At 36.9% G+C, this 67,196-nt stretch overlaps 2 protein-coding genes across 3 annotated transcripts in view; both read left to right on the forward strand.

The window, feature by feature from the left end:
- The first annotated feature begins 14,599 nt into the window (after positions 1 to 14,599).
- On the forward strand, positions 14,600 to 31,739 carry LOC124167110 (elongation of very long chain fatty acids protein AAEL008004-like). 2 transcript variants are annotated; one of them, XM_046544912.1, is made up of 8 exons: positions 14,600 to 14,742; positions 15,787 to 15,858; positions 18,789 to 18,979; positions 23,741 to 23,821; positions 25,922 to 25,978; positions 26,293 to 26,398; positions 27,388 to 27,524; positions 30,801 to 31,739. In XM_046544912.1, exons 2-8 carry the CDS (start codon positions 15,798 to 15,800, stop codon positions 30,978 to 30,980), a joined length of 813 nt encoding a protein of 270 aa, XP_046400868.1. In that variant the 5' UTR covers positions 14,600 to 14,742; positions 15,787 to 15,797; the 3' UTR covers positions 30,981 to 31,739. The 2 variants fall into 2 exon arrangements, with proteins under 2 accessions (XP_046400868.1, XP_046400873.1); XM_046544917.1 differs by having other exon boundaries at positions 15,792 to 15,858.
- Positions 31,740 to 61,963: 30,224 nt separating this feature from the next.
- The window catches only part of LOC124167124 (elongation of very long chain fatty acids protein AAEL008004), a 17,118-nt gene continuing 11,885 nt past the window's right edge, over positions 61,964 to 67,196 (forward strand). The window contains exon 1 of the mRNA XM_046544925.1: positions 61,964 to 62,098. Within this exon, the coding sequence (XP_046400881.1) occupies positions 62,038 to 62,098 (61 nt within the window). The 5' untranslated portion in view covers positions 61,964 to 62,037. The remainder of the gene's footprint in view (positions 62,099 to 67,196) is intronic.

Below are 67,196 nucleotides of genomic sequence, written 5' to 3' on the forward strand. Positions count from 1 at the left end.
TATAAAAACACTATTACTTTGCTTCGTTGAGGAAAACAAAGCATTGAAAAATCATGAATTTACAGAAGATCTCTTTGAAAAACGAAGTTTTGTTTATTATGAAAAGTGTTTAAAATCAGTTTAAAATCCTTGACTTGGTACCCTGGTTTTAAATAATTTACCCCCTCGGTTTTGGACCCCCCGAACAAAATTCCTGGCTGACCTACTGGTCCTAGGTTCAACCTTAGCGCGTGGCAGCGTAGGACGCCAAGAGAGGCACCGAACTTGTTAAACGGTCATTTTGTCTCTGGGTCGGCCAAGTAGGCTAAATGTCAGCTGACTTCTCCGAGGATGATTCAGCTTGGTAATGTTTGAACTATGAACAGGTGCTCTTCCGGCAAATAGTTCCGATGGCAAAGACAATGTTTTACAAATGACTTAGGAAATTCGCTAGTCTTTAAAAACTCTACGCATTCATTGCCAGAGATAATAAATAGTTTAAATCGGTACATTTCCCTGTACAGTTTGGGATTTTTCTCTCAAGAAAAAAATTAATCTCTAATAAAAGTTTTTTGATCTGTATTTTAAGGCTATGTAAACTCTTGCGGTCGGTGTTCTTGAGTCAAACGGGTGCTTCTGAATGGCCAACCTTTTTTTCTCCTTCTTCTAGATACCTGATGAGGGTGAGTTATTTTCTTGCTAGTTACGCGTCAACAATGACGCGTTGAAATTTTTAAATGAAGACACGTAGAAATACCGTGGGTGCCAACCCGTAGTAGGTACGTTTTTCTTTGTTGTTATCTATGGCATCTACGGATATCACAGCCAAGGGATCCCGGAAGGGGACAAGCCACTCGAGCCCGTCGCTGATAATGACAATCAAATGAAGCCAGATGGCCCAATTAGAAAGAATAGGTGAATTAAAAAGCCAATGGAAGATGACCGAAATAAATTTAATTGTCACCGTAATTTTTATGGTATATTCATGGAGACAGCTATTCAGTATCGTTCGAATTAAAAAAAACATGAGCTTCATATTGTAAGCAGTGTTCCGTGATTATACATACGTCTCATTATCGCTTTGACTCCGTTCTGAGAAATACTTGAAAATCAGTGGTAGGGAAAGGGAAGTAGACGTGTTGTCAAGCGAGGGCATTACTTGGAGGCATATTGTCTGATTTTTTATCTGCCCGACTTGACTATGTGGTGGTGGACATAAATAAATATAAGAAAAGTGTCGGGAATGATATATGCATATATTTTATGCACGTTTATATGGAAAAAGCACATATTTCGTTATGAGTAAGAATAAGATATAGCGGAATGATAATCGTAGCTCCTACATGGAAAGTTTCTTTTTCCTTGAAGTGCTTTTCAAAAGCTGCCGCGAGGTGACATAATATCCAATAATCCATTAGGGTGTGTATGTAGGCACTACTGTTTTCCACTTTACACGGTCTTCCACCCTCCTTGATGGTCCAGTATTTTGGTTTACAATTTTGGTACTTTTTGGTAATTTTGACTTACTAGATATGAACCAGATTTCACTACGCAGTTAAGAAAGAACTTAAATATCTACATCCAACCCGACTCGTGATGAAACCCGACTTGTGACACTTACGCTAGACATAATTCAATTTTTGAGCAATTTCGACGTTAAATTTATATTAACAAAGACACGACCGTTTCGTTTATTATTTTTTAAACCATAGTTATCTCAATATTGTTGACAAAAGATGAGTAGCCCAAATGTATTCTGTTATTTTAAGTCAATTTATTCATTATAAATCACATTCGTTTTCTCTCTCCGGTAAAATTTTTCGTGTTCGCTGTTGGTGCCATTGGTTTTAAGTCGCTTATATCCAACTGTACTAGTAAGTCACTTACTCTTCCAGAGTCTTTAATTTATTCCTTTGTAATAATCTCATCTGCAATTTCCCAGCTCTTAGATGCCTAAAGCGTTTAAATGACTCGTGTACCGTGAATATTTTATATTTATTCTCTGCCTCAAAAAAATCTCATTATTTGGAATTTGTGCTTTTCGCAGCGATAGTCTAAAACGCTAAAAATTAGCTTCGAAGTTTGAAATATTATCTATTTTACATAATCATATTTATTTGCATCATCTTACTTCTTTCGATAATAATCAGTTTCATTGTTCTTTTTCCGAGTTATTGTCGCATATACGCTGGTACTTAGCTCTAATAAGTGTACTTAATGTCATTCTCCTGACGGTGTCTTCATCAGTTTTTGGTCTTTTTTTAGTTCAAAGAGAACGTCATTACAATTAACTTATAAAAAAAATGAGAGAAAAATTGAGGTACATTGTCAACTTTTGAGCAATCAACTTAAAATAAAAAGAAAGAATCGTGTCTCTTGAATCTCGCGTCAGTGGTACAAATATGAATCTGAAGAGAGGAAATCCTCGCCGTGGAGCTCGCAAGAAAACACTCCGAAGGCCCAACCTGTGCGTGGACGTGAGTTTTCTCAGAGCATTCTATTCGCTAGGGCATTTGAGCCTGTAGTTTGACTCCTGTCTCGCTAGCCCGGTCGCCCCCGCGTCCGCCCTCGTCGGCTATTGCTGGCGTACTGGTGAGGGATGCAAGCTACCTCATGTGCCAACCTTCCAAGTTTTTACCGACCCTACCACATTTGTTAAGGGGGGCTCGTGGGTGTCTACATACTTTTGAAAACGATAGTACGATAAAAATGGTGGAAAATTGAGGATGTTGTTCAATATAACGGAACACCTAGATTAAATAAATCCAGTTGAAAATTTGCAATATCTCATTTACGCAATGGCCTTTCTGAGGGTAGTACTTTTCACCCTTCTAATCTCAACCATATGATACAAAAGGCGCCTCGGAAATTTAAATAAAGCGACTCAACGAGTGTATCTATATTATATCTATGTAAAGAGGTAGATTTTAAGTATTTTCCAAGCTTTAATTTAGCCAGAGAATGCATATAGTTGTTGCGTTGTCAATCAGTGGTAACCCCATAAGATTTCATTTTCTTCATTTGATTTGACCTTGATTTACAGTGAAAACTTCATCGGGGTGCTACCTGCAGGAATAATTGTGTAAGGTTGCTGGTATAAATCCGCAATCCGTAATTTTGTTGCAATTACAACTTGATTTAACGTAGCAATTATAAATAAGAAATTTATTTCACAATTCCAATTCCATAATTGTCTGTTTTAAATGCAATTTTGTGTCAGAATTTCCTACTATTATTCTAAAAAAAGAATTTCTCTCTCTTTTTCGGAAAAAATTTCTTTAAAATTCTTTATAAGAAATTCTTTTTCCTATCGCTGCATTTATCACCGTCCTCTTCTGCGAGGGGAAGAGACTTCTTTGCGCTTAGAATTCCACTTAAACATCCTCAATTTGTTGGTAAATAGAGCTTTCGAAAGAAGAAGCTTTACAAATTAATAGAGAGTTATCAATCGATCGATTGACATGAATGCTTTGCATGGTAAAATTTACAATAATGTAAAATATAAATACATAAGTATTACATAAAAAATAAAATATATGAATAAATACTTTGGCAACATGAAAATAAAATAGTTATAAACCAGAGTTAAGAATCAAATTTTGCCAACTCTCTGTAAAAAGATTCGGAATTTTCTCTTAATCGTGAGTTATGTTTGAGGAAGAAAGGAGACAAGTATAAGCCCTCTTCAGTCATGCAAGCGAATTTTTGTCTCAGTCTCGCGTCAAAGCGGATTGGGACTTTAGCACATCAATAACAACCTCCGATAAACATTTGTCCAGAATTTGTCTCAGCTCGATTTCCGGAATGAACGGCCACAGATACCGAATTGCAAGGCCTGAACTCGCATCTTTGTCTACTTGGTTTTTACTCGCCCGAGTACTTACCTTTGAAACTGCCAGATGTTTCATACAGTCGGTTGAGTCAATTTTTTGAATGATTATTTGGATTTTAATTTTCTGATTGGAGTTGCATATTAAAGCCGATATAATTTTTGTGAAAGATTTGTTCTGTACTGTAAGGGATTTATCAAGATCTGTATCGCATGGACACATTGATATTTAGTATATTACCCTAGAAATGTATTTTTTTTTAGTGCTGAATATAGGTAAGGTATCTTGATGAAACCACTTTTGGTGTACTTACCACTCTCACACAAAGAAAGCATTGATTATTCGATTCCGAAATGTGCACTACAGCTGATTGGGACTTCAAATTGAAGCGGTTAGCCGGTATGAGCCGCGTAGTGGGTACGTCATGAAGCCATTTGTATTCCTCAATCGATTGATTTAAATTTCATTGATGAGCGAAGAAGACATTAGAGGAGAAAGTCCAAATTGAATATTGCAATCTTCCTATGTATCTAGCGGTAATATATGACCCACATTTACATGGTCGCCAGAATTAAGCCAGTGGCATGCAACATCACTAATTTTATAGGAGTACCTATAAGAGTAAATTGTTTTATTTGGATGGTCAATATTTTTTAGGGGATAGGAACACCTTGTAGGTAGCAAATGATATGACGGGCATCAGTTAGTGATGACCTCCATAAAATTGTAGTATACTACTATGACGCACTAAGTGGCTGTAATGTTAGTCCAGCAATATAAAACAAATAGTTAGTGCCTTTCTATACTTTAATGTCAATCAGAAATTAACTCCAGTATAGGAGATTTATGAAATATAAAAAATAGTAGTAAGTATTAATTAAAAACTTTAAACCCAGCAGTGGCGGATTTATCGGGGGGGGGGGGGGGGCTAAGACGGCTAAAGCCCCCCTTGGGTACCCAACTTCCACTAGATACAATGATAACTTTTTCCGACCCCCACTAGTGCTGGAATTTTAACCCCCACTTAGCCCACCCTTGTCTCTATCCTGGATCTGCCACTGCAATGCAGTATATATTATGCAAGTGTATGGAGTACAAGTATGAGATTCATACGTGACTTGGAGTGTGGATAAAAATAAAGAATTCAATGGTAAAAATAAGTTATTTCTTGGAAGAATGCGTGGGGAAATTACAAGAAAGGACTCAAAACGGACGCTTGAATAACCCTGATCTCAGTGCGATGGGACTTAGAAAGGAGGATGGTTAGAAAGAAAAAAATATGATGTGGCTACGTCGCGTATCTTTGACTAAGAATAGCGTCACAATGAGGGTTAGAATTATGACTTTAACTCAGAAGTTGACTCAGCGAGAAGCGATTAGCAAGGAATAGACCTTCAATTAGATTTTCAGGAAGAGGTATGCATGTAACTCAGATACAATGGGAAAATGAATGTCGTGTAAAAGATGAGTTAGAGATGACACCTTAGTAGACCAAAGAAAGGTAAAGTATGCATTGAGGTGATTTTTTCATACCAGTGAAAATGTATTTGCTTAATGTTATGCCAAGGGTATTTTTTTTAAGGGTAAAAAGGCCTCCGAGTTCCTCACCATAATGAAATTTGGTACCTTCAAACAATTGTTTTGCCAATATTAGGTCAGAACTTGATAAAGTATTTCCTCAGTGTAGCAAGATGAGCATGGCGTCGAAAAATTTCTTTTTTTTTGTTTTATTTTTACCGTCTGACTCCAAAAGAATCGTCTCTGAGTTCCTACATGTCCACTTATCATATTTGCTATGAACTTGACTTCACAGAGAAGTCGGGAGAATAACGGAGAACGTTGAGAGGAGCTCACCATCAGATGGAAACATGTGTGCCATGGATCTATAAGAGGCTCTTTGGAGTTCCTTTCCACTTGTTCTCTTCTTGATTATGAACTTCACAATGGACGCGAATTTCAGCGTAGATAATTAGCTTTGGTGACTTCAATGCAAAAAGAAAAGCAAATACCGATATTTTTTTGCGAATTATGACTGTATACTAACATATGTGTGTACCACTATACCCCTGTGAAAAAATTGTATAAACCTGTTTCAAAATTTTATACATTCTTATACATTACCATGGCAATGTATAAGAATGTATAAAAATTTGAAACAGGTTTATACAATTTTTTCATAGGGGTATCTATGGCTACGTTCTAACAACACGTACCTCAAAATTTGGCCGGTCTGAGTTAACACTGCTAATACTGTAGATTTATGGTTTTTTGGGAATATCCCGCGTCAGGTTATTAAAATGGCCGACGTTTCTTCTCCTATGCCGGAGACCTCATCAGGGCGAATGACCGGGTTGTCTTTATTTCGCATCAATTTATAGGTGGTGGGTGGTGGTAGGGAGTTAGGGAGGGGGGTAGGGAGTTTTCTGGAAATGACCGGAAGCCATGTGTCACTGATCTTCTGTCCGTTGTCTCTGTTGAAGTTGTTTTATTATTTTTTTTAATTATTTTTTTTTTAAACGTCGTCCATTTTAATAACCTGACGCGGGATATTCCCAAAAAACCATAAATCTACAAACATGGACCGCGAAACCTTTAGTAATTTGACTGCTAATACTGTTAACAAAAAATAAAATTCAAGCAAAAAGCGACTCTTAGTTTGCAAATGTATGCTTCTTTTTCAGTTTTAAGTATTTTGGTTTTTAATTTCAGTTAAAATTATATACAATTAAAAAAAATAAATTGTTTTTTTTTTGCTCTCCTGAAAAGTTGCTATTTTTGAGATACGTGTTGTTAGAGCTTGGCCATCGATATATACCTAACATTTATATTGATCACTTCTGTTAATATGTCTTAACTGGTCTACAAGTACCATTCTTGCTGGCTGGCCTAATTGCTTCACAGGGTGGTGCATTATATCCCGTTTACACCACGCGCGTACCGACCTCGGTCGGAACTACTCGCGCGTTTACACGTAGTTACCCTCAGAGTAAGGATGGGGGAGAGTGCGCTTTGGCTACTGCGCATGTAGTCAAGATCCCGCACTTACATCCCACACTTCCCGCACTTCTTCCCACAAGAAGAGTAAGGATTCCCGCACTTCTTCCCACGATCACGTGGTAACGATGTTGACCACAGAATCTGCTACTGCGCAGCCTGAAAGCGCCCTCTACCCCAATCCTTACTCTGAGTCGTTACCATCGTAACATATCTGTGATCGTAACTCAGTGCTGCCCTCGTTATGGAGTTTTGTCAGTTAGCAACTGACGACGAGACTGCGTGAGGAAACTGATATTCAGAATATTAAGTAGGGACAGGATATTAACGTTTTCGTGTGCTATAACTAACAATAAACCGAAGTGTCTAAAATTTTTAAGAAATTAGGATTCATTAAGAGAATATCTCTAAAATTTAACTTTATTCATGTATTAAGGACAGAAGATATATCGCTCTGGTACGTTCCAAATTAGAATATACATACTCTGTTGTTAACTGTTCACAAATTATTATAATATACAGTAGACTCAATCTGGCTTGAATGTGTCCAAAATAAATATCTCAGAATTTAAGTGCACCGGGACTAGCCACGGTGATAACTTTACGCGAGTCACCCGCAATGCACAATTGTGCGAAAAATCGACAGGGAAAAAATCATTCGCGGTCATGGCGAATGATTTTTTAAATGTCTCAGATTTAATAATTACAAAGTTGGGAATCTAACTGACTGATTACAACACTTCATATCTTCTATCCATTATAAATTTCAAACCCTTACGCGGCAGACGATCTTTCAACGATATCCTATTTCTCTAAAAAATTATTAATCCCTATGTATATTGCTCCTGTCTCCTTTCATTAGTAAATTTTAATTAACCCCGTCAATATTCTGATGATCTTCACACGCTTTTCGTTAATTACCATAGAAAAAATTATGCCTTCAACTTCCAGCTATCCACAATGATGAGGTAAAACTAAAAGTAGACCGAACTGTCTGTGAAGCTTTAAATCGAGTCTAGGATTCATCAAGAGAATGAGCAAAAATGTTACAATATTCTGCCATTAAGGACAGTACATATTGCTATAATTATTAAACTAGAATAGGCTTAGATTAATAAACTACGTTCATGTGTCGATTTCTCCATGTCTTTATCTAAATTTAACAGTTATTTGTGGCATAATTGATCGTGCAATCATGTACATAACGATTTTAATTGGTTCATATTCTGCGATGGTGGTTGGCGTAACATGGTGAAACTCCTTCATGATGCACAAAGGTTAAGAAAACACTTAGCTGTTTATTTTGTGAAACAGCTAAGTGTTTTCTTAACCTTTGTGCATCGGTTCATATTCTGTTTGTTACTTTCCATATTCTGTGAAGATTAATGTAAGAATATCGTTATCGGGTTAATCCTTTAATAGACCAATCAATAAAAATGGTTTTGAGTGGTACATCCGCTATCATTTGTTAAATAGAACAATAGAATTTTTTCCTTCATCTTCTTCTATTACCTGCTCAATACTTTCTTCAATTGTTGCCTTATATCTTTGATATACTAGATTTATTAATGGGATATCTATGATCGTTTCAAGATTGCAATGGCTCGAAATAATTGTACATTAGGGCGGATCGCAAAAATCGATTTTTTTCAAATCCATCTGGCCCAATGAAAAAAAGTTATGGGACCGATCAAAAATAAGGCCTAAAAAATTTGAGACCTCTAGGTGAACCCCTGACCCTCGCTCAAATGCAATTTAGGGGGGGAGGGTCAAAACTCGAAAAATACAATATTTTATGGTCATTCCCTATAGATTTTGCCGAGTTACTGTTCTTCTAGTCCAAAATTTTCGTGCATTTTGACGTATCTGCCACCGTTTAGCCACAAAATGCCTAATTTGTGTCCGCGCCCGCGAAGAAAATATTCCAACGCCCACGCAGCGTCGCGGATACAAGAGATCTGGCCCGATCCCGTCCCCTCCCCGCTCGCTTTTCCCCCTCCCACGCCTCGAATACAGCAAAATTCATCCCGCGTGTGCAGCTAGGAGGGCGTTTACCTTTGATAATATAAATCGGAAGATGGTAGAAGGTAAAAAAGGATGCGTTGTGTCCCTTATTTGACGCCTCGTCGGCGGTAAACAAATCGATGTTACGAACTTTTAGAGAAGTGATGAAATATTTTTAGATGTGCGAACGTAGGAAAGGAGCCTACGGTCTATGAAGAGGCCGCTCGAGTGGCTATAAAGGTGAGCGAACTATGGTGACGCGCTTCTCTTCCATTATGAATGTGACTAAATGGATTTAGCGGTACCACAGGAAGCACTATAACCTACGGAAAATTAGAATAGGCCAAAAGTAGGGTTTTATTTAAGTGTAAAACTCAAACAATTTTAAAGGAACATTTTTAATTATGCGATATTTTTGCGTGTGAGTGCAGAGAGGTCTCAAATTTTTTAGGCCTTATTTTTGATCGGTCCCACAACTTTTTTTCATTGGGCCAGATGGATTTGAAAAAAATCGATTTTTGCGATCCGCCCTATTGTACATGCATCAATCTTCATTTCCTTACTCGGCGCTCTAGCGCTAACCATCGTAAGTTGGTAGGGTTGGGTACTAAGGCCTACCATGATAACTTTGCGCGTTTACACGACGTTTTGAGGCTACGAGGGTTTGAACCGAGGTTGGTACGTGCATAGTGTAAACTATGCACGTACCAACTCGTAGGGGTGTTAGAGCTCGTAGAGGCGAGGTTCTGCGCTACCTGTTCGATTGCTGGAAAGATCGCCTGAATTTTCTTTGTTTGCCTGGTGATTTTTGGTGCATCCATCGTAGCGATTTTTGCATCGTAGTGATTCATGAGTGCCGTATTTAATCCTTCTCATCCGTAGCCAAAATGCATTAAATATTTCTCTTTCGTTGACGTAATGGTCAATTCTGAAGCCATTCGGCGAGTTTTCTGGCTGTCGCTCCCGACACACCTGGCGGAAGAATCAGTTGAGGTAGTGTAGCTAATGAGATTTCCACCTGCTTTAACCTAACAACTTACGATCAGAAATGACTTGAGCGTGTGGTACGAAGGACGCGCAGTTTCCCACTCCGCGCAGTACCCTCCTGTCGTTTTTATGGTGTATTCGCTGAGCTATCGGAGGTTGAAAAATTAGCGGCCCTCGTGTATGTGTACACTCGAACAAACCTGTGTATATTCGTCATCTTTTAATAACTTCCTTGAGATACTGACAATATAAAGAAATATCACTTAAACACTCGATTAAAGGTTTTATCTAATGACTCCATATTTCACTTTCTAAGAGGGGATTATATATTTATCATTAAAAATATTATTAAATTTTTTTCAATGGAGGTGATTGAAGCTATTTGGCATTTTTTTAAAGCTAAACATTGAATTGTAACACATCGGTAAAGAATTTTTGCCAGTGTTGTTATATTTATTATCCTATGTATGTTAAATTATTCAGATTTTTTAATGTTCATTGAGGAGGCAAGAAGATGAATCATTTTAGCTCAAGCCAATGAATAGAAATCCTCTTGATGAGAAATCAATAGCAGTTGGAGAGATTAAAAAATGAGGGCATGACATATACTATTTTATGGGAATATATAAAGCTGTAACTCTCATCACAATAGGGAGTAGTTATCGAATCGCTAGCTAAGCCTCAAATAGGTAGTCCATGGCAACATATCCTCAAGTCGAAACAATCATTGTTCATGAAATCTATTGACCCAATTGCATTGTCTACTTGCAGCGGTTCACAGGTACTCTTGAGTCGTACTATGCTTCAATATGTTTAACCCAGTAACAGGGTATTTTACTTCCGCATGTGTTTAACGAGATAGATGAGACATCAAGTTTGTCCTAATTAAGTTTTTAATTCATATTTATCCAATCACCCAACTGGATCACAAATAAGTTTGAATAGAGATGACTTCTCATTATCCATCACTTGGTCACTTATTGATGAGCTAAGCCTGGTTAAAAACCATGATTTTACTAGCATAAACATCGTATTTTATCATCACGGGGGCAAGTCAATTATTATCCGTAATGTAGTTATAAAATTTTATGCATTTAATTCCATTATACTGTCTACGAATTAAATAAAATTCGTTGGCAGAACCGTGAAAAATTTGTAGACGATGTGCCACTTCGTCAGTGGTAACTCGATGAGAATAATTTCACGTGAACGCTCAATGTTTTCTTCAATTGCGACCGTAAACGGTTGTTCGGCTCCTTCATGTGCGTAACACTTGTACGACCGCTTTGGAATTTTTCAATCCATTCGCAGACACTCCGATGTGGCAAAACACTGTTCCCATATTTTACCGAAAGTCTTTGATGAATTTCGGCACTTGATACGCCTTACGATCACAAAAAAACGCATCACTGAACGATGATCCCCTTTAGTGGAAATAGAAAGTGGAGTAGCCATGATTAAAAGCACGACAGCGATAACGAAACTAACCAAGCAGCTTGAAACTTGCAAAGACATAACAACAAATAAGCAATGCATGCGTTATCAACGTAAAGCGACAGTCTTACCAAAATAAACAAAGATATAACTAAATTGTGGATAATAATTGACTCGCCCTCGTATTTAAAGATAGCTTTGTTAGTTTTAATCAAATCACAATGAAATGAGAAAATTGCTCCGAGTGAAGAGTAATATGGTATATTGATCCCCTCAAACCCATATACCTCCAGTTATTGGATTTTTGAAAATGATTTATCGGTCATAACTGCTATTGAGCTGGCTTCTTGCTGCTTACGCTATCTTTCATGTACTTACTACATCAGTCAAAGAGCTTAGTGCAGGAGCTTCTGGGAATAATAAGTTAGTGGATAATCTTGTCGCTTCACAACCATTTTTTTATGTAAACGATGAGACCGGTTTCGCAAATTTTTCCGCTCTTTAGCCTTAAATGAAAATATTTATCATTATTATTCAGTATCATGCTCAAGAGTTTTATTTGTCCCCTCCCCTAGGTGCATTGCAATAGCGGGGGACTGCACTGGCTGCTGCTCTATTGCAGCTACGATTCTGCGATACATTTATTCTTAAGCTCTTTTTCCCTACAGAATGTTAGCGCTTTTCATTTTACTTTTGGGCAGCATTTACTTTATTTCCAGTCGATATGGGCTTGCTTTCCCTGGTCAGTATTAAAGTACAAATTACTAATTTTTCATATTTTTCCGAATAACATTTAAAAATCACTTTTAATCTTTTTTATTGTCAACTTATTTAATTCATCTTAAATTTTCCTACCGTAAGAATGGATTGTCTTTTCAGCCTCGAACTCCCTTTGGATATGTCATTCCAGATCGTTGCGTCGCTATTACGAGATGACTGGACGATTTGGTAGGTTATTTTCAATGATTAATGAAAATAATAAGACATTTCTGGAAATTATGGAAATTCTGGAAAAAATGCATGCATCTCAGATTTCGCACCGGTTGTTAGCATTACTATCTGAAAAAATTCAATTTATTAGCCGCGAAAATGAGATGAAGAACCTCAGTTTATAATGTCAAAGAAGTAAAATTAAATATTTTACCTGCCTCATGTCAAATCCTTCATGATTTTAATCATTCTCATATCATAATAGGAAATATCGTTTTTCTGTTACAAATTAATTTAAGAAATATTTTTTATTAAATGCCAACTCCTATTTCTTGTGTGTAGCGTTTCCTTTGTCATAGTAAACGTTATATAACCTTTTCTGCTCTTGAATTTTCTTGCGCATGAGCTGCATTGATTTATTAAATGGAGACATAATTCCTTGACATCATCTTGAAAGAGTTTTCATTTCTCTTAGAAGTATGAAATCATATCTTTAGTTAAAATAATGGACCTATTTTATTTTTCATCCTTTGACTACTTTTTCATATCAATATTTCTTGCACATTGTTTTGTATTTGCATATTTTCATTCACTTTTTTCTAAAATTCCGGTATTAGGAACTAAAAAGATTTTTTGAGTTATCTAGCCATGTTTAGTGTCATGAATTTTGCGAATAAAATCATAGCCTAATATTTTTAGTCTAATTGCAACTGACTAAAGAGGCAACGTGAATCATCTCCTGCGTCTCTCTTTGCCTTATGTTATAATGGGGACTACCTTTTCAAAATAACTATTTTCGGCCTCAGAAATCCGTTTCTGGAAAATCTAATAGAAATCTTGATTCATACGCACGTCTTTTATTGGTGCACCGAGTTAGGATATGCGAAGGGGACAGAATACGCTGGAAGCAGAGATTATGTTGGAAGCGCATTAGCGTCTTTCTCAGCGAGTGAATCATGGGTGTTAACAAGGAAACAAATATGACGATCCATTCCTCCAGTTCGTAGAAAATTTATGCATTTTCAACCCTTTTTCTCGAAATAACCTTCAGCGGAAAATATTATTGCTCACAGGGGAAATTGGAGAAAGAAAACAGCCTGAGAAAAGAAGAATCCTACGAATTCATTGGAAGATTTCTCAGTGGTGCTTTTAATGTAATGAGATGACTATTTTGGTACATACATATGGAGGGAAATGGTGAAAACTTCGTGCATCTTTCTAAAATTAGTTGCTTGAATACCTCTCACTGCAACTTGGGAAAACTTGGGGATGAAGAACCTCCGTTTTTAACGTCAAAGAAGTAAAATTAAATATTTGAACTGCCCAATGTCCATGGAATTGGAAGGAAAGAAAATTATCAGTCATTAATTTAGCTTAATTTAAAATCTGCACATCGCATTCTAGTAACAATAATAGATTGAAGCAGTCAGCCTCGGTATTTGGGGAAAGTACCTAACTATAGGTACTCTATAGAAATATCCCTGTAATTTCCCCCCTTCACCAGAATTGAAGAATTATTATTAGAATACCTGTAGTTAAAATTGCTGAAAATTCCTCAGATCTTTCGACAAAATATGAAATTGTATTCTTTTTTTGCCAAAGACCGCAGAAATCCAGTCAACACTGAGTGTATTATCGGCGCCTACTCATTCATTTCACCATACACCGTTCCCATTAAAAGGCTAAAAGCAGGGCATTACTTAGAATCCTCCGTTGTAACATAAGTGGATTCAAGCCTCTTGTGGTTCTCTGTGTATATATTTTCTTAGTCTGCCAATCCAGGAAGTACTGAGGGTCGACGAACTGCTTCGTGGGAGGGGTTTCCTGAAGCAACCCCGTCGGTGATGGTTCCGTCCTACTTTTACCAAACTATTTGGTTTTAGTTTATGAGGTGTCAAAGTTTTACGTGGGAATATTATCCCACTATCCTCTCCATTTCCACGAGTCTCATATCAATTTTATAACAGGAAAAGATAAATATTTTGACGGTATAAACAAAAGGTTAATAACCTCTTAGCATTGGACTCCTAACCTTGAACTCTTAGCCTAGAGCATTGGATTAGGAGGACGCGGTTAATATTTACCTCTCTATCAAGTAAAAAAATCGTGCCTCAAAATGTTTACTCAATTACATTGCGTGCGCCGTGGGGACCGAATTTTGAAAGTGAATGTACGTATCCTATGAACCCTTTCGGTCGCTTCATTACGTGAAGACATGAGTCCATTGGATATTCGTACACAGCACAAGCTTGTGTCTTCATCGCCACGTTGGCAGAGGAGAGGACATGTTGGCGATTCATTATCATTTTTGCCATGGAGGGAACATGAAGGGGTGGTTCATACAGTTATTACAATGGGGACAGCTTTTGTTTCCTCCCCGGAACCCAATGGTTTATTAATGAGAGCAGTCGTATTTAGCGGAAGAGGAGCGGGGGGCGGTTTTCAGTTGTTTCCGTGTCGCAGGGCTCATCAGAACCGTATAGGATTCCGTGCTGTGATACAACCGTCCATCCTCTTTGTGGTACTACCGATATTTGCTCTTCGCACGTTTATTTTTCCACCTGCCATCGAGACGTACCTGAAGGTTTGTTGAACGAATTCCTCTTTTGTGCCATATTAATTTAAGTAATTAGTACTTGCCGCTGAAATTTTTTCAGTCTTTATTTTTATGAAGAAATATAGTGTCATCATTGCATGCTCAATTCGTTAAGAAAGTAGTATTTTTCCACACAACGATGTTTAATTTTAGTGTTGCTATGTTCTTGCGACACCTTTGTAATTTAGTTCATATTGCTTCATTCTATAGTCTTAGTCAAATTGCAGCTGTGCCAAAGTTATGAAGAATCATTATGTAATTCTTATACGTCCAATTATACTACCATGGCGTAAAGTGTAGGTATGCATTTATAAATTTATCAAATGTAAAATAATTGTTCTACAATGAATTTCTCATACAATTTATACGCGATCGTTTTTCAAACTAACAATCGATGTCTTGAATAATTCCATTTTGTTTGATTGTTGTTTTATCTTGGCTCGCATTTCTTCACATTCGGCAGTTATTAGAAGCCTGGTCAGAAAATACATCAAGGGGAGGCGGGATATTTATATATAACACTATAATAAAGTCCTAGGCGTTTGCACTGTCAAGTGGGCAGTGGATGAAAAATATGGTATTTGCTATTAAATAAATAGTTCTAATAATATTTTAATTTAGAGTCCTTTTTTAATTTTCCTCAATCGAGCAAAGCTTAGATCGAAAACTACCTCCTGCTCCAGGCTTTGGAGAGAGAAAAGGTTTAACGGCAGAAAATCAAACCGGAAAAATCTTGCCGTACGCAAAAATTAAGAATAAATAAAAAAGCGAAATCATCACCTCTGGAATAAAAATCTTTGGAAATCCGGAGTTTTCCTCGTGAAGCACCCATAAACATAGGAGGTTTTTATTAATTGAGGTGGTGAACAAAGAGCTACATGATATTGCGTCACTAATCACGATAATATTTCTCTTGAGTGAGAATATGAAAGAAGCATCTCTTCCACTGATCTTCAGTACATACATCGCACTGAATGAAAAAAGTACCATTTTTTGTTGATGTTGACTGATATCGATTTTTCTTTTCACCAGCATAGTTTAAAATGGCCAACCTGACAAGAGCTATGGTGAATGGATACCAGTACCTCATGGACGATCTAAGCGGTAAGAGGATAAAAGTTTTTGACAAAATAATAATATCTCCTTTTTCTTCCCTGAGAATATATCTGCTAAGGTGAAAACTATACCACTTTTTCTCGTTAAAACGTAATTTTCAGGCGCTTCAATACTGTGTTCTATTTATCTGGAGTAATTTTACGTTTTTTTTGCTAAAATAGGGCTGGAAAATGCACTCAGTGGTTTAAAATCGGGATTTATTTTCGAGAAGGATCATCGGAAAAATTTGCTTGATCAGATAAGAGAATAGATCGTGCATTTTCTCATAAATTCGAGAATTTGACCTACTAGTTTTCTTTTGAGGCATTTTATTAGAGTCGGCGTTGGGGATTGGGGGAAGAAAGTGCAAACAGTTAAAAAAGTTAATGACATATGGAATAAGCTTTGCATGTTTCTATGAGTCATTAGGAGCCTACTACAGAAGGGTAATGCATTTTGGAAACCTAATTTTATTGGCTTATACTAATGTTATACGTGTAGGAATGGGAAAAAAGGAAGTCATTAGCAAAATAGAGGGGCAAAAACCAAGGCGATATACAAGAAGGAGAGCATCGAGATAGGGAAACCACTTTAAGGCTCAACAAGCTTGCTTGGCGCACAATAAAAAAGCAATGCATAGAGATAAAACATGAAGATATAAATTAATTAGTTAGGTAAAACAGATCCTGGTGTTAAGGTCTTTAGAAACTCGGTAGAGTATACTTGGAATCATTTTTACTACACGTTAATGAAAAGTATTCGTTAAATTATGTAACATTTATCATGGTCTGTTTTTGGTCCGAGTTGGTAAGCCTAATATTTCTTTGAACACTCACTTCATCATATGTTTTACACGGAGGATCGGTTTTTCGCATGAATAAGGAAATGTACAAACTCACTACCTGAATCCTTTGGGACTTGAGTAGACGATTTTTAAAGTAAATACTGAGAAATAAAAACTTTTTTAAGCTGAGGGGTACGTGGAATCAAACGAAGTAAATAAATTGTTAGCTACTATTCAGGAAAACTCGGTTTATTTATTGATTTTGGTGCCATTATGAGTTTTAATGGGCATCACATGCGTGCGGAATTTATTTCCCTAAGAGCTTATTACAGTTCCGTATTTTCTTTTTAAGTTCCTTATATGGTTAAGAGTTTATGGAAGATTATTAGTTAGGCCATTTTTATTTTTAAAATTCAATAAAGGAAATTTGTTATGATGTTGTGGCAGTATATGTTTGACAAAAGTTCTAAACTTATAGGTATTACGTGTGATTAAAATGATATATTTATCATATAAATTGTGTTTTGATTTTATTGACGCAGTATTTTCAAGTTTTTATTCCTTCTCTTTTGTGGACGGCGCATCATCAAGTTGTTATTCATACTGGTAACATGCCTACCAACTGACTGTTCATCGTTGTTTGGCAGTCTTACTGGGGTACATTAACGGCATGACAACCTTGTTCTTCACTTGGCACCACTGCAGTGCGCTGACCTTCGATTGCTTGCTTGTATATGAAAAAAAATAAGTAAAGAGCATTAATGACAGTATAAATAATACAAATTCTGTAAATTTTCTTCGGTTTCAAGGGACTCGTAGTGACTGGAATTCTTCTTAAAGCATTGAGCGATCACAATCCAACTCTCAAGAGGATAGAAAATACACGAAATTTTTCTTCTTTTTCTTCCAATTGGAGCTTAGGGCCAAGGAAATGAAGATATATTGTGAAAATGATATTTTGATACTTTCTTCATTGCGCCTACGCTTATGATGTTTATTCTTTTAGCAATACCTAATACAGCCCAGAGTGGTATTATAATTTCAAGCGTTCAAAGAATGCTATGCAGCAAAAGAAATTTGTATGGCGCTACAAATTAAAAAATAATAGATTTATTTGCAAAATGGGGATTTATGTGTCATAAAATTCATCTTAGCCATGCTTATATGCATCATAAATAAATCCAGTTCCATAGTGATTGGCCGCTTTGAAAAAGACACATTAAGTTGAGTGCATTGTTATGTAAGATTTTACACTTTCCCGGCGAACAACAAGTAAAAACTCTTCTCGGGATACCGCGCGGGTAAGATTATATGACAGCGCCGACGTTTCGGGTACCGACTCGCTACCCATTCTCACGGCTACTCGGTACCCGAAACGTCGGCATATTATATTACCCGCGCGGTATCCCGAGAAGAGTTTTTACATGAGTGCATTGTTGTTCACATTACCTGAATAAAAGTAGCTGAAATTAGTACAAGTTTTTACAAGGTAAATGTTATTGGTTGAAATTAACGTTAGTTTTTATGTACTTTTGTCTCAATCTTGAATCTAGCATTAATGTGTCCAAGAATTATGTGTGATTACCTGTAATTATAAGATACCTCGAGAAGGAATCTTGAATTCATGTAGAGCCCTTTTACTCGTCTATGAGATTAATTTGTTGGCTCTTTTCTGATTGGAAATGATTAGTCGGAAAACGACCAGAGCGCATCACCAATTCCATTTTGCTTTTCAAAGTAATTATAGGAAATACAGAAATACATATCATATTTGGTCCTGATACTACAGTAAATAAAAGAAAGCCTTTCGAAGACGGATGTTCTAATACTCATGCATCTCATTGATTTTTCTTGGTGCGAAAATTAACACAGCTTGGAGCCTGTTCGCTTTTTAGTTTGAGCGTCATCTCACCGAAGGACTCTGGGTTCAAATCGTGGGTGACACATTTGTTAAAAATCCCGCCTAAAATTCTCTAAAAGTAGGGTGACACAGGGATGGAACTGGGTATGTGCACTCTTCTCTGAGTGACATTCCTAACAATGAATGTATCAGTCTGGGGTGAGCTCTACCCTCACCTATCAAAACAAAAATTCTAGTTGAAATGAACGTTGAGAGAGTGGATACACTAACGATGTTTATAATTGTCTTCCGTAGATCCGCGAACCAGCTCTTGGCCACTTGTGGGCTCTCCTTTTCCTGGTCTCTGCATTTTGGCAGCCTACTTGTATTTCGTTCGGCGGCTTGGTCCCTCTTTGATGGCTAATAGACCTGCGATGGATCTGAGAAATATCCTTGTCGTCTACAACGCATTCCAGGTTGTGGTAAACGCTTGGTTATTTTACGAGGTAAGTTGGGCAAGTGGAGTGCGCGGATTAAAAGCGTCTTTTTGGAGGAGCTGTAAAGGAATCATGCCATCCTTGAACCAGAATAGGCAGCCATTTAAAGAAATACTGTATAAAACATTTGCTAAAATCCAGTTTATTTGGAATTCATTCAAAAGATTCTACTGAATGATTCATTTTTCACTTATTGCAAGTCTTTGGATCATTCCATCATGTACAAAAATGTAGGACTTTGAACGATTTACGTAACTAAATCGGCATGACTTTTATCTTCATCATTAGAGCAAAAATATCGGTCACATTTCGAGGGGGAATTGAAGTTTGAATACTTCTACCCTTGACTTACTTCCGCTAGGTCGAAAATAATTTTTTCACTTCGCATTATTTAGTTATGACAATGCTTTTGAGGCTTCTTGGCTCCTCCAAAAAAGTAAGTTAATTGGTATTGCAGATAATTATCTGTCAAAAGCTATTACATATTCCTTTGGGTCATACCACCTTAATTCATCAATATTTTGTCGCAATGTGCCTCAGACTTCGATGAAAATTCCTGTCAGTGTCTACATCTACTCAACTCTACATTATCTCGGGGCATTATACTCCGCGACCGTTTTGAGAAACAATGGTGCATTCGATGCGGATTTTATTTTTTTCCTATTTTTGAAAAAAGGTGCTGTAATCATATAATTCCCTATAATGCACCACAAAAGTATCTTAGATCCATGATTTTTGACTTATTTTAAATTAAAGACTTTGCGCAAGGCACATAATGTGTAAAAATTCATTTAATATCCTTTCCTCTAATTTTGATACTTAAATGTTTAAAAATTGTTATTTAATTATTCTCATATAACCCCTCTCAGAATTGGCCCATAATTTTATGTTAGAAAATAAATAAATGAATACATTTTATTTATCCATTTTATACCTTACGGTTCCAAAAATAAAATTCAGTGGGAATTCATAAATGAATTTTTAAATTATACAATTTTTTCCCGCTCGGCGTTCCCCCTCCCCTGTTATTTTTAATTTTACTCATGCCCCTATGGTTAAGTAAGATATGATTATATGTTTTTTAAACATGAGAAATTATCTAACATAATCGTTTTAATGTCGTTATAAATGATAGAAGTGAAAAAATTCTCGTTTTAACTCTGTATATCATATGTTTTGCTTGCATGAAAATTTAATATTTTTAAAGTGATAGAAATCCTGCTTTTGTTAATTTTTATTTAAAACGAGCCATGTGTCATTGCTGGTTAGTTTTTTGGAGGTTAAAACGCGCATATGTCATGATTGAATTTGTTTTAGTCTCTCTTATATCTTGCAAACATAGCTTAGGGGTAAGAAATTGGGCCTCATTGAATACATTTTATCAATAAAGGTTTTCACCAAATCATTTTATTTTTTCGATTCCGCAATTATATTTCACTGTTCAAAGTGCGACAGTGTACAACATTTATAATGCAGAATTTCTCACACTAAGCATACTTCATGTTAGCCTTTTGCTGGGTGAATGTGTTGCTCTATTTATAGCAAATTATAAATGTGGTAGTCAAAAATAATTTGGATTCCAACAATTCCCTCTGTTATAAAAACTATAAATAGTTTCGGATGAGTCGGAAGACTCATGAAAACTGTTGTTTTATAGAGTGAGTTTGAAACTAATAATATTTCTCAGTTTCTTTGTCGCCTTAAAAATATGTCACACTTCGATAGATCCCGGTGTGTTACAATATTGTAAAGTCAATGAAGCTTTCCTTTCCCTTGTGCTACAACATAGTCGCGGTGGAAAGGCTTGCGCGTTCCCATGACCCCTAGAGCTGCAATGGCGGGATTAATTCCCAATTATTACCGGTAGTGCCACTAGCAAATAGGGAAGAAAAAGTAGATGAGGTGTATGAACAGCTCGAGGAAATAATTAGAGAAACCCCGCGTCAGAAAAATCTGGTAGTGGTATGGCACTGAAACGCTTCAGTCGGGGAAGGGAGGGGTGGAAACGAAATAGGAGATTTTGGATGAGATTAGATAGGCCGAAGGTTAGAAGCCAGACGAAAGGTAGTCCACGTGATGGTGTCACATAAAAAACACTGTTGGAATGGAAGTAGGAAATCCTGACCCTAATTATATCTCAACCCTGAAAACATGGAGTACAACCAAATGAGCCTCGGAAACTCATCGAACGGGACCCGTTCGCAAACGGGCGAGTGTCGTTCACGGCAGCGAGGCCGGCAAGGTCCTCTTGGTTGTCAGCATACGAAATCCTTGCAGAGACTAATCATCACCATCAGTAGCAGCAACAATGAAAAACGAAGACCAAGAATATTGAGAAGTAGAAGCCGGCAATAAATGTAGGGTCGTGGAACACATTGATGAGGGTGAGGAAGTTAGAAAATATCAAAAGGAAAATGAATTAAGTGAGGATAGACATCTTAGGATTATGCGAAGTGAGGTGGAATGATGGTGGGGACCATTGGAGTGATGGGTATAGGGTTATATATAGTGGTGGGGAGGAAAGCAGGTGTGGGTCAGCTTTAGTATAAAACGGGAAGATGGGTAAGCGTGTGGTAGGTTTGATCAGGTAAGCGAGAGAATCCTTGTGATAGAAATTGAGGCACGACCCACCTTGTGGTGGTTCAAGTTTAAATGCCCACTAGCATATAGGGAAGTAAAAGAAGATGAGGTGTATGAACAGCTCGAGGAAATAATTGGAGAAACCCCGTGTCAGAAAATTCTGGTAGTGATATGGCACTGAAACGCTTCAGTCGGGGAAGGGAGGGATGGAAACGTAGTAGGAGACTTTGGATTAGAAATCCGGAACGACAGGGGAGTGAAAGGAGCAAAATTTTGTAGGAGAAACAAGTTGTTTATCACTAACACTTGGTTTAAACATTATTAAGGACGAAGGTGCACATGGAAAAGTCCAGCGGATATGGAAGATATTAGATAGACTACATAATGGTAAGACAGAGGTTTAGGAATAGTGAGAAAAACTCACGTAACTTCCCTGCAGCGGATGCGGATTCAGATCACAACCTAGTAATGATGAAATACAACGTAAGATTCAAAAGACTTATTAAATTTAGGAAGGCGAGCAAATGGAATGTAGAAGCTCTGAGAGGGAATGTGAGGAGGGAATATCAGGAACTTGAGGAAAATAGCATCGGGGAGATTGAAAATACACAGACTGTTGAGGAAAGATGGGGTAATATTACAACTGGAATAGTCAAAGCGGTAGAGAATACAATTGGCTACGTTGACAGTAGATGGATGAAGGAGCCTTGGATAACGGAGGGAATGATAAAGGAATTGGAAGAGAGAAGAAAGTGGAAGAGCGTGGACACAGAACAGGGCAAAGGAATGTTTAGGCAAATAAATCATCGATTACGGCGTGAAACTAAGAGGGCAAGGGAGGCTTGGTGGAAAAGACAGTGTGAGGAAATGGAAAAGCTTCAGAATGCGCATTATACGCCAAAGTTAAGTCGCTATCGGGCGGCAGGAGAGGGCTAGGGACATTAGATTCGGAAATTGAGGGAGTCCTTCGTGATATGAAGGCTAGGAAAGCAGTGGGCGTGGACAATATCCTGTGTGAGCTCCTAAAGAATCAAGGGAGGGATAGTAAGAAAATGTTTTTCGAGTTAGTACGCCGGATCTATAAGGGGTGTTGGCCGGAGGATTTCGTGAAGACGGTTCTAATTCCGCTACCGAAAAAGAAGAAAACTATGGAATGTGGAGATTATAGGACTAATAGCTTAATGTCGCACCCTGCGAAAGTGGTACTGAGAATATTAAACAGACGAAAGGAGGCGAGGGCAAACGAGTATTTGGGCGAAGATCAGTTTGGTTTTAAAAAAGGGAAGTCAACTCGTAATGCAATAAATCAATAATGAGGTCCCCCGTGGAGAGGAACCTAGATTATGACCAGAACATGTATGCCTGCTTCGTGGGTTTTGAAAAAGAATTTGATAGAGTGAACTAGACAAAGTTTATGGATATTTTCAAGAAAATAGGTGTAGAATGGAGGATTAGGCTACTGATTCGTAATCTGTGTATGGCCCAGACTACACAAGAGAGGGTAGCTGACGGAAAATCTTGGTGGGCAAGCGTTGGCCGAGGTTTGAGGCAAGGCTGTACTCCATAGAGGGAAGAATGTGTTCTCTTAGTGTTATCGGGAAGAAGTTTAGGTAAACGAGGGAGAGGAAGGAAAAGAATAGGATTTTTAGATAGAATGAAAGTTAGAAGGCCTTATTGTGAACTGAAGAAGGAAGTGCTCGATGGATGGGAAGGCTCCCACAATTCTTTTTTAATACTCCATGGAAACCTACCTTAATCGGTAAAATACTTTGACAATATGAAGCTTTGCAAAAGAAGTCCATACAACTCAACCCTAATCCTGGAAAGGAAAGAAGCTTTTAAAGTGAATATAACCAATTTATTCTCATTCTCGCAACCCTTAGGAAAACACAGGAATTCCAAGATGACGAGTGTATATCAAAGACAATTGATGGTTGGTATCCTTATCTGTGGGTGAATGGGACTTCATGAGTGACGAATGGTATACAAAAAATTAACATACAAAATGACAAAAGAGCGCATCTTTGCATACCTATAGCTTTTTATGTCATGTACGAGGTTAACGGCATTGCTAGAGCATCAAGTGTTCTTAAGGTCAAGATTCTTTGGCACAAAATTTATGCAATCGTTGGAAGTCTCAAACACTAACATTGTATTTATATATTTATCAGAGGTCTTTTTTTATTGCAGTGTTTGGATGCAGCTTGGCTTTGGAATTATAACTACACGTGCCAACCAGTGGATTACTCGGATAGTCCGGATGCATTGAGGGTATGAATGTTTAAAATGGTTATTGGAGTGGAAGTTTTACATTAATTTGCAAAATTTTCCCCAGCGAAAACAGCTTTTATAAACTTTTATAGGATTTGTCATGCTTAAATTTTAACGAGATTTCCAATTTGAACCATGAAATTTACATATCCATTATTTTTCTATAAAGCCTCGCTCATATGTTGTAAAAATGCTTACAATATGTAGCTCACCAGAATTCAGGAGTAAAAAGTATAATTTCCATTGTGTCATTTTTTTACTTGATTTCAATAACATGTTTCAAGCGGTGATTACAACTAAAATTGAGAAGGCTAAACCTTAGTAATATGGAAGTAAATTAATAATAAATAATTTCTTTTGCACATGAGAAAGATAACTGGGGTAATGCATTGATGATACCTGAATGCCATATGTTGAGTAACTAATCGGATCGAGTTCTTGAAATCTACTTTGAGGAGATAAAATATATAAGATTATGTGTTAAACATGTGAATTGAGCTCCTGATGAAGTATTTGCGGAATTTGCCTCACTCTGATATTATTTGACATTTTTCGGTCCTAGGAATGACATTCCCGTTATCTTAACTCTTCTCTCCTTTTAAGCTAAATATTACTATAGATTTTCTAAAACGCCAGAAATGTAAAGAAAGGATCAACACTGCCAATTCAAATGTTCGAATTTCATAATACACCGCTCGTTTTTTTCTAAAAGCCCACTTATCCTTTAGTTGTGTTTAAAATTGAGCTTACGTCAGTCAAGCTTCTCCATATCGATGATTTATACCTCTCAATTAATTCCCAAGAGTGCTACTAGTTTTGGCTCTGAAATTTATTGCACCAAAAGAAAATAATTGTGGAGAGACGAAGTAAATATACTCTCGTAATAATTTTGCTGATACCTTCATGGGATTAGAAAGGGATCAATGAGTCTAAATTTTTATATTAAACCATCATTCGCGTTATAATTAGGGTTAGTGCGGTTGCTAGAGTGCTGGATCTCAAATCAGTGGGCCCAGGTCATAATCCCACGACGGTGGCAGAGAGAGACTGCCAGATACCTACTTGGTGCTTCGTAGAGAGTTATTCAAGCACAGAGCTCTGGGCGTCGCGTCGAATGGAAAGTTAAGCTGGGTCAAGAGCAGGCTGATGCCGACCCCTGGATTCTCTCCACTCTTCCCTCCCTCCCCCCTAACCTTCTCTCACTGCGAAAATGACCTCGGCTGTCGATCGCCTGCTACAAGTATAGTAATATAATAATAATTGAACAACTCTGGCGTTTAAAAATTAGGCATTCATCATCCGAAGTAGTTATAGAATATTTTTGAAAAAAAAAACGGAAAATGAGCATACCGTGAAAATTGCTTGTTTTTATTATTTCATTATCAATTTCCTCTAAGTGGAAATAAAGGAATAATGCTTTATAAGGTTCACTATTATATTAATATGGGCACGACCCGGGTTTCGTAACGTAGTTATATCTTCAGGTGACTAATCTTACATGCATCTTATATTTACACATACATATTGAATACGACAGTAAGGACAAGTGTCCTTATAGTAAGGACAAGTGTTCTTGCAGTCCTTACTGTCGTATTCAATACCTATGTATCAATATAAGATGCATGTAAGATAAGTCACCTGAAGATATCACTACGTTACGAAACCCATATTAATATAATGGTGAATCTTACAAAGTTTTATTCCTTTATTTACAATATGGAGAGGTTTCACAAAGTCAAGCCTGAAGTTATCAGTTATAAATTTCCTCTTAGTTTAAAGTTGATAATTTTCAATTCTTTCAATTTTCAATTTATTGGCTCGTGAGAAAAATGATAAGCCACCTCATTTATACCACACCAATTATGCTAAATATTCCAGTTGATAACGTCTCAGGCTATATATATCCATGTGTTTCTGTATTTGTATGGTATTACTCTGCTGAACATTGGGAAATAATCTGTGCACCTTCTTCCAGAGCATTCATTACTTCTTATTTCCTCGTGTATTCAAAAATGAGCCATAAGAAAATTACTCGTTTTAATTTTCATAAGTGTATCAACTTTTTCTACTTTGTTCTACTTAAATACCCGTTCGTTACAGATAGCTCGAGGATGCTACTACTATTTTCTTTTGAAGATAATGGAGCTTCTAGATACGGTAAGTTTCTTAATATTTATTTTTAATTGCCTGTACATTGTCATATATCTCTATATCAATGATTTAAAACCCTCAATTAAGTCACAGGAGAGCTACTAGTTTTGAATCTGAAACTTATTTCATCTAAAGGTAATAATTGTGGAAGGCGGAAGTAAATATAGATGCGTCATAGTTTTATTTTTACCTACTTGGGTTTACCATGGGGTCAACGAGCATAATTTTTTTAGATTGAAACTATCATTTGCATTTGAATTCATTAGGTCTAATAATGATTTCTTCTAAAATGTTCTCAAAATTGATTGTATCCAAAACAGGTCTTCTTCATTTTAAGGAAAAAGTTCAACCAGGTTTCATTTCTGCACGTTTATCACCACACTGGAATGGTTGCACTGGCGTGGGGAGGCACTAAGTACTTGGCAGGTTTGTGATTATTGAAATGTATCTATAAGCTGAAGATTCATCAAAATGATTAAATAAATTTCTAATCTTCATGGCTACCTGAAGCTTCTAACCTATTTAGGTAGGCATTTAAGGCTTCAATTTGCATGAATTCTCAGGAGTTATACATTAATTATTATTGCTACAAAAACGAAATTAATCGAAAATCTTTGTAAAAAATACATGAAATTAATGTTTAGTAATTATCATTATCAAAAATTATCACTTGGACAATCATACCACTAAAAATGATTTCATGAGATAAAAATGGGCAAGGGACTGAGTTAACGTTGAATGATTAGGGACGGTTGTTGATTCATAAAAACGTACTTTTGCATATTACTAATACAATAACTGAACAACTCTAATGTTAAAATATTTAACACTCATCCCTCAGAGTAGCCGTACAATATAAAAAAAAGGAAATGAGAAAAACTATTAAAATCGCTGGTCAATATTATTTCATTGACAATTTCCTCTAAGTTCAAAGTGGATAATTTAAATTCATTCATTTATTGACTCATGAGATGAATAATAACAAATTTTCAAATTAAATTTCTCTGTCCTTTCAGTGCTAATTTATTTGGATTTAAAAAAATTTAATGATTCTACTAATCATAATTAAAAATGTGTGACATTTTTCAATGAATATTTTAAAATGTATTTGGCAATTTTCGATAGCCTTTCCTATCATGTCTTCAAATGCTTATTTTTAACTGATTTGTATTATATTTTTCACTAAGGTAAGCTATAAAACATTTGCCCCAATACCGTGGATATGAATGATGATATCACGTCGTTACAATCTTTCTTAAACTTTCATATCGTGTAAATTTCGGTCTTCAGTACTGAATGCACTTTCCGGAGTTCTTCATGCGATTGTGCCATTTTGCCAGCAATTTCAATGCTGAGATGAATTAGTACTAGTCTAAATGTATTGCTTCTCTATTGTTATCATTCCATACTTTCAGGTGGACACGGCACATTTACTGGACTCCTTAATACGTTCATACATATAGTAATGTATTCGTATTACCTTATGACCAATATTTGGCCAGAACAGAAGGGAAATATATGGTGGAAAAAATACATTACTCAAATGCAGATGGTAAGTAATAATCTACTTTCTACAGAATTCAATCGAATATTTAAAATAGTTAATTTTTCGCATCAACTGCATATTTCGGTAAGTAGGTGTGAGAAAAAAACTAATTTATGTCGGTTTAATAAAATTACTCAAATTATGTACTCAATAACTGCCATTGAAATATTTCTTCTTTACTTACAATTAGTTACATAGTCATTTTTTACATATTCTTTTATAACACTTTGATTAATCTCTAGAAAGGTATTTATATCGAAAGCATTATCTGTTGCCTCGATTTTATTTAACCTCTCGGTATCACTTCACATTCTGAAGTTGGTTTTTTTTATTCACGCTTATGAAATCTTTCACGAGAAATACGAACATTTCTAGTAGAAAACGAAAACTTAAAATGCTCTCTCGTACAGCCAAGACAATTATTTCCACCTTCACTTAAAGCAAATTATTATAAGGGCCACTTATCTGAAGATATCAGCTGAGCTATATCTTTTTCAGCTGTGCTGCAACTTTATGATTGGAATTTATTTTTAAATGTATTTTGCACTCACATGATATGGTTCTAAAAATAGATATGTGCGATATTCTTTTTCAAAGTCAAGAAGTGGAAGTAAACACGTGGTAAAAAATATTTACATGTGTATAATTTCTGAGCGTATAATTTAGCGCTGCGTGAATGTAGACGGAGAAAAAATTAGCATGATAAGATTTGCCGATGACATAGATGTCATAGCAGAATCGGAGAAGGATATGAAAGTCATTTGGTTTCTGGGTAGGCCAAAGAATAGTTAGTAGCTGAAAAAAGCACAAAGAAAAGCAAGACATTGAAATGCAGCGGAAGAGAAGAAGTCAAGACTAAAAATAAAATAGGGAAACAAAAACTGGAGGAGGTGAATGAATTTTGTTATTTGGGAAGCAGGATAACTGGCGCTGGGAGAAGCAAGAAAGAAATTATCAGCAGAATAACCCAGGCGAAGAGAGCATTCCACCAAAAGAAAAATTTGCGGGAAATTTAAACATAAAAGTAAGGAAACGGTTTATCAGAACTTACATTTGGAGTAAGCTTCTCTACGAAAGTGAGGCATGGACATTGTATAATGACAGCCGCGGAGAAATCAAGGATAGAGGCTTTCGAACTGTGGTGCTACAGATGAATGATGAGGATCAAATGGATCGAACGAGTTGGTAACGAGGAAGTCCTAAGAAGAGTAGGAGAGAAGAAAAGCCTAATGAAAACCTTGTCAAGGACAACCTCATAGGCCACATCTTGAGACATAATGACCTGATGAAGACAATCGTCGAGGGACAAGTAGATGGAAAGAACGGAAAAGGAAGAAAGGAAAAATGAAATATATGGAACAGGTAAAGAAGGATGTGGAAGAGAAGAAATATAAAGGTGTTAAAAGATTAGCTGATAGGAGAATTGATTGGAGAGCTGCGTATATCCAACGTTAGGATTGTTGACCAATGATGGTGATTATTTCTCTCTTTCAATGTAAGTTGCCTTGAGCTTTTTGGGGTTTTGGTGGTAGAATGATAGATAAAATATAAGATTTCGGACTAAATGCGAATACGATTCTCAGCTAATTAGAAATATATGTGCTATAAAAATAATGTATGATCATAGGTTAAGTTGTTGTCATCGAAGATAATCCAGTTATTTAAAAAAAAGTTAGGCGTCGTTTGAATGCAAAAAATAACTATCAGAAAATGGAAATAGTCTACATCAATTATATCACCAGAAGTTCCTCTAGGAGATGATTCTTCCATCAAGAAAATATTTAGAAATTCTAAAAATTCCTCAAAACGCGAACATAAAAGACCCTACACCTGGTTGTAAATATTTTGTATTGAATAATGACTTATTTCGTTGTAGTGGTGAATTAATAATATTTTTTGACCTGTTAGTCCGATTAAAGGCAAGTTAGATCAAATTCCTCTTTGCACCTGTGGAGCGTATAGGTTAACCTGTCTAATAAAGGCATGGCATATTTCGGGGAGAGCTTTGGTAGCTTTATACGTTTATAATAGTTAAATTTGACAAGTAAAAATATAAGTTTCCCTATATTTTAGTTCATATGGTGCTTAGGTACTTTTATTTCTCATGTTGAACTACATCTCTCTTTATCACCCTGAACAATGAAGTGCTAGCCAGGAACTATGCAACTGTAAATGGAACACCTAAGAGTAACGTATTTCACCTAGTTAGAGAAATCGAGAGTAAATGTTCAAGTTCAGGATTACTGAGGATATCTTGCATTTGAGGGAAAGGAAATCAAACGAATGTGCGACAAGAATCGAGCTCGAGAAACGAAGTCCACTTTCCGTTGACACAGATGGAATTTTGCGTGTCTTGCGCATCGGAAAACAACATTCCCAACCTTCAGAGATGAAAATATTTGGGATGGAATTTAGTGTTGTTGTAATAACATAATAACGCTTCGAAAGATAAGCATTACTGAGCTTCCTGTACCTACACATAAGCCTCACTTTGCAAAAGCTAATATTATTTTAAACTACTACGGATAAAGTGATTAAATTATGAATGAATAACCTCAATATTCTTCTTATTGGTCCAATTAGCCTAAATCCTTTTGATCAACCGGATGAAATGATTTGGCTTCTAAGTTAACTCAGCAACAAGGGATAATAAAATCGCATTTAAAGAATAGCGGGATATCGTCTTTTCTTTCACTTATTGCCTAACTTAACTATTATCCTCTTATACTAACCACTCTTAATGAGCAGGTGACTTCATTATAGTTCCGATGTTTTTCAGAATGAATCGCTCACTGTGTGATAGAATCGCTCATACGAGTGTAAACCACATGAACCAGGCGCAATCTATGCGAGGAATTGAGGTTTTTGTGAAGTGGTGACTTGCTCGTCAGTAGTACGTGATGTTATAAACTTTACTGCAAAATGGTTAAGGCCGTCTTTTCGTCGTCATTATTACCTCCAGAAGTAACTTTAAAAAATATTGATCGAGCCCATTATGGAAAATATAGGTAAATATTTAACAAATATGACGTTCAGGTCAAAATCCCCACCGGAATACGTAAGTTAAACGCGAAAGTAACCAAAGTGTGACGCAAAATGAACTCGAAAGACGATTTACACTTTCTTTAAACCTGAATGGATGTTCACTCATCAATCAGTTGCGAAATGTCCGGAAAAACGGCATTCCCAGCGGGAAAGGGAACTCGATAAACCGGATAACCCGGCCTACCACTTTCCCTCTCACTCTCCAGCAATCTTCTTTCCCTTTCTTCCCTTTTTCAGGTTCAGTTCGCGCTCATCTCACTGCACTCCATCCAGATCCTCTTCCGGGAATGCTCCTATCCCAAGTTCACGGTCGCCATCTTCGTGCCCCAGAACGTGTTCATGCTGATGCTCTTCTGGGACTTCTACAGGAAGTGTTACTGGACGAAGAAGAGCCAGGAAGCGAAGAAGCAGAAGTGAGAGCGCTTTCATTTCGTGTGTGTGTGTGTTTGTTGTTTTTTTTTGTTTCGCGAGAGAGTGCTTTGCCTCCACTGATTCACCGGCGCTATGAGACATGTCTTTCCTGGTTGACTTTTGCGTGGCTTATATCCGAAAGTGAGGGCCGAAGTTAGTTTATTTTTTACTTTCATTTTCCTTCTTCGCAAGTTGGTGTTTTCGTCTCGTTCTGTCCCCACTATATCACAATCTACCTGAATTATGACGGCGGTTTTTTCAAGGAAATCCTTCACCTTCGAGTGATAATAGGATATTTTACCGTGGACTATCGTATTGTGAACTGATAACTGAATTCTTATCGTAGTTGGACAGAGAAAAGTGTTTTCGTTTCTTGTTTTCTCACAATTTATATTATATCCAATGCATTACCACTGAAAAAAAGTTACTCTGCAGATTTTTCCTGAAGAGACACCATTTTTGTAATTGGAAAAGAAAACGGTGTGTTTTCTATTCAAATTTCATATATTCATGAGACATTTACACAGTAAGATACCCATCGAAAATTTACCATACCGATACTGTCGAAGATTTGCTACAACGTAGTAGGTTAGATTCGTTGTCCTTCACTCCGGATATCCGATCTAGTATTTTGCACTTAAAAGGCAAAAGGCGACAATTGAACACGAAGTCCTTTTAGAACGATATAAATCAGTATATACCAAAGTATATGATTATTGTTCAAGCTTTGTTCACCTCTTAGATATTATTTCTGCAATAAAAAGTCTATCCAACGGCCTATGTACTTGGTATGTAGTGACCAATATATCATGTATTTTTATCAATATTAAGAATTTGAATAGGATATTTATGCGATGGTAAATCATATTACCTAAGGAAACAATTTTTTACGTTTTCAAATGCATAAATTCATCCTTAATTTGTTTAAGGTACATAGGCCTTATGATAGTCAACTAAAAAATGACTGGGTTAAAATTTAATATCCTTGATAACTTCCTATAGTGAAATACCTTTTCATTGCTCAAAGCACGGAATTATTCCCATTCACGGAATATTAAGCGCATGTCTAACTTAAAACATTATTCATAGGTGGAGCCAGAAAATGAATTCTCATTGATGACAAATATTTTGTCCTTTCGTGGTAAATCCCATAATCGGTTATGGAGAAAAATGTCTTTAAATATCCATTGGTAAGAAATGTAGGATATTTTGTAAGGTACTATTGAGCCTCGAGTGATCATTAGTGTGATAAAAACAGTGTTTAATATCATTTTCCATAGTTAAGTAAGAATTGCTCTTTAGTCTCCTTTTATTGTTTCATGATTAATACAATAACATCTAAACTATAACTTAACAACTATATAGCTTCTATGTTGTTCTTGTCTTATGCGTGCGTATCGAATGAGACACCAAAATCAAATGCCAGAAACAATCGATTTCTCAAATTTTGAGGATGAGGGTGGCGAAAAAGTGGAGTGTGGGGGGGGGGGGGATGACTGAGTGTTTACGAAGAGAGATCGAAGGGATGAGGGTAGGAGGCTCTGTTCGCGATGGAAGTCGCGCTTAAACTCCCATTTGACTCCACAAATACTTTCGGCAACTCACTCCGAGACACTGCCATTTGCATCCCAGTATTCTCCGGGGCACCATGCCAGTTGAAGGCTGCTTAATCGGAATCCTAACTGCTCCCTGCTATGAATTCCGCGAGGGTGCGCGGGGTATAGATGGTTTAATTTCCACAAGGTACGTGATTAAAAATATTAAATTTATATTTATTGCTTTTTTGCGTTATAATCAGTGATAAGAGACACGGGTATAAAAACATGTCAATACCTAATATTTTAAAAAACGAGGAAAATAGGATAGTATATTGAAAAATACCCAATGAAATTACATTTTCACGGATTGGATTTTCTTTAGTTTTAGTAGGGAGAAGTATTATCCTATATTCCAGCTATAATTTTCGTATTAGCCATGGATGAATGGCCATAGATTTCGTAAGATTGCAGATATTGGAGATAACTCTGACGACGACGTAGCTAAGAACAGCCGATTAAATAAAAAAAGCACACGTCATTATCTGTGACCCGTAATTTTATGAGCTTAGAAATCATTTGATTTTTTTCGATGGTGAGGCAATGGTTTTCATAGCGATTCTTTTGCTTATATCGTCGCCCTAAGTCCATGTATTCAGCATGTGTGATGCCGTGTTTTCAGGCTTCAAATATTCTCCGTAATATATCCAAATTATGATATTGGGAACACGTGCTTCACCTTGTCCTATAAAAGGCATTTGATGACATTATGACGAAATGACTATTAAAATCGTGATCCACAGGCAAAAAATTATCTTTATAGGTAGACGTTCGGAATTATTTTTCCGTTTTCAAAGGGATCTGCAGTTTTGTCAATGATTATGTTACTATTTAATTTTCTACACAGGATTTGAACTGGTTTGTTTTTTGTTGCGTAACTACATTAGTGGTAATTTAAAATATATATTTATAAATTTGATGTATTAAAAAATTGACAGAGGCAGGATACGATGCTGTATCCTCTGTCACTCACACATGACTTACTTAGTAGCCGAAGGTTGGTTTGGGTAAAGTAGAGCTCATACCACGTAAAGAAAAGTGTGTGAAAACCACAGGTTCAGGGTCTGCGGCCAGTTCCCATCCCTGAGCCATCACGCAATGAGGATTTAAATAGTTGGGCCGGGTTCAAAATCTTTGTAAATCTTGTACCCCCAAGTATAAGACTTTAGTGCAAGCCTATCACTCAATATTATACATTTTTTATGCGCACCTGCGCAATTTCCCAATTAATTTTCACGTTAATTTGCATAGGGTGTTATCGCTGACTTTATATTTGTTTACATTCTTTACATATGCTTAATGATATGATGCCAAGCTAGAATCCCTTACTATTATTTTAAAGCATATAGAATGAGAATTACCACCAATATTGATGAATAAGTCAGACATCGAAATTTTGGTGCAGGTGGAGTATAGAAACCTTTTTTCTCTGTGCATTTGAATTATAGTAGTGACTTTCATTTATTCCTTTAGTGAATATTCAGTGAGAACATTAATGAACATAATGCAGGCTATTAAAGCCGTTTTACACGGAACACGGAATTGCGTAATTTGACGTACGTGCGAAGGCGCAATCAAAATTGCGTCGTGTAAAGCGGTGAATTGCTAGAACACATGGGAGAATGCGTGCATGCGAGACGGCAAAATTGCCCCTGTTCTAATTCCGCCCATGTATTCGCGCAATTCCACGCCATTTTAGAAATTAATGAAGCTCTAACCTGCGCAATTCCGTGCCCCGTGTAAAACGGCCCTTATGATTCGTCAACTTTTTTAGACTTTTGATTGCTATTAATTCTCCTTCTTCAAAGTCGAATCGCATCCTCAGCTCATCCATTCGATCGTCGTTTCTATTTCGTCTCCGTGGTTATCGGTCACCCGGCCCGCCACTAACCTCATTCCCGCTCCCCATTCCCCATCGACTCAATTCCCTCCGCATCGCTCAGCGCCGCTGCGTTTCCAGCCTTTCTCTTTCCGTCTCCTCCCCACACTCACCCCACCCGCACGCATAACTGTACTCCCTGTATCCAGTCGAATATACGACTCGGCGCGCGCGGATCCTCCTCGCCTTCCATCAACCGCCTCCTCTCCAAATTGTGTCCCTCCTGTTGTTGTCCTATCCTCGGAGGAAATGTAAGTCTATGGCAATTCCATCGGTAGTCAATGACCTATGTGGGTCGCAAATCGAACAACCAAATGGCGTACACATATCAGAGAATATGAAAATAATATTAATGGGTATATTATTAGAAAATATATACCAGAGCGCTCAAGGTGACGGCGCAGGAAACAAAATTTGGGGCCAAAATCGAAACTCCAACAATAATATTGAAATGGAGAATGGAAAAAAATTGAGTGTGAAATGGATTTTAAAAATCTTTTTTTCAATAAAATCAAAATCACATGCAGACTTGAATAAAGTGACTTTGCCAAGATATTTACTTCAGAGATGTATCAAATTGATATTGAGGAGATAATTTTGCCGCATTAATAAAATATTGCTGCAAAGATAAAATGAAGATCAATCCCAGGAATGTAGTCGTAGCAGTAAAAATTAAAAGCAGAATACTGCGTCTAAGCATGCTGACCTTTGGACAGTAATTATCACAAATGTGGTGTTATGTTTATAATAACTCGATACTTGTAGTAAAACGTACAGTAAACATCAATATTAAATCGTTACCATTCTATAAAAAAATAAGTCAGATCCTCTTGAATGATAATCATGCAATAAAGGAAATTAATCATGTAGGTATCCAGAATCGTAAAACCTAGCCAAAGGGCGTACTAATTCGAAATACCTCATGAGTTGACGAATGCCCATTAAAATTTATTGTGCAACAAAAATAGATGGTAATGGTGCGTGAATGCATAGCCTTGGTATAGAGCCAGTTTTAGCCACTTTAAAATGCACAAAATAAGCATTCAAAATATGACTTTCACCAGCTGATCCTCCGTAAATACATATATTATGTGACTAAGTCATTTATATCAATTTGTGCTCCAATGTTTTCGATCTCATTGTGGCACAATATCCGTTATTGATCAAGAGTGTGTTAAAATTACTGGTATAGTAATTGCGTTACATGTATCAGTGATTAGTGAAGAAATTTCTAATACATTTAGCCGCCTTTTACCATCAATTATAAAGTTAGATCTTGTATTTAAATCCACAATATGAGGTCTGTGTCCTTTCTGTGCCGGATGTACGACGTTATTGTGAAGATGGCCACGAAACATCTTGGAAATATGAAAACTTTGAGGCTTGCCCAGTGTTGTAATCGGAAGCGAACGAATCGCTTTAGCAGATTATGATTGTAATTGAATTGATTATTCAACAATTTATGCGTATAAGGATGGTCGTGGTCCTTGTTTTATCCTTGTTCTTCAGAATGGTTTCACAACTTCCCAATTACTCCTTCTCATCGTCCGGAAAACAAAGAATCTCCGATGAGATGCGATGAAAGTGTCCTTCCCAGGTCGCGGTGATACTTATTGCGGGACTTAAATTCCGGTGAGTGTATTTAGATGGTTCCGTTTCCATGTTGGTCTAATATTACTCCATTAAATAAACTCCCCCGTTGCATGGTGACATCGGGTTCGTCCCACGTTGGACGGATCCGATGGAGTCACGTCACGTCAGGAGCGCCTTGTGAAGGCCCGGAAGAGCGGTGGGAACCGAGGAACGTTCGCCAATTGTAAGCGGACGCTCTTTAGAGAAGGGCAATGATTTGGTTAATGGGAGGAGCAATCAAGGCTGTGGCGGTGGGTAAAGGGAATCGGAAGGCGGCTGGCAGCGGATTCAGTTTGATTGATCGTTTCGCCAATCAGGAAGCCCAGAGTGGCACGCCAACCGTTAGGGGGAGCCACGAGAAGGAACCAAAATTAGTCCCATTGAAGTACTCAATTCAACCATTTACACTAAGCAATGATATAAATATTTCTGGCTTATATCGAACCTGTGGCTGGGTTCATCACCAATGATTTGCACTCTCAATACTTACGTATATGTCGTCTATCAATTTTCTTGATAACATTGAATATTTATGCATGTATGCATTTATTACTCCGGTCAAAAGTTGTTTGCAATGTATTCAAACGTGTGTAAACTGTATTTCATTCCTTGTTTGTATTTAACATTGATTAGGGTTTTATTTTAATTAATGGGCGAAACATAATATAGTTATGTGTTTCCCGTTCAAGAGACGAGTGAATCAATTGACACAAATGGCTCTTAGGAATTATTTACCTTTCTTTTTTTTGATTACTAAAGCAATGTTAGCTGTATTGAAAAGTTGTAATTTTTATTTTAAAATTTGAATTGTTTTCAAAAGGCCGTTGAATCAAATATACCTAGTGCTGTAAGCTTGAATTCTTGTTATCGCTGAACGTCACTTTCTCAAGGTCATATGTTTTGAATCTGTCCGTTTCCGAATTTCCTAATATCCGGTATAAGACATCGGAGGGCATTGCGCTTACGGCGAACTTCCCCACTCTTTCCTCCCTCGAATTCTTCTCGGCTGATCTGTGCTAAAGGCTTCGTCGCCAACGGCGCGGCGCCTTTAGAGGAAACAAGTAGTCAGACGGCAAATATCGAGATCACGAAGTAGCCGAGGTTGGGTTCATCAAGAATATTCCCATGTGACATAAAAATTGCAGGAACAGATAGTATAAAAAGATCGACTTTATCTGCCTTTTTTTACTAAAAATGTGAGCTTTCAAAATTATGTATATAAGGTTATGCCTATTGCAATGATGTACGTCTGAAATTAAAATTGATTCGTGCGGTTTGAAATTAATGCTCTATAGTCTTTATTAGGCATATTTCCTTTCGATTATAAGGAATGAAGAATAGTCAAATCAAAGCTATGGAAGGAAATGAGTCAAGCAACGCTTTTTCAATACATTTATGGGAAATCATATTAACAGAAATGCTTTAAGACACCAACAATAACGAAAATCTCAAATGTACCTTTCGTCATTCTATTTAAAATCTGAAAGTACTAACTTTTGTCAAACGACAGGATTTTACAACGGCTTCATGCTTAGAATATTTCATTTTTTTTCATGCTTATTTGTCATGTATTTTATCAGATTTTTCCCCTTGTACAGATTTCTGGTTTTTACAAATTAGAACTCGGGGGTATTTAAAAAAATTCATCTACAATCTTCATTGATGTGTGTTTCATTAGTATTGCAGTAATATTCTTTATGTAAAGATCAATTATTTACATTCTCAGAATTGACGAGATAAAACAAATAGTGAAAAATAAATCGAATCTTCAATAGGACGCAGATTCTTATTTTTGTTATTGATGAAGTATTAAATTATTCATCTCGAGAGTTTTGATTTAAGTATTGATGGAGGGATATCCTTAGTTGTTACTTGTCACAATTATTAGTAGATATTATGTGTAGTGTAGAATATCGTTTGTTTAAAAATAGCAATTTTGGTTAAGAAAAAATCAGTACAAACGTTGGATTCCTTTTCCCTCTTCCACTGCCTTAAAAAAATCCTCACTTTGCTCTGCAACCACTCTCTCAAAGAAAGCGAATGCTTATGTCATGCTTCCCCCTTGAATCACGAAAATGTACCAAATAAAATGCGATTTAATTTTTCAAAATATATACTGGCTCGATCCAAAAAGTCTAGTAAACCAATATCGTAGCATGATAACCTATTTTAGTGATTTTTTTCTTTTCATTTTATCGCGTAAACTAACCATTTGGACCATTCCAATCGACTGTGAAATTGAACCACATTTGCTTGAAGGTAAAGGATACGTCAGGTGATATTCCATTTATTTCATTCAGATCCAAGGAGTCCCGTGTGTCGGTAAGGAACTTGAATGTCATTTACTATTTCACATTGATTTCTATCAACACATTCTGGTGATGGATCGATAGAGCATGTCACGGAGTTGGTATACATCTGAGTGAAGCACAGTATTCCTTTTCCTTACCAGTGCACAATAATAGCAGAGAATAAGTAAGTATCTTTGGAAATGGATTCGCTAACGAGTAAAGCAATCACTATGACTGACTCGGAGATGACGACGAAGGAGATTCAGTGGAATCCATCCGCGAGTAGGTGGAGATTTCAACAGCCGCCAACACTCCAGATGTAACTGCGACGAGATGATATGCACGTGAGCAGCACATTGTTGATCGCGTCCCTCCGGTTAATTATGTTTTCAATCTACAAGTTCACTCCCCTCGCCTTGCTCTTGTCCGTCTGTGACCGGAGATGGATCTTTTTCGGCCAGGGCAGGCCCTCGGGGCGCGAGACGCGGTCGGAGAGAGAGACGCAGGTGGGCGAATCTACCGGAAAGTTCCGGGTGTCCTCCCTCTGAAAAGGAAGCAAAGGAAAGGTCGTGTGTGGCAACACAACGCTTCTTAAATCTAGATGTGTGCCAAATATACTCGTGCTTCGGATATTAGAGTACTCAAACTGATTATCGTGCACCCGAATGGATTTTAAAGAAGTAATTTATAAAAAGTGTATCATGTACAATTGACCTAGAGGAGAAGAGAATTAATAGAGACAAAGGCCTTCAACTAAGCAGTACGTGAAATAGTATAATCAATGGCTTTGTACGTAAAAAATAACAAGCAGGGTAACCAAGTATATAAAAAAATAAACAAAATACCGGAAAGATTCACACCTGAAGACGATGACAGACTCAGCCGTTGAAATTTTCGGGAGCAATTACCCAAAACCACACCCGGTGGGAAACCCGCGAAATTTTCCTTAAAGTAATGTATTCGTCTCAGTACTCGATTACCAACCTAGATACTCCAATACTCGAACAGATTCTGCAGCGCCCGTGTGTTATTTACGTTACTCTATAATCAGCACTGGAATACTGTATAGGTTTTTCAGTACCCATGTATTCTTCGCAGAACTCTATTGCCAATGTAGAAACTAGAATACCCGCATTGGCTCTCCATTTCCACTATATTTTTCGTTCAACTGCCCATGTATTCTTCCAGATATTCAATTACGAAAACAAGTGCGATAAAATCCGCCTGGACACACGTTTTGAATTCCTCGAGGAGATCGAGTATTCATGCATAAATTGAAACATTCTCCTGAGTAAGGGAGGTATGCACGTAAGCAGCACATTGTAGGTAAAAGTGACTGTTGATACGAAATTATTTCTCAGAAGGAGATGAAATATTTTGCTCCTCATCAATTTTCATGAATAGCAACGGCTGATAAATATATGGTTATTATACGAAACAGAAAATTAAAATATGACGATCTGAGACCGTGTTATCGTGATTACGAGATTTATTCAAAATTAAATATAGTAGGATTAGCGAGTCTGAAATTAAAGCAAGGATTTTTTATAATTTTAATGCAGAAATATTTCAGTATTTATCTCATGAGGTCACTCGGCTCGTCTTGATATTCGTGTACTCAATTGGGTAATGTAGTACTCAGACGAATATTGGTGCTCGAGTACATGCATGCTGTCTCTGGCACTAAAGAGAAAAATCGGCAGGTATACATGGTTTTTACTGCTTAATGAGAAGTACCCCAGTATTCAAATGTTGCCTGACACACTTTTGCGTCCTTTTAAATGAGAGAGATAAAGCTGAGCTTCTGTTTGGTATCTTAACGCCCTTTGTTATCTTAATTGGTATGGAAATATTTACCATGTGAAGAAAAAAATTTCAATGTTAATTCTTATTCTTTTTAGGTGAAAAATAGACTGATTTCAAGTATGAATGGTAGCATAGAATGCATGGAAAGACAATGGGTCAGTCTCAAGTAGAAGTTATAGTTAATTTTAAGTGATTTATCCCTGTACTCCCGCGTGAACATAGCAGAGAATTCGTGTGATCAGCAAAAATAGCGAATTTGTACAGAAATTGTCTCGATTAGATTCCCCTAGAAAAAAAATAGATGTCCATTTCATGTATCTTGCAGATTTTTCGTAAGGGCAGTTTCACCGGAAACTTCTACGACAAAAGGTAAATATGGTACATGTTTGTTCTAATATGGCACCAGCTAATGAGAATGTCAACTGAAGGAGCCGAACGTATTTGTCAATAAAAGAATGGAGATAAAAGTGACTGTTGATACGAAATTATTTCTCAGAAGGCGATGAAATATTTTGCTCCTCATCAATTTTCATGAATAGCTAAGGCTGAAAAATATATGGTTATTATACGGAACAGAAAATTTAGATATAACGACATGAGACCGTGTTATCGTGATTACGAGATTTATTTAAAATTAAATATAGTAGGATTGGCGAGTCAGAAATTAATGCAAGGATTTTTCATAATTTTAATGCAGAAATATTTCAGTAGTTTGATGATATTTAAAACTTTTCTTTTGGCTTAGAAGTGCGGGAGGCCTTGGTGGTACTGAGTGCCTCAGCTTTCATCTCATCAGGTAATCACATGAACTGAATTTGTTGTTATTTGTTGTCAGGGATTTGTCATCATTGATTCCCAATAATGTAAGGCTTTACATCCTAAAATTTAAATTAACATATGAAAAAAACGCCGATTTAATTTGCATTAAAATTGGGACTATCGGAGAGCAAAATGGAAAAAGTACAGAGAGTTCTGGTAGATGGTAATGCTTTCATGGGGATCGGGTTGGAGTGGTGGCTAGAGCGTTGGCTTCCAACCTCGTGGGCTCAGGTTCAAATCCCGGCAGTGGCAGAGAATTTTCAGGGACTGCCCGATTCCTACTCGAAAGTTTGTGGAGGACTTTTCAAGCGCAACACTCCGTCCGTCGGATGGGACGTTAAGCCGTGGTCTCCTTGGCGCCTTTCGTTAAGAGCAGGCTAATTCCGACGCCGGGTTTCTCTATCACCTTCTTTAACTACTCCTCCTTCATGGCGTAAATGACTTTAGCTGTCGGTAGCCTCTTCCAAATACCATACCATGCATTCATGCAGCTTCACCTATGAAAAGACGGATAAAAGCTTGCAGAACAACTCAGCATAGTATAATGTTTAGCAAGTTCCTCAAAAATCATCGTAAAAAGATAAAATAAAGAAATAAACATAAATTTATTAGTATTATTTTCATAAGATATTAAAAAATGAAGGTAATTTTCGCTCAATAGGATTTTGATTTTTAAAGAAAATTCGAATGCAAGGAGTAACCAATATAGCGTATCGGAAGGTGCAATGAAATTATTTTTATTACTAAGTGGTAGATACAGAAAAGCATGTGATTTTTCAAGAAAAAATATTGTTTTATTCAGACGAGGTAGTTGTATAGCTAGAAATGACATATTTTGGTAGGAATCACTATTCTGGCATATGAATTTGTCAAAATTTGTCTCATCAAATGCTACAGAAAAACATACACTTGAACCCTTGAATGAAGCAATGGGACAACGGAAAGAGAAGAAGGAAGCGTTCTGAATTGTGCTTCTGGCGTTGATGGTGGTGAGGAAGGAGGTTTAAAGTCTTTTTCGGATGGGAACGGGACCTAAATTCCTCCATTCGCCAACTTCTCATCTGTCTCAAGAGCTCAACAATGGAAGGGATGAGTCAAAGGAAAAGTGTGTGGGGGCAGTGATGGGCTTCGGCCTCCCGAATGGAGGTGAGGAGGAAAAGATGCCTACGAATTGCTGGAGACGTAGTGAAAACTATGGATAGTTTCTTGTACCGGGACCATGGAAAGTGAGAGATTAGCATCTTTGCACCCTCAGTAACTTATTTTTGTATTGGTTACCTTCATTCCTTTAAATGGAGCAACGATCTGCTTTCTTTCCATTCACACAGTTTTACTTTTCATCCTCTTTTCATTGAATCGTCTGAATATTACGCTCCCCAATATTCTCCTTTCCTTCGGAAACAAAATCCAACCCGTTATTTTCTCTTCCCATATATTTTGATGATGTAGTAGAAAGATAATGTAAAAAAAGCATTTAGTCTTTTTAGAGAATCGGAAAAAGTATTTAAAATGCATTGATAATAATTAACTACACCATTCAGCGCTAAATTTTAAGGGTTTAGCTCTTGAAACCTGGAACTTAATTTAACTGCAATTTCTTTTTGAAACTTAATAAAATAAATTAAAACTGTGCTTTCATCTCTTTTTAAAATATAATGGTTCGCTACCTCTCCAAAAACAATTCAACATTTCTCCGTCAGTCACTATTTGGAACGCTTTGGTATCTATCAATTTTGGTCAAATGTATGGAATTTATTATTTTTCGTGAGTAAGATTTGCTAACGCCAGTGAAATCTTCGAAATCCTTTGCATATGTTCCCACAACATTCAAACATATTTTTCATTTCTGAAGCACGCAAAGCAACCGCACCACCGAGTCAAAACAGATCAATATAAGGATGACCTTGCGTTTAACGATTAACTCATATTCCTAATTAGGAATCCCATGTTGATCCCATTATCTGGGTCGATCAACACCATTGAAAAACAGGTGGGAGGAATTATGGGCAGATACGCGTTGAAAACATTTGTCTTCGTATCCACCCATGGAGGATGTGCCGGTCCCCAGTGTTTGGCAGCCAAACCGACGAACTCAGCCCAAGGCAATGGCCACCGGTTGCATTGGAGAAGATTGCTCTTGAGGTGGGTCAGGTGTGAAAATTGGACCGCTCGCAAAAGCAGTCCACCTGCTCAGTTCAGCTCAACCTTTCGGGTACAACTGAACATGAGGGCGGCGAAGTATCTCTAAAATTATGGTGGGAAACGTTTTTGCACCTCAGGTCAAATAGAGTGATGTTCGTCCTGTGTGAATGCGACCAATATTAGAATGGACAAATCCGAGATCACATAGTATCTTATGGCCGACATTGTTTGCTTGAATGCAACTCATTTTCATTGAAAATTATATTTCCATTAAATTTAATGCTCGGGGAGGAGAAAACAATCAGGATTTCATTAATATCTATTCATATGTATTTCCTTCGGTACTTATATGCATTTCCTATCGTTATTTTGAAGGTGAGGGTTTCAATCTTGACTTAGCGTTTGGATTGCTGTGAAGCTACCTTCATCTTTCTATTTAACATTTACTCTGAGTGTGGCTCGGGATGAAATTCACTTCAGCTCGTTGCATCAACATTTCTATGAAGGATTTGCTATCGTTCGACGTAAACTAATCGAGGGTATAATTTACGATCGCTAATGATAATATTATATTTCACATAGGTTCCAGGAATTTCGGCATAGTAATGAAAGCGATACATTTCTTACTTACATTACTATTACATTACTTACAAAGCGAATTTTAAAAAATTGCTATAATTTCAATCTTCATGGAAATTTTTTCAATTATAATTGAGGTATGTTTTGTTGTGAAAGATCGACGAATTACTTGAGCAGGTACCCTCTTCTACGCATTGATTAAAAATAAACTGTCGCTTTTATTTCCATCATCATAGGAACTTTCATTTCGATTGAGGTAAATTTGTTTGGGAAAGTGCGACCAATTGCTTAATTACGTACCCCCTTACGGAAATTAGTAACTTTGATTGACTGGATTGTGATGGATATGTTGTCGGGGGAGTTGATGACTTTGGGCGAGGTTTGGAAGCAAGGCAAGTGGAGTAAACTGAAGTGAGAGTTATTTTCCACTCTCCGCTGCTGCTTACTCGTTCGTCGATTGCGGAACCATTGAGAGCCCCTCGAATGAACCCACAATGGTATGACCCGTCCTCAGGGGTCAGGGGACTCGAGCATTCTAACAGGATTGCCAGCCTATTGTTATCGGGACCCTGGTGTGTGACTAAGTGGACTTGGGTATTTTCAAAGCGGATGTGAAAGCGATAGGTAAGCAATGTGCATACTCGATGAATCTAGAACCGAAGAATATGTGAAAGCCAGCGTGGTTAAGGTGGTTTTCATATTTCCTGTCTTAGATATCATGTTTATTCAAGTTTCCATTCTTTGAAACCGCCTCTATGAGCCGCCTCCCTTTGTGTTTCTAATATATTGCCGCCACTGTTGGAATATGAAAGGGATAAAGAGTAGGGCAGTTTATTTAATCGCTTTTCGTCTATGGAAAATCTTATTGGTGCCTGAATCAAGCAATTAAAATTACTGTTGGTTTTGTACAGTGTATTTTGTTTGCAAAACCGTGATAATTTTAGGCTATTCTGCTACAGCCTTAAGTTCTCATATTCGACATACATCGGTGTAATTTTATTGTAGAGCGCCCAGGATATCGAGCGTTTCTTTTGGGCTACAGTTTTACAAATATATGGTTAATATTTTGTTTTAATCAAAACTGCAGGTTTAGAACGCATTTCAAAACACCTTTATTAAGTAAAACAAATTGGTGATGGTGGCAAAATATTGGCCCTCATGCCGCATGATTATTGTGAAGGCTTGCGGTATAAAGGATGAAGATTTAGATATATTTATTGGATGAAAATTGATCCGGGGAGAGTGGGATAGGTTTAATGTAGGTAGTTTTATACTGAATTCATACTACTTCAGTTGATTTTTTTGACTCTCCGTTTTTAATGCTGGTAGTTGCAAATCGAACATCATATTTTGAAGTTCAATTTCCAGCATCCTAGGGATAAATCTAGTATTGAGGATGGGAATGTCGTTAACATTGCATTAGCAATCAACTAAAGAAAGGTAAATAGTTCTTATGCCATTTTTGTCAATAGATTCACTCGCCTCTTGAACGGGAAACAGATAACTATATCATGTTTCGCCCATTAGTTAAAACAAACCCTAATCAATGTTAAATACAAATAATAAATTAAATACAGTTTCCACACGTTTGAATACATTGTAAACAACTTTTGACAGAAGTAATAAATGCATACATGCATATATATTCAATGTTATTAAGAAAACTGGTAGCCGTCATATACGTAAGTATTGAGAGTGCAAATCATTGGTGATAAACCCAGTCACAGGTTCGATATAAGCCAGAAATATTTATTTCATCGTTTAGTGTAAATGGTTGAATCGCGGCGTGGCATAGATGCCCAGCTGTGGGTGGGAACGCACTTCTCCCTCCGTGGCCATTTCCCTCTAATGGGACGCCGGGGGAGAATTCTGTTCTGCCCCAGTTATCATTCATCCCTCGGCCCAGTGCTGTGGGTGCTCCACTCGTCCATTTGTGAAACATGCATAAGCGTCATGAAGAGGACGCGTCTCTCGACCGGCCTATTTGTGACGCATACCTACTAGTCAAATAAACACGCTACTGTATTTAAATTCCTAGTTTATATAAAATTGACCTTTTTCAACGTAACTACGCCTTTATCTCGAATTTTATGACTAGGCTCTGGTGCTTCTTCAGATGAAAAATTTTGGAAGGTATTTGAGGTATTGGAAATATAGGATAAAATTAACTCCAAGTACTCTGGAAAAATCGAAATAATAATGCATGACCTTTTTCAACGTAACTACGCCTTTATCTCGAATTTTAAGACCAGGCTCTGGTGCTTCTTCAGATGAAAAATTTTGAAAGGTATTTTAGGTACTGCAAATATAGGATAAAATTAACTCCAAGTACTCTGGAAAAATCGGAATAATATGGCAAGCATTAAACAGGTTAATAATGTGTGACGGAGAAAACACTGCATTGACTGGTCGTAGGGGCAGTGATAGGGAGGCTCATTAACTTAACGAAAACATAGTTACAGTACATCCTAATTTTCTATTTGTTGCTTAAACTTAGCCGTGGCGCACTGGTATTTTTCATCGTTCAAACGTAAGGATGAATTTATGAAGTCATTTTAGCCATTTAATGTTTGGTGGAATTTAGTACTCGCATTTCCATTTTTTTGTTATTGAATAGTGTCCCAGCCACACGCATATTTAGGCGGCTAATGGGATAGCATATGAGTATATGTAGATTTAGATGTACAAGATGTCCATTTACACGTTAGAGTTGAAAAATAGAGCCAAAGCTTACGTTATTACCCAGTTCTTCAACACGTATTCATGCAGTCTCAGCCCAAGAAATGAGGACATCATGCAAAAGCTGTCAATATTGGTCCTTTGTCGTCAAAGTACATAACACTCATTACTTCATTAATGATTATGAAGCCACATCTTAAGAGAATTCTCATGGATATTTCCACCAATGCTTGCACAGCGTTATCGACAAAATTAAATGTATGCTGTGGTACACTTTACTTTTAGGGCCGGTTTTACCGCTAAGCAAAGTATGCGGCAGCGTCGGGCGCCAAGCAAATACAAGCAAGCTCAGTACAGTATTTAAAATTGTTTTTTTTAATCTCTAAAACTATCACATTCATTGTATAAGAGCAGGCATGTTTTGATTTCACGCTGATATTTGAGTCTCGACCCTTATTCCTTCAGTATTTGCATTCATTTTAAAATGTATCCAGAAAGAATCCCTGCCACCTCTCAGGTTATTTTGAGGGGAGGAGGAGGGAGGACGTTGTTCGGTTAAACTAGAATAATGTCTTGAACCGACCCTGTTTATATTGTATACAGGGTGTCCCATTTATCTTGACCACCCGAAATAACTTTTTGTCCAGATGCAAATTCAAAAATGTGTCAAGCAAATGTTCATTAGCCGTCAGGGAGACATTAATCAGCATGATTTCCTTCCTTGTAGCTTTGTTATTTACAAAGATATGATCAGCGGTACGTCTTTTTTAAATGGCACCATATATTTTTTATTCAGCGATTTATTTCCTCTCCTATAACTCCTCCCGTTCATATCTTTGTAAATGACAAAGCTACAAGGAAGGCAATCATGCTGATTAATGTCCCCCTGACGGCTAATGAACATTTGCTTGAAACATTTTTGAATTTACTTCTGGACAAAAAGTTATTTCGGGTGGTCAAGATAAATGGGACACCCTGTATATGTATGTCATGCATTCGGTATTGCATGAAGTTTTCACACAAAAAATAGAGGATCATACAATGCTATTACTTTTCGTGCGCTTTGCTTTCCGCTGCCGAGGTGGTGAGCCCCCTTAGCTACGCGTGTCCTTCCAGCGTAGACGCATCGCGAATCTCCGTCACTTTCGTTTCTCATCCTCCCATGCTTCCGCCAGTCTCTCGATACGGTAACAGTCCCACTCCGGTTGGAGAGGACGCACTTGAGGAGAGATTTGCCTCCCAGTAATTTTTAGAACCTAACGGTTGACACACTGGCCCAGGAGGAGTCTGTCTACACGCGCCCAGGACCACGCTCGTCTTCGGCGCATCGTCGACGATGCCTCCGGCCGGAGGAAGAGGCCGATTGTGAAGCAGACCCGAAAGTGAGTGAGTGCTTGTTGCTACTCGCGGTTAACAACAAATGTTGTCGGACCACTCTCGCTCTTAACGACTCGAAATGCGGTTCTGTTCGTCTTCCGAGTCGAAGATGACGGCCCGCAACTCATCGGAAAGCAAAAAATTGTTTATTTTTTGTTACTCAACGATCTCCAAACTGATTGAAGGGATTGATGGTGAATACCCCATTTGATATTTGTCATTTTTTGAAAAAATAAAGTATGATTGTACAATGGAAACCATGTAATGTGTGAAATGTGAATATGAGGGAAAAGCAATTGGTATAAAACGAATTTTCAATTGGAACATTTTGGAAAATATTTTGATATTACAAGATAAATTTAGCCACGAGGCTTTTTGATATGGTGTGGAAGGCGTAAATATTCTAAAATTACTATTATGTATACCCGAGACATCTTTGGCTCGAATAAATTTGTTAGATTTGAATATGAGAGAATATGATCCGTTTCATAAAACCGGGTAGCATTATGAGGAAAGACTCTTCCTACAAGCCATCATGCCTATATTTTTAGGAGTGATAGAGAAAAAAGATGAAAAACGAGTATTGTTGAAAACTTTTTGAAATTTTTACTAGCGTTGTATCGATGGAATTATTTTTATTTTCCTTTCGCATTATTAAGGTATCTATAATGCCTAGTAGTGATTTATTTCTATTGCTCAGGAATGTGAGATGGATGATGGGAACTAGATATTTGGTTCCTATTTACAAAAAAATCTTTAGATACATTAAAATTGTCAAATGGCCTTTCCAATTCTCTGCCACCAAAAATTATATTAAATTACTTATTACTCAAAATGCTCGATAGTGATGATTAGTTTTCAACTGAAGATATTTTGTCGGGTCACATAAATTATTTACTAATTGACCAAGTAATTATGCGAGAGCTAAAAGTTAAAACGATAATGTGTACCCATCTTTTACTTTAATATTGCATTGACTGAGATCGTCAATACCATGAGAATTTCATTCATTTCTGAAAAGTTTCTAATCACTATTGTTCACCAGCCTTCTCATAGTATTTCAAACACATTATCGGATTTTTTGTGCTTTTACGATTTCTTTTTATACCTAGGCTCAGGTTAATGCACAGGAGCCAAAAATAGATGAGTCTTTTCAACATATTCTTATGTTTCTCAAATTATTCCAGTTTTCCGGATTGCATAACCGCCTGCGAAAGCAATTGGCACAAACGTCAGCAGGCTTCTAATACTTTTAGCTAGAGGGAGCTTTCACTCGTGCATAGATGATCACATTGATCTAGAAAATTTCTCCTATGTGACTATAAATACTCTACTCTAAATATTTTAAAAGCTTTTCAGCATCATACCATTTATTATTTAGCTCGACACGTTAATAGCTCGCATTCTTGAAGGCGAGAGCAACAGTCGCTCGTATTCCGTAGGGAATATTGAGAATTGCAATTGATACTAAACATAACGAGTTGTAACGCTTGCACTGTTTTTATGCAACCGACTCTTTTTTATGCTTTAGGCTGACTTTCATAGCACAGGTGAACATGTTTCTGTGTAATATTTAATGGTATAATAAAAATATTTTAATATCCTAGTGAAGCTTTTGTATTTCCAACTACAAAATCCACAGAGAGTTTTCCATTGTATGAACGGAATCCATAAAAATTTTAAGGAACTGTTTTCTCATAATCAGTTTACTTGTTACAGTGCTATGGAGAAATTACTCGTTGAGGAAAGGTTTCCTTGCAATAACTTAGGAGCTGTAAAAATGTATTTAAAAAATTAAGAAAAAGATGAAATGAGTGAATGAAAGATGAAAAGATGATGTGTGCGGAATTATTTGTACCAAGAAAAAATTTGAATTTATGTGGTGGTACTTTTTTGACATTTACGATGAGTATTACTGTGCGTTCTGTAATTAGGACAAATGCTTGCAGTTCGAGTTGGTTAAATTGAAAGCCATTACACCTACGCATTTTTGCTTCAGGGAAGGTTTCGGAAATATAACCGGAATTTAGTAAGGCACTCCTATTTACATTTTTGAAATATTGAATTATCAGTTTTAAGTAATGTTTTCCTCTGATAAGTTCACTTTCAACGATTTCAACTTGAATCCAGTTCATGAGTTGATTACTTGTTAGGAAAGAGTGTAAGAGATAAGGCAATTTATGCTTGAGAAAATATGCGACCAAAGTAAATGCTTTTGTGATGACTGACTTATCTAGATACTCCACATCGCAAGTGGCATGAGCACGCGTTCAAATACCAAAATTTTAAAATTATTAATGTTACCTTAAATTCCATGTTTTTCATGAAAGATTTTCTGCCAAAACAGCGGAAAATTAAATCTAGAGCTACTGACGCATTGTAGAAAGGAAAATGGTGAAAATATGCCATTTATTCTCCTTACAAGGAGGAAGTCTAGCCTGAATGAGAGCTTATATCTTTCGCGGAAAGACTGAAATGAGATTTCTTCAAAAGAAGCAAGGAATCAAGTGGCTGTCCTCCATCAATTTATGATTCCTATTGACTTTTTCACAGCCTCATTTCTCACCTCCATCACTTTATAAATATACTTCAGCCCGAATTACATATAAACGAATGGTTAGTTTAAATAAATACCTTCCCCAACAACTGCATCATTTGAAATAACTGCAAACAAAATATTTCTATAATGTAATTCAATTTCTTCGAGTTTTTATATTCACCATCAGGCAAATACACAATTTTATTATGAAAACTGGCCGTTTAAATTCGGCGGTAAGAGGAATCAGTAAAATTGCGTATCCAACCTTGTCCAAAGTTATAATTCAATCGGACCGTCTAAGTCTAAGATTCTTGCTACTATGATTAATAACTGGAAAAATAATTATTTACCACATGAAGGTTTAGACACTTCCTTCGAAAAAATACTCAGCAATTTTTCATATATAGAGTAAGAGAGTGAGCCAACAGTCCTGAGACAAGTTTTAGATAATTATCGCGAGAAGTCAAATTTTCCGAACTGTCTCGCCTATGACAGTCCCACTCTACTCTTATGTAAGTGACATCTCCGGAGTAAAGTTTCCGCGAAGTTCCCTACTCCCAGCTTTGTTTACCTTTCTTTTCCTTTTTCCCTCTCAACTCATCTTGAAGTGGGATTGCATAGAAAAATCAAATACGACATACAGTAATGTTGATGAAGTGAAAGTAAACTGAAACAAGAGGTCAATTAAAAATTATTAGGAAGTGAAAAGTGTCCTGAGAACATTTAAATATTGATTGTCGTTTTATTCCTCAAATGATGAACTACTTGAAAAGGTGAAGTGAGATGAACTGCTCGGGATGAAGTTTGTGTTTAGCCTGGTAACTATGAATATTCTCCGATTAAGATGGAGGAAATTAGTGAATAGAAATAGCAAACCCGAAGACATTGTCTAAAGATATAGGTGGAACATCAAATGCAAGAAGATGGCAAAAGTTTTTCAATGGAAAACCACTATGCATAATCCACGAAATAAAGTTTTTATCGCTAATAAATGGAAGTAGAAGGTGAGTGGGCTCATTTCCTCAAGAACGTTGCTTACTGATCGTCCATTAAGTGAAGCAGCTTTTCATACTACCTTTCCAATTTTTTAAATAATTAAAATTTTAGAGTAATATTTTTATTATACTATTTCTAATTGGCTTATATATCCATATATATTATCACGTCATTACCCTGAAAGTTGCTTTGAATTTATGGCAATTTATGGAAATTATGTACATGTAAACGAAGGTAAAGTTGTAATTTAACGTGCTCCCAAATGGCATCAACAAAAGTTCAAAGAAACGCGTTTTTATCCGAGAATCCAAGATCATGATTTCTTACTATGATTTTATGTTTATTTATCGGTGGCGGCGGGGTAACGTTCTCGCCTGCCAAACAAGAGGTCGCGGGTTCGAATCCCACCTGGATAGGTTTCCCCGGTCCAGGGCATGATCGTTTGTGTACGCTTACTTGTTACATTTGTTGAACACTCCGGTGTAAAATGGCCACTAAGAGCTGTATCCGGTGGTTTGAGAATAAAATAAAATAAAAAATAAAATTCTTTCTCATTTTTCTTCTTTCTCATTTTCGCTTTTCTTACTCATAGCATTGTAATTATTGTAATAAATAATATCATAAATGATGATGAGTACATTTTATTTTATTGCTTACTTAATAGCTCAAAGAGATAACATACTATTAAGTGAACCATTGACTATATATAGAGGAAGTTCAAGTGAGAAATGGCATTGGAATGAAAACATGTGAGGCGTTAAGAAGAATGAACATATCAGAAAAACTTCCAAATAACAAGAAAAGGAGAAGATTATTCTAATCATAGCTCTCAGATTTTCATCTTCATATTAAAAAAATGTTATTGATTCCCCGAAGTGTTCTAACACTGCGCAGACAATAATTTTCATTATAAATAATGAGAGTGAATGTTTAAAGGACTCATCGAAAGACTTCCGGAGAATTATTATGCAAATGGAAATAATAGTTAAGCCAATGGCGCTTATACCCCGGAAATATTGGAATGCCTAGTGCCTCATCGGATGAAAACATATTTCTGTCATTGTTTTTTATTACGTCGGAATTTTTTTTAAACTATAACGTTGCTGTTGGTGATGCTAAGATACATCCTCCGCAAAAAAAACATTTGTAAACTTGGCACAAAATTCCAGATCGCAAAAAAAAGCATGCTGTTATGCTTTCGGAGAAGAAGACAATGGGATGGCCCTCCAAAATACGTTCCGCTCCAAATTCCAAATCACGTGGACCCGAGGATGTTGTGACCCATTACTTCATTCTTCCGTGGACACACCCCTCTCACAGGACAAAAGAATGCCATGAATGTATCCCAGGGGACGTCTGTGTGTGATACCGAGTTATAAATTAGGAAACTAATAAATTAAAGTTTTTAAATCCATACTTGAATCAGAATAGGAAATACGAGAGAGTTAAAGTTATAAATGATTTTATGGCAGATTTTTTGGGTTTAAAAAGAATGATGGGCAATTTTGAAATATAACTCTGCGCATTTAGGAAAATTAATCTTATGAGGAAGATTGAGAATTGGCATAAAATTTTAGGTACATGTTTATGGAGGGAGTGTTGAGACGACGAGAGAGGCCGATCATGGCACAGTGTAGTATGAGCGGTACCAACGAGAGGAAATCTTTGGAGGAGATATAATTGAGGCAGAGGATTTGGATGGATCTGGACAGTGTACTGAGGAAGGAAGAGAAGGATCGTGATGGAGAAAAAATTCGGGTAATCGGGTTAGAAAGAAGTAAACGGTGTAAGCTTGAATGTAATTAATTTTAAGCATAGATTTAACTTAAAGAGTAGCTCCAATTCGCTAGCCACACTTCTTACTTATTTCTCCTCTCATCATCAAGAATAACAATGGATATCAAAGCTCTAATGTGATGAATGAAAGTTCACTCACTAATGTGAATGAACGTTAAGAATCTAACATCTTACAATCCTTAAGAGGCAGCTTAATTTCAAAATGAAGAAAACATTGGGGTTTAGGATCCTGTATACACGAGAACTGATTATTACTTACTTGTTATGTCCATTTAAATTTAACTAAATCAATAAATATCACCCAAATAAATTATGCATACTTCGCGTAACAAAAGGGTTTAAAAAGAATGATGGGAAATTTTAAAATATAACTCTGCGTATTTAGGAAAATTAATCTAATGAGGAAGATTGAGAATTGGCATGAAGTTTTGGGTACATGTTTGGAGGGCGATCCATCGTTGCTCTCAGAAATTTTGTGGGAAGGGGGTGCCAAAGACCACTCTGTATGACCACTATGACTACTAATACCACTTAATTCGGTACACTATGATTCAGCACAAGATGACTGCCTCAATGGAGTCGCAAATGTGTCTAAGCAGATAGAGGAGCCTTTCTATTATTTATAGTCGAGTCGTTCTCGAGCTATCGAACATATTTTTCTCCATATTTCCAATCTCTACTACCCTATGGCAGTGTGTTGTCAATAAACATTTATTTCGGCGTTTTTGAGAGCATAGGCGAGGAGGTGGTAGAAACCTTTGCACTCGCTGTGTGAGTGCGTTACTGATTTGTCTTCGGGTGTTTATTTAGATGTTCGTCATTGAAACGCGTGCAAAAGAACTTCAGTGGATCGAGATATCCGAGTTGAATCGGGAAGGTGCGTTGGAATGTATGGAGATAAAATGAGGAGAAATAGGGCATGGTAAATGGAGCAGGCTTAGATCAACACCAACATTTCACCCAAGCAGAATTGCCATTGGCGCTCGAAAAACATTTTACCTCCTAAGTATTTTGATCATAATGCATACATATAGCCTGTGAACAGTGAAAAGTGAAAAATAAAATTCAAACCGACAAAAAATAAAACAAAAGCACTGGAACTTAAAAAAATCCTTTCTTTATGTAATACTGTCGTGGCAGAAAATAAAATTAAGTGCTAAAGAAAGTTGCACAAAAGATATAGAAAAAGTAGTAAATTTACAAAACAACGAAACTACATTTGCACGACGAACAAAATAGGCAGCGCAAAAGCGTTTCAAAAAGGACAAACGGTGTTGAGGGCTTTTCAATAATTATGGAAAGGTATAAAAGGAAAATATTTTATTTTATGGCATCTTCATGAATGCAAATAATGGTATTACTTGTATGCTTAGATAAATGTACGTATACTTCAACAGATCAGCAAGTTGCTGGAAAAGAACAAAAAGTTATGATCTTTTTTGGGATCCCACCTTAAGAATGAGCTGCGAAATAAATATATGTTGTACATTTTTTATTTCCAATTGATAGATAGGGACATGATCACGCTACATACAAGGTTCAACAGGACAACTGGCTTGCTTGATAAGATCATAGCTCCTCACTAGAAGCTACTACATGAATATAAACATAATATAAAATTGAAATTTACCACTCCTAATAAACAAATTCATTACACAGAATTCTAGTCACAAGCTTATTTCAATTGCATCACAGAGCTACATCTGAAATAAATATTACCCAGATAAAAATTGCTCGTCAAATAACCTCTTACAATTGCTGATACAGTAAATAAATGAGATGGCACTTGACGCCATCAACAAATGCCATACAAATCTAGAAATTTCCATTCATCCTAATGGATGTTGGTTAATCTCGTACAAAATCCGGAAACTGTAAAGTAAGTTGTGACAGATAAGATGCACAGCTTCGTCTGTTTACGCAAGTTTCCATAGTGAGTGGGCCATGCACAGACCTACACCAGTGTCACACACGCATAAACACCACTTGTATGAGTGTAAATGGCAAGGTATTGATTTTATGGTCGTATTTAATCATTACTTTAAATGCTGCAATTGTTACAATGCTGTGGTAGATGCAAATTTACCTATTGATCACATGCCTCATCTAGTCAACATTGAAAGACTCAATACAATGCTATTACGTCTTTTCCGAATTTTACAGTCACGAAACTTGAAAACGGAATATTAATTAAAATAAAATTATTTTTATCATGAAAACGAAACGCTTTCTTTCGTTTTTGAATCGTCTCATTAATTATCTAACCTGTTTCTCCGTTCACTTAGTCCCGTCACCGATAAGCGTTAACCCAAATTCTATATCTCACCAAATCTTCACCACAAATCAATCAAAAACTTCACATTTCCTTTGCATATGCGATAGCTATTGCTACGGCCAAACATTATCGAGTAAAATTTCCTAAAAACAAAAATTGTTCACCACAAGCTCCAGCAGTCTTATCTACAGTACACGTTGGAAATGAAATGCGGTAGACGTCACGCCTGACGTCACGCGACCGTCAGCGGCATTCCATTTTAGTAGTTACTTGCGAGTTTTTGATTGGAGTACTTGAGTAACGACGATTTATTTTTTCTCACACACTCGTAGTTTTAAAGGAACTTAAATTTTCGGTCTCCTCCTCTCGTGAGAATAATATCAATTCCAGCTAATTTTGTTTGGGATCTTCTTTGGGAGCCCACCATAAGAATGAGCAGCGGAATAAATCGATTTTGCCTATTTTTTATGATCGCCTTAAATTATTACTTTAAATGCTGCAATAGTTACAATGCTGCGGTAGATGCAAATTTACCTCTTCATCACCTTTAAATCTTCATTCAAGGCTTCATGCTTTTTTTTTCGCCGACGAACATATTTGGAATTAGAGCGGAGATTGATGAGGCTTTTTTGTCTTCAGAAATCATGCGAAGCTCTCTTTGCGAGTACCTAATCAGGCAAGCTTCAGTTGTATCCCAGTGGATATATAACGTGTATAATGGGAGAAAATTTATTCCAACAAATTTCGTATGAACGCCATCAGTCCGAGAGGAAAGCAGCTAGCTTTCCTTCAGATCGCATGTTATTCTTAGGCCACAACAAGGAAAATTCAAACACGCAGCAATGCCTTCCTTTGGCAAGATAGAATATTGGGATGAACGCTTGCCGGTGATGGGACTACGTGAACGAAGAAACAGTTAAGATATTTAACTAGACGGTTCAAAAACGAAGGTAAACGTTTCGTTTTCATGATAGAAATAGTTTTATTTTGATTAATATTCCGTTTTTAAGCTTAATTACCAAGAAATCTGTGCTGCAATACCGGTGATATAAGTGTCATCATGTCTATCAGCAGCGGATACAGTAAAAATCAAGGGATAAAGATATCTTGAGCTAACTATACTTTTATCTTAATAAAAAGTAATCAAGTCACATGCAAATTTTAAGGAAGATTTAATTAAAGAGATCATTCAAATGTAAAAGATAATACCATATAATGATATAAAAAATTGACAATTGTGGTTCTGCAATGTTTGGCAATGTGGGCGGTACGGAAAGGGGTGGCACCCCCCCATATGCATCCGCCACAGTCTGTCACGAGTATTATTCCCGCAGGTCAAATCCTTATTTTATGCCTTCGAAACGTTCTAATTGTTTATCTTGCCAAAAACTCCCCGCCTGCTCCGTCTTTCTCGCTGTTCAACACAAATCTGGAACTTCCTCTTGCAGGATGATAAGGTCGATGAAATCACTTGAATTTAATCTCCGATTTTACGCCCTTTTACCTTTCATTACGCTAAGAGGCTAATGCCCTCCGAAAAAAATTGGTTACGCAACCATATTTTGAGGTGCAATACTATATTTAGCCGCATAACGCCGCATTCACTTATTTCAAAAAAATTTCCCCTTGATATATAGCTCCGAAAAAAATAAAAATGAATGCTAGATTATCACTTACAATTATGAAAATTTTTTTGTAACGCCGAATTTTCATACCTCATGAAATTATACTCTTTCATTATCTTCACTCTCTAGGGTTGAGTCTAGAAAGACATGTTATGACTGCAGAAGTTTAAAAAATTATTTTCTTAAAAGTTTACCCCGGAGAATTAACAGCAATTAGTTTAAAATGACTATTAAATAAAAAAGGTATTTCGGTATGTTTTGGAATATTTTACCCCATGAAGAATAATTACTGCAAACCGACTGATTTTCACAGCGTGAATTCCACTCTCGCCCGCTTTCAGCTATTTGTGACATTTTCTGATTTATTCAGAACTGAAGAAAACTACTAGGAAACAGGGGTGGATATTAACTGCGTTGGAATACTTTATTTGTCAACCCTATACTTCTCATTAAGTGTATGTGTTCACCATTAGTGTTCAATTCATTTCATGAGCTCTTGAGATTGGTCACAAAAATACAGTAATGCTAGTTGATAGCAATTTTAAAGGCTTTTGCTTACGATCGTCCATTTCCTTTGCTAGCTTTATGTTCTTTTGTCAAAAATATATTAGAGATATAAAACTATTTGGGGATTACCATGATCTAGTGCGTAGTTTTGGTCTAATGACCATTGGATACGGGGTCCAAACCTAAATTGGTACGATATCCCCTGCAAAAATCATGGCAAAGTCGCTGGAGTGGTTCAAAGTTCAAATTCAAGAGAAAGTTATGGATATACCTTACTACGCTGCAATGGGTGAGATTTTCTGTTGCTCAGAACTCCTCCTTATGACTGTCATAGGGGCTCTGAATCTGGAAAGCAGGTAACTTCCTAACTCTGTAAGTGCGAAATTCGTTAGCCAAAATCTTATTCCTAGGCAGGCTCTACCCTTAACCATGAAAAAACTAACTATCCTTATGAGAATCGCAAACAGCAAATAAATCTTCATTATTCAGTGTTTTGTAAATTTTTCTTTGGGTGGTAATTTTAGGTTAACGTATAAAAAATAATCAATTGATAACTAGTGGAAGTCTAACTATAGTAATGGACTTAAAATTCACAAATGCTACTGAATTTTTCTACATTAAACTTTTTCTAGAAGCTTGGCGCGCAGAATATTAGGTTATACATATTTTTAGGAAGATTTTCAGTTGAATAATGTAACGCTTGGTTTATTTAGCTTGGCTACTAAGCTTCACTCACACATCGAAGGCATCACATATAGTTAAACTGGAACCAAGCAATTCGCCATGTAATCACAATTTACGTACGTGAATTAAATTGAAAAGATATGAATTGATATCGATTTTTAGCGTGATTCATTGTCTCGGTTCGCTCACCCCTTCGATTCATGATATTACAGGTCACGTTTCCCCATCCGATTGTATACATTCACATTCGATTTTATGGTTGCAGGACAATATGCAGATCGGGAAACCACGAAAATTCGTCACTTCCCTCTTTCGTAACAACATTGTGCACTTGAGTGAAATTTCACTCAATTTATTCAATAATCGATCTCATTACTCACTTCCTCTATCACAAATCACCCTTTCCGCGACCATAAAGTAGCCGTTAGCGTGTCGTAATCGTCAGTGCATGAATTACCGTTGCGTCTAGTCTTTCACAAGTGTGAACAGTTTTTAAGCGGCTACTTCTCTCAAACATGCTCACTATTTTGGCATATGTTCACTTATAATTTGCCGCTTTCCCTCACTCATAACTTATGTACTCACTTCTTGCCTTTTAAAGACTTTGTAAAATAAAAATGGGGTGTAAAATTTTCAGGATATATAGGTGTAATTACATATATTTTTAGGATTACATTCAAGGAACTTAATGACATTTGGACTCATATGTTCCAAATAAATACTCACTATTTTGGAATCTGCTCAATTTAAACTTGCCGTTTCGTCTCTCACGTAACTTATGAGCACAATTCTTCCCTTTAAATGCTTTTTGCGGAACATTTTTGGATAATTGAGTTTAAACACATATTTTTTAGGATTAAATTCGAGGATCTTGAGTAAATTTGGAATCATATATTCCATATACAGCCGGTTTAAATTCCAATACGCTCCGACTAAGTTTGATTGCTTTTGTCTGAAGGTTATCATGTAGATTATTGACACATTTTAGCGCACCCAGCGAAAGCGTGATCGCGAGATTTTGGCGCATCAGCATTTGACGTTTTCGATTTGCGATTCTATGATTATATTACTATTCGTAACTCATTTGGATCTGTCGCTGATTGGAGAGTTGAGTGGAGAGCTGCGTCAGACCTATTTTCTGATTGATCGCTGATTATGATTAAGACGTAATATCCAGCAGAAAAATCGATTTTTCTATATGCTTACTTCGACATGGTACAGCTTGCCGCTTTGTTTTAATTTCGTTACTCACTAAATAAAGGCATTCGAGCCACTGTAATACGCTTGCATATTAGCCTGGAGTGGGGAAATTCTTTATTAACCCAAATTCATGTATTACTTCGTTTTGAACAGTATTAATTAGAATTCTAATAAACGTTAAGAATTTGCCTTTAAAAAACTTATTATCCGTGAATTCTTAAATTATATTGATAACTAATATGATAAGCATAGTCGCTTTCATAATGTTCTCACATGATCGTGGCGCGCATTAAATGTACTTACGTACATCATGCCCCCTCCCCCCCCCCCCCCCCCCCGGGGTCGTTTTAATTCAGAAACGCGAGTTAAATGACGCCATTGGCCCCATTATACCTCTAGGTCACGTGTGAAGGTCTTCATGAGGATGCAAGGATCCAAATAAAACATTAATGAAATGATGGACCAACCATTAGTTTTTTCACGTCATTGACCTTTATTCGTCTTTTCTTGGGGTGCTGTGGTGCTGTAAAGTCGGAGTGTTAGTAATCACTGATGAAACGCGTGTGTGGTACTTAATTTTTGTTCATCGCTCTCTACACTTTAATAGCACTTTGACAACAATGTCCGTCGGTTATATATGCCTATCTTCCTCAGCTGCTTACGAGTCTGCGTCACTGCCACCGTTTCAAGTACTTACGCGAAGACAATGGGTTATGAGTGCGAAGGGGAAAAGGCAAAGAGAATTTTGCGGTGAATGGTTAAGTATAGCCAGTTGGGAGAGAGGGGGCAACTGCTTGGTAACTCTGAAGTCGTTGCCTGGCACTGAAGTCTGTATTGCTAGTGCAATTGCAATTCTCAGAATTCGATTATCTACAGTTCAACTTAGCAGTGCCGGAGTTTATGATTGGGATGAGGAAAGTCATTATTTGGTCAGGAACATTGCAATGTTTGCTAACTAGATGAGTCACGTGTGGGTGCTTCGACTATTCAAGTGTCGGAATGTACTTCCTACTAACTATGAGACACTTATTTCCGTAAATTTCTTTCCAGTAAGATTCCTCATTTCCTTCACAATATTTACTCCTCTACTGTTAACATCAAGTGGCATAGAGTGTGGGATATTTAAGCCTTTCCGAAGTTAACAGTTTGCCCTGATTTAGTAGCACGCAGCTTGAGAGCGGAGATGCATCGAAAACTTATATAAAATCCCGCATTAAGAAACGCCGTTGATTACAGTATTTTTTTTTCCTGCCAAGAGCGTCGACCGCTGACGCAGGTCCTCAAAGGATTTGACAGTTGGGAGGGGACAGTTGGTTGTTAACTATAAAGAGGTTACTTGTGAGTCAAGTATCTACTCCAAGTACAGTTGGAATTCTATTATTTACTGTGAACTTACCCTTTTGGGAACCTTAGACATTCCCAAGCAACTCAATAGACCAAACCGCAGAAATGTGTATCTGAATTTTTTCCACACAGTTATCTCTCTCATTTTTAAAAATATGCTTATTCGATACTTCTATCGATGAAACCTATCGTTGACAGCTTCGACGTTTTGGCAAAAGGATGGTGACCTTCGATTTTTGACGGATGAATTCGTATTGAGAAATTTGTTGGCGATCAATGATTATGAATGGTTATACCTATTTTCATGGCTGATCGATTATCCTCACCATGTTGGATTACTGAACTTTTGAATAAAAAAAATATGTAGTAGTTTCTGGGCCATCGAAACATTATCCATATCTATAATTGACAATCATCTCCAAACCCACTAATAGAAAAATAATCGTGGACGTTCTAAATTCAGCATTCATCGATAGCCAACATTCATCGATGGTGAATAGTAATAGATTACGATTTATACTCCCATTTTATTTATACTCTATAAATAATTCGATTTTTGGATCGATTCTCTTCCATTTTCTCGCAGTCCAAATATTAGTCCTATCCCATTAATAAATAAAAAAAATAATAAAAAAATAAATAAAAGTTAGCCAATAAAATTCGATGGTAATAATCACCTCCGAACGAGATATTGGGTACGAAATCGTCAGTGGGTTGGGGAAAGGAACTTGGTCGTGGAAGGAGAAGAATGTTTCGGTGATTTCGATGGTTTGGGGAAGTCCTGGAGAGATGGAGGAGGCTCGCTGGGGTGGGAAATCCGGCGGGGGAGGGGGAGGGCGGGTGAGCGGGGGAAGGGGTGGGCCCAGAAGGGAAGCGTGGAGGTGTGGGGGTGGGGGGGGAGGGGAAATATACCCCTTGGGCACTGTGCCCTACACAGGAATGAGCATACGTTGAGGGAATGGACGGGGGTGGGGTTTTTAAAGGCTCATGGCGCAGGGAAATGGGGGCGGATGGATTATTGTGTTACCAGGCTCTTTGGGGAGGGGTCTCAAGTCTCAGTGGCGGGAGAGGGAGGGAGGGGGTGTCCTGCGTTTGGTGCACGGTGTGTTGAACGTGCGAGTGTTTCCTCGTGCTGGAGGAGGGGTGGGGGGAAGAGAGTGAGAGAGAGGAAAAGAGAAATAGAGAAAGAAGGGGAAGAGAACTGTTAAGAAAAGGTGAGTGAAGACCCAGGGGATCATTCATTTCGTCGCAGCACCTCCGACCGGCCGCGTCGCCAAGAGGGTCTCTTACAGCCATCATGTCCGGGCTCATGCACCTGGTGGTCAGCAACTACAATGAGATCGTCGAGTTGAGAAGAGGTGAGCCCATCAGCATTGTGTTCTCCGCCACCCTTTGTTTAATTTTAATTTTTAAAAAATAAATGAAGGATGCGACGAGAGCAAGTTTCGGTTGTTCCCGCAAGTTGAGGTTTTCGGCGGCTTTTTCCTCGCAGTATTGTTGTGCATCTCTTGGCGACCTTGCTTCTCCGAATACTTGGATTTTACGGTGCTCTCCGAATGTCACGTTCCATCCATAGGAATGTTATTTTTGATGGTGTTGCTGTTGTTTGGAGTTTTGTTTCCGCGGCTTATTGTATGAGGGAAGGATAGTTTCAGGACGAGTTGGAAGTGAACGAGTGAACAGTTAAGAGCCCACTGTGGACATCTCCCGATATTTCGGATGACAATGCCCCTTAATTTTGGATCCCTTGGTGATAAACCGTTAAATTTTCAAGCAATTTCCTGTAAATCGTCTATTCTATGGTTATTTAATCTACAGCAGATTTTATTTCATACTCTTTTCCGCACTAAAGTGGAATCTGAAGACCGCCAAGCTTGATGAAATAATTGATTAAAGTTTCAAAGTCTTCTCAAGTTCTTTCACGGGGCCTAAATTACTGGATAAAATCATCATAAAATTTGGTCGTTGATTTTAACAAAATTGGTGTCATAAAATATTTTAGGGCTTTGCAAACAAGTATTGTGAAAACAGTTTGGACGCGATCACTTAAAGATTTTTTGTGTACCTGGTCGTGTTTACCAGCGTCGCATATTATTTTCTTTCCTCGGGTAAGTCGTCTAGAAAGGCTTCTAAAAGCATGTAAATTAGGAAATCGTTTCTTAATCTTTCCTTGGAATCGCCTGAGATGACCTGCTAAGCATCAGATGTTTGGTAGGTGACATTGACATTTCAGTGTACTAAATTGGCCGAACTACATGCTGGATTTCAAAGTCAGTGGCCCAATTCACGAGAAAATATACGAAGAAATTCTCCTCCGACATTGGGTGAGAGGAGAGTTTTTTGTATTTTGCAAGCTCCTCAAAATTTTCTCACTCCATTACAATTAATTTAAGTAGGTTAATCAATACGATTACGTAAAGAGAGTCGTAAAATTCGACTCGGTATTCGTGAAATTAAATTTAAAATGATTTCTGTGTCATTAACGTTGACCTCCTGAGGTATTCTATACATGTTCATTTTAGTCTGTGACCCTTGGCTTGAACTGATCGAAAATAAAGCTTCCATAGGCATTAATTACTTGAAACAATTACCGCCGCGTAGGCCACCATTGTCCTATACCGAAGTGGGGAGTTGGAGCGATCTTGCGTCACACCCAGACCGCGGAATATGCAGATCCAGCGGTTACCTCGCACTCTCGTCGCACGCAGTGCAAATTTTTATTGCAAACGTCCGTTATTCTGCTTAATTTCGTTATTTTCCTTTCAAAGAAAACACGAATACCATTGAAATACCATATGCCTCATGACCCTAAAATTGGTTAATTCTTTGCGGTCATTGAACATTCCACCGCGCGTCGGAAAAATAAGGCATTTATATCACTGGCCAATATCTACATGATGGGATTTCTAAATTTCATGGTCACTTTTTTTTAAACAGTTTTTTGTTTAATCATGACAGCATTAATAAACATATTCTCAAATTTATTGGTATCATGAGATTTTCCGATTATCAAAATGATACGTTTTACTAATACGATAGTACTTTTGAGAAGGAAAGTTCAGAAATTGATGAAAATTTTAAGAATATTTAAGCGCAAATAAAAATTCGTGCAATAAATTTTGCATCCATTAAGTATTGTCTTTAGACTGATACTTGCATAGTTTAAATATTTGATTCTGTGTAATAAACCATTTTTCACGAACACGTTGCGGAGAACATTTTCCGGCCGATGAATATTTTCAATTGAGCCTTTTGAAGTAAACGTTAATATTTTGTTAAACATCAAGCGAAAGTTCATTCGGAGAAGAATAATTACTTAATAAACTTCACATAAAGCATTAATCGTAAAATGAGTTCCTAATAGTGACCTTTATTCCGCCAATGGTGCCATTTAAGTGATTAATTTTTTATATTCTTCGCGATATTCTTATGACGCGTGAAGATATGATTTTTTATGTGATCAGCATGGAGAGGTAGAAAGACCGTTCTTTGGGTTATTTTTTCACAATCAGTGATGGTTGTAGCACCAAATATTCCTATTTTCCCCCTCAAGTTGGTAAAAAAATAACTAATACTATATTGAGTTACGGAGCAGTAACGCTGGGCAAATTGCCTCCATGTATTCAGAATAATAATCCTTAAATTATTCAAGACAACCTTAAGGATAAACTACTTTTTAAAATAAATTCATGTAATTAAGTATTTATTTTTGAACTAGTCTATCATGTATCTGATATAACACTTAGCAGCGTACGAAAAAAGTATAGAGTTTCATCATTCGCAATTATGAGTCATTGCAACCAGAAGATTGCTTCACCTCAAATGGATTTCTATTCAATCGCTTCATCGCTTCATTCTGCGCAAAAGAATTATTTGTTACCAAATATCTTATTATTTCGGCTAAAGTAAAAATACCTTCGGTATTGATGTCATAAAGTTTTTATTAGAATTATTCGATCAATTTTAAACGCACGCAATTTGAATGAGCCATTTACTTCAGATGACAAAATTTCAATTTAATCTCTCGGAATACATTTTAAATGAAATATTTACAATGCGCCAATGAACGCGTTAGATGATGAGAGCTCTTAATTGCTTACATAGTGAGAGGATATTTAAAATCTGGTTGCTAGTAATTGATTCATTAAATTGGATTAGTTTAAACTACTGAAGTTTCTATACTTGTGACTGGCGCTGCTAACAGTCGATGTAAATATGGAAAATATTCTCCGATAAATTTTGGAAATTGCACTTTTTTATTAATGCCATCCGGAACTAGTGCTATAATTCATGTAAAAAGTAGCCCTTGAGTTCATGAGGCTATCTAAGGAGCGTCCTTGAAACCGAACTAATTATAGAACTTCCATTCGTAGGTCTCCAATGGCTACAATATTCAAGTCTTTCAAAAATATGAGGAATTATAATTTATGAGTGGATTTATCGTGCTCTATTTTTATTCTAGTCTATCGATTACCTCAAGGACTAAACTTTTACTTACCGATCTAAGCTCCCCGCAAACGGATGTCATCCGCGCCACGCTCAAACATTAACGATTTCATTGAGCCAAATTGTAATTGGAGTCAGGCTAGAAAGCGATAAGCTGATATGTAAGTGAAGAAATTAGGCCAGTGCAATGGACACTTCGTTGCCGGTCAAGGATAAAATTATGCACTAAAAGGAGAAATGAAACAACAACGAGGTTAACACTCTGTGGTGCCGTAAAAGGATTTATTAGCCAACAGGCTGGTTATTGGTAGTAGATTTTCCATTCATATTGCCCATCACACTTCGACATGGGTCGGAATGGCCTGGATTATACTCTCTGACGTAAGCATACGCTGTAGATATGCAATAATCTTGCAGTATCTCTTAGGGTTTATTATGAATATGGTAATTAATTGTCTTACCATTTTTACTCAGAAACCATCCCCTATATTATTTCTACTATATAGATACCTTTTTCTCAACTTATGCGCAACCAAACTCTACAAATGAGGTACCAAAATGCACAGAATTTATCAGAGAACATGCGACGGCATATCTTACTTCCTGAATATTGCTATTGTTTCCTAAAATTGGTTTTAAAAAATGGCCCTTGATATTTTTCTTAGGGGATGAGGCGATCCGTCATCTTGACGTCACGCACTTGCTTCATGGTACAGAGCAAACCTTTATTTCAGGATATTTAATTGCTACCAGTTTAGTTTCAGATTCATATTATTATATTTTTTGCGGACCTGCATTGAAAGAGCGGGGGAAACCCGCTGGGAGCGGGCGCATCACTCTCGTAGGAAAAATAACGGGACAATTCCTCATAGCATAGGAGAGTACGAATTTAATGTAGCAGAATATTACTTTTGAGTGACATACTTTGACTTTGAAAACTGTAAGGGTTCATTTTGAAATTTTTTATACATATTTGTATCATAACAGCCTAATTTCTTTTAAAAACATTGGTAACTGCTTCCATTCATTGTGAAGCGCATTGTAACGTTTACAATAACCGAACTATCAAATCACCGATAGCTAGCGATAGTAACTAAGGATTAAAAGCAAGAAAGGTTATTGCTTCTAACCTTGAGGAAAATGAGATTTAAAAAATCATTTTTTCATATCACTTGAATAATGGCCGGTCTTAGCGTGTTGCACTCTTAGTTGTTTTGAGTTTTGGGTCATTCCGAAAGGATCATTTGGACGAATCAATATTTTTTTACTGAAGGTTTAACTCACTAGACTGAATCCTCAAGGCATATTTAAAAGAAAATTTTCATATCATTTTCAAATTTCCTTGCAAATAATATCTTCTAATGTTTTAAATTTCGTCAATATACTATTCGGGCAGAGATTTTTTTGGGAGGTTTTCATAAATTCTAACCATGGAAACACTACTTAAGATTTTTAAAATTCAGAGTTATTCTATTCTGTACGAAGTTGTGGGAAATTTCATAACAATAAAATTGACTAAAGTAATAAATTCAATGTAGTTCAGATCACCAACGATTGGGGAATGATTGATAAACTATTCTCTTTCGGTGTATTTCCATGACTCATGGCGGATTTCCAGAGGCCGATCCAGGATAGGGACGAAGGGGTGGGGGCTAAGTGAGGGTATCCTCCCAGCAGTGGTGGTTCCAAAAAAAATTACCACTCTATCTTGTGGAAATTGGATTACCAACGGGGGGAGGTATAGCCCCCTTAGCCCCATAGATCCACTACTGTCCATGGGTACATAAAGTTAACAGTAGTTGATATTTTATCTAACTTATATTCACAATATGCTCGACTTTGTAAATTCTTTTACGTCGATAAATCAACAAATCAATAGGATCAAGGGAATGCAATTAGAAAGTACTCCAATGGTAGGAATTAACTATTAAAAAACTCCTCGCTGGTCCTAGTTCCTATTTCGTGTCTCATTCAATGCTGGTTGAAGAGCGATGAACGTCCTCGTATCGA

The sequence above is a fragment of the Ischnura elegans genome, chromosome 1 (assembly GCF_921293095.1).
Source record: "Ischnura elegans chromosome 1, ioIscEleg1.1, whole genome shotgun sequence".
Taxonomy (NCBI): domain Eukaryota; kingdom Metazoa; phylum Arthropoda; class Insecta; order Odonata; family Coenagrionidae; genus Ischnura; species Ischnura elegans.

What these genes read in the sequence shown, in the direction of transcription:
- LOC124167110 (XM_046544912.1), top strand. Translation starts at nt 15,798, where the DNA reads ATGGCCAACCTGACAAGAGCTATGGTGAATGGATACCAGTACCTCATG. An exon ending in ACGCTTGGTTATTTTACGAG is followed by an intron (nt 18,980 to 23,740) that starts GTAAGTTGGGCA and finishes TTTTTATTGCAG; the next exon opens with TGTTTGGATGCAGCTTGGCT. An exon ending in ATAGTCCGGATGCATTGAGG is followed by an intron (nt 23,822 to 25,921) that starts GTATGAATGTTT and finishes CGTTCGTTACAG; the next exon opens with ATAGCTCGAGGATGCTACTA.